The following is a 72,089-nucleotide window of genomic DNA, read 5'->3' on the forward strand; positions in this document are numbered from 1 at the left end:
AAAGCGCTGTCAATGCTTACCTTAGGAAAATTGGCCGCGTATCTGCTCACTTCGCCGCAAAAGTCGTCGAAAGACGACAGTCGTGTACCGCCCCTGCCACGTGAATGCCGCTCTTCTCTTTCCCGCCATCCTCTCACGCTCTTCCCCTCCCGTGTCGCTCTTCCCACAATAAACACAGTGGAGGTTTGCTCAAGGCACTTCAATTTTGCCTCGTTCCACTCCTCTCACCATCTACTGGAACCTTTGTTACTGTTGAAACTGCAACGCTGCCAAAGGGTCCAAGTTTGCGGGACTTTTTATATTTTTGTGAAAAATGTTGTTTTCCATGCGCATTTTCTGATTTTCTATCGCAAATATCGAGCGCCCATATATAATCAAATAAAGGAACACTGCCTGTACCAGGTATGTATCGACGTTCTGCCTCAAATATGACTAATAGTTTCTTTTTGATCGACAATGTTCACAACTATGAAGTATGGTACCAGATTTGGTGGTCTGGAAACGTTTTGCCAATACAAACTTGCCGTTTCAAAATTTTTTTGTCTCGTGGCCGGTTGGCTGGAACAAGGGACAGACAGACAGACGGACAGACCATAATTTTCAGATTTAAGTAGCGCAAGACAGACTATCGCCTTTAAATGTCACCCATTCCAATTGTCGTAGTTGACTATTGTGGAAACCTGTGTGACTGTATGACCCTCCAACATACAGGAACAAATAAGTGGAAGTTGGAGCCATCCTCTTGGCAATCCGAGTAGCGGAAGTATCAAATGGAAGCGTAACATCATTACAGACGCTCAGAGGACTTATACAGTTCTCTAGAAGCAGAATACCTACGCGCTTCGGTATGATATTCCCATCCATATTGCAGAAAGTTAACAACGTCCCCTGGACACCCGGATCCAATGGTCTGGAAGAGAATGGCACACTATGCAAGAGGCACACGAACTCACCGTGGTCCTTGTGACTACGACTACCACACTGCCCTCCTCGAAAAACGCTAGGAACGAATCCTCATTCTATGCCTAGGAACTCTACCCCCCCCCCCCCCCCCCCCCTTGCTACTACGAGGTCTCAATACCGAAGAATCACAAACTCTGTGGACGAAAAACAACACAAGCATCTGAAAATTCATGTGCATTAAGGTGTTCGGTAGGAACATCAGACATTAACTTAAAACTCTGCTAAAATAGGGGAAACATTCACTCTCTTCCACGCAACCTAGCCATGTCAAGGGTATGGCCAGGGGTGGACAACTCAAACATAACGTATTCCACTTCTTCGAGAGATGGGAGGCAGATTTGACCAGCTCGTTACCTCAAGGTCAGCGCGAGCTGATTGAGAGCATTTGCTCGGGTACAGGGAAAATAGCTGCTAGAGCACAACATTGATATTATGGTAAGCTTATTATATGACAACATTAATCAATATGATTAGGAGATCTTTCAGACAACACGAAAGCCTTTCAAACCTTGTCAGTCAGTCCACCTTCAAAGTACTTGAACGAAAACCGGCAGTAAACAACCGTTGTACAAAATCGCTGATTGATTGATTGTAGGGTTTAACGCGCCGACGCAACGCAGGCGATGAGGCGCGCCGTAGTGGAGGGCTCCGGATTAATTTTGACCACCTGGGGATCTTTAACGTGCGCCGAAATCTCGTACACACGGGCGTTTTTGCTTTTCGCCTCCATCAGAAAAGCGGCCGCCGCGGCGGGAATCGAACCCGCGACCTCGTGCTTAGCAGCGCAACGCGTACAAAATCGCCCTGGAAGCCTCCGTGGAGTTGAAACCAAAAGAATTAAGAACGAAGAAAAAGCAAATCAAGAGCAATCAATGTGAATTGTGAGGTAAAAGTTACACAAAGTTAACAAATAAATCAAGTTGGATAAAAGTGAATTAATAAGAAGAATCAAAGTAAATTGAAAAAGAAGGCAAAACAAACTGTGACAAACAATGCGAAACGTGTCATGTTGAAGTTACAGCGTGGCTTTGAAGTATAATACGGCGTACTGATGCGCCGCATCCGCACAACTGGACCGCAACGCTGGATGCAAGAACTGGAGCCTCTTTCCCGGTGAATGGGACCGATATTTCTCGGTCACGTATGTTATATGAGATCGATGCCGCAGTATCCAATTGACGTTCCTAGTTGTTCCACAATGGCCAGAAAGCCACTGAAGTTGTATATTACGTTGCGTCTATAGAGCTGGGAGGCGCATTCAGGCCGAATGCCGGCAGGTTTTTCGGTAAAGATTCCACACAACAAAGTGCCACCCGAGAGTTGGTGATTATTTCCCTCTGATGGGCTGGTTTCTCAGTAGTAAGAACGAAAGCAACACTTTGTACTGCAAGTGCAGTAGCTGCAGTTGTCCGGTGACTGAAAGTAGGGCCTTAGTCACCGGACAACTGCATAAAGATATCCACGTATACGGATTGCGGATGATGTAGGGAAAACCGGCCCATCGGTGCACGGAAGAGTGGGAGCTAGATCATGATAGCCTTGGCGGAGCAACCTGTATCTTCCGCCGAATACTGTCATATACTCAAAAGCTAGATACTTAAATTTTGCAGACGTGTGAGGCTAAAACAGATAACGGAATCCTTTTTTATCGAAAAAATCTCAATTTTATCGATTGGACGAACAAAACTCTGCTGACAACTGAAAAGTGATCCTAGTTGTGCTTACGTACCAAAAAGGCAGTAATTTCGAGAAAAAAAAGCAAGCTCACTTAGTTTGCTAGGCGCTTCATCAACATGTACAAGCGGTGGAACTCCATCGTCGAGCCGCATGGCAGTGGGTGAGAGCCGGACCATCCCACAGTGCCGTGTAAAGCACTCGCCCACACTTTCGCGCACCTGGTGTACCAGTCAGCTGGGACCTCGATGATCCCATTTTTGCGTAGTGATGCTCGCTCCATCTTACGAAGTATGCATCCCCCCGAGCTCCCGAAGAAACTTTGTTCCAGTTGGAACCCCAATAGAAAACCAAAATCTCGTGGGAAGAAGGCCCTTGCTTTCAGCCTTCTTGTAACGTTGAGAAAAGGTCTGCTGCAGAGGCGTAAAACCACTGACTGCGGGTGGACACAGCTAGCAATAGGTCTTTTTTTAAGATTCAAAATCGATTGGGCTGATAACCCAATCGGCTGCTGCTGTAGTTCAAGCAAAATAATATAGATCGTCTTTCTAGACTCCGTTAAGATATTGGCTAAAAACATTTGACCGTAAGACCACGAAGCGTTGGCTATGTGCCAAACTCCAGGCCAACCGCCAACTATCGCCAAATGGCACGAAGTATCGATTACAGTATAGGAGATTTTTTAAAAAGGCATAAGTAGTAGACCAGTAATATTGATCCAAACCAGGCTGTTCTTATCGCTGTAGGGGCTTGGTGTGTTTTGTGTAGGTGTTCGCGCATACTAAACATTTATGCTTTCTACTACATACTTCACAGACAGGATATTTCATCAAATTCGAGTATCACCATCCCGTATGATCCAAGATCCTCATCAGCGCATTGTTTCTGGCTTCAAAGCATTGTTTCAGTGTAAACCTTGTTTTCACTTGTACCGGTTGCTGGGTGAACACCGGCTGTGCATTTTTCGTGTCAGAAAAAGCTGTACCGGTGTCCATTATTACTTTTTCAAGAAAAGAATGTAACACCGTAATTACTGAAACACGGTATCAAAACCTACCCCAATTTATCTCCCTAGGACGGCAAGGCAGCCTCCGCAGCGTTGAAGTTGCCACAACGCTGGTGGCGACAGCGCTGGCTGCTGTTTTTCTGATAGAAGCAAAAACGCGCATGTGCGCGAGATTTCGACAAACATTAAACATACTCAGGTTGTCCAAGCTAGTCAGTAGTCTGTTCAGATTAAATTATTATCTTGTGTAATTATTAGTGAAACGTGGCTAAGGCGTTGCGCTGCTGAGCACGAGGTCGCTTGTTCGATTCCCGGCCGCGGCGGCCGCTTTTCTGAAGGAGGCGAAAAGCAAAAACGCCCGTGTGTTCGAGATTTCGGCGCACGTTAAAGAGCCCCAGGTGGTCAAAATTAATCCGGAGCCCTCCACTACGGCGCGCCTCATCGCCTGCGCTGCGTCGGCGCGTTAAACGCTACAATCAATCAATCAATTATTAGAGAAACTTCCTTGTGTTTCAACAAAGGTCGTCAAAGAAATCGAAAAATTCAAATTCAATGTTTTTTTTTTACCCGTGATAGTAGCCCTTCACGCGGCGTGCCTCATAGACAAAGCGTTGCTTCGAAACAAAGAAAAACCTTAGGTGGAATTTAAACTCGTGAAGACTAGGAAAACAACAACAAAAAAAGGTCGGTGCATTGATGGAGGCAATTCCGGATTGAACAGAGGATTTTTTTTCTTTTTTGACAGCTACTTCAGTTTCAATTATCACTGGTCATTTTACTTATTTCAACTAGTAACCGTAAATAAAACAAAAGCGCATTCTTTTGCACCCCTTTTCGTAATACAGCTACGTGATGCTGGAAGCATTACAGGGCCGTTTTTCAAGCAGGTGACATGAGGTTTTTTGGCGTGTCGGACAGTGGCGACACATTCTGCTTCCTTACCAAATGGAAGTGTGAGATGAGGAGTGGCGTTACTATTCCGATCGTCATGCCATAAGAGGAAACGTACTCAAGTACGGGCCATTGATCTCTAAACGAACCCCAGGAATGCTTCCAGTGCAAAGCAAAAGAGCAATAAAACTGTCTGACCTTTCCTAGAAAGCTTGAGGTGCGACGAGGAATTTCCAGACGGATTACTTATGGCCATAGAGAAACCTAGCAGACGGACGGCAAGCTAGCAACAAAGAGGTCAGCGAGTTACCGAGTTTTCAAGCAGTGACCGTCGACGATCGCCGGGACACGAGCAAGCGAAAGAGAATCACAAGAGGAGGACTGAGTAGGCTGCTAAACTGCAAGCCAGCTATCAGGAGAACAAGAAAGCAAACGATGGAGCTGGGTAGAGAGCAAGTGAACAAGCAAAGGAGAGTCAGCAGCGCACGCATCAGGAAAACGCGCGCAAGTTACTATTTTTTGCTGGCAACAGGGCGAGCGTCTGTTAGAGTGTCATTGACATTTAGAAACAGCACTTCTGCAAATGCGCATGCATAGAAGCATACAAAAAACACGATCTAAGAGCAAAGCTTATCCTTTTTGCGTCACTGGATCATCCTGAGACTAATTTCAGCTTCGTGCGGACAGCTTTACGAAGAAAAAAAATGCAGAGCTTCGCTGATTGTGCTGCATACGTAAACGGATTAAGGCTGTCGCCACCTCGGCATGATATTGATCAGCCTTTGTGACTTTGTGAGCCCGTGAAAATGCAAGCCAGGGTCGTGGAAGGAGGGGTGGGGGGGTCACTGCGGAGACTATGAGGAGAGAGATCAATAACCGTCTGCCGAAACAAATCATTATAGGTGCCTTCGGATTAGTGGGATGAGTGTCCCATGACTGTGATAAGGCGTCACCGGTGCCTGGATTCTACCTCGTCATTTGCGCCGCGAACGCAGTTTGCAAACCTCCGGCGTTGAAATGCACCAGCATGAAAGGCTGCTGTATATTCACCTGCGATTCACAGTCCAGGGTCTTAAACTAAGACTAAATAAAAACTGATGTCGAGCAGTTTCAAATGAAAACTATTCGAGGAGTTGGACACTTTGCACAATAAAACGTTCTCTTTCAATTTCATAGGGAAAATTGAAAAATTGTGGCATAACTTCTAGACTGCTGGTAACGGGCAGGTTGGTACATGTTCAAATAAAGGCGGGGAGTGGGCTTCACCAGTTCTATTAAAAGGACCCTGCACCAAACATAACTTCTAGACCGCTGGTAACGAGCAGGTTGGTACATGTTCAAAAAAGGCGGGAGTGGGCTTTACCAGTTATATTAAAAGGTCCCTGCAGCAATGCTGATAAGCACTTTGACTCTTTCCTCTGTGCCTGGAAGTAGTTAGAAGGCTGTACTTATCGCCAACACAAAGCGGCGCCGCGTGCTTTTCTTATCGCAGCAGATACGTGTTACAGCTTTTTGCTTGGCTTTTGTTGCGATTTTTCAAGTATTCAGATGTATTCAAGTAATAACCAACTTGTCCAACTTTGTGCCTTAACTGAAACAAGTTTATGCATAGTTGTTCCCAGGAATGTGCAAAATTGTTTGAACAGTTTCACGTAACAGACGCTGGCGGACTTGTCATCACGTGCCCTGGGCATTTTTGTGGGCATGTTTCTGGGCATTGTGCATTTTTTGTGCTCCACCAAATTGTTTTCTTCTGCCACGGCTAGAACAGCATAGTTATTGCACCCATTTTTCAGGGGTGGGAACCTTCTTTAGTAACATCAAAACTTTTGCGTTCGGTTGGTTTTCTTTTTTCATAATTTTGTTAATAAGAGAAAACCTACGGAATTTATTCATCGCCTCAGTTGTTCTCGCTGGTGCGAAAATAACACAAGTCGACTTTTCTGCTTGTCTAAACATTTACACACTGCATAGTTCTAGCATTTATATGCGCTATCTTTCCGCGCCCACCAACAATGATAATTGACTGCAGTACCGGTCACCCTCATCTTTGTTCCCATAATCAATCAATATCTCCAGGATAGTAACGCCCCTTACGGCATTTAGCTCATCCTGAATGCCGGAGCGCACCCAGACAATGCAAGATTCAATGCACTGAGACAATCACAGGGGGGCGCTGCACGACGTACAACGTTATTGCACGGCTTTTTGCATGGCGGCGGTGCGTCCGCAATCCCTGCCTTCGCGCGATGTGCATAATATATAATATATAATATTTGACAAGCTGTGATGCGAGGTGCTGAGTGTCGTTCGACGGGCGAAGCGTCGCGAGCGCCCTCCGTTTCGAGACTAGAGCAGGGCCGCTGCGCACTCTGACGCGGCAGCAGGTGCCCGATGCGACAGTGACGTGTGTGTTGTTCCGCGATTGTCGGTACTTCAATGAAACAATCGAGCATCTGATGGTGGTGGTGGTGGTGGTAGTGGTGGTGGTGGGATCAGGCGGCGTTAGCGTGGCTGGATATGCCGACAATTGCTCCGCCCAAGCTCCTCCTAATTAGCCAAAGGTAGTGTCCTTCTACCACAAGTTTCCCAGCTCCGTCTCCTCAAGGAAGCTTAGGAGAAGGCGTGACATGTCTCTTCGCAGCATCCAATGTCCCCTTGGAAAGACGATGTGGTCCAGAGTGCTGTGTGGGGCTGCCAGCTTTCGAATCGCTGAGAGCATTGCAGTCCGCTCGACATCATGCTCTGGGCAACACATTACGTACTGGTGTACATCCCCTATCACTGCACATGACGAACACAGAGGTGATCGCACGAGGCCCACCTTGAATAGCCATGATGTGGTCTTCGCTGAGCCCGTTCGGATGCGGTACAGCAATGGTGCCTCCGATCTTGTAAGCCCCTTTGTGACGCAATGCTGGTGAGAGGGATTTCCCAGAGACTTGAAATGTTCGGCCACTGTTCGCCTGAAGTCGTTCCAGTGATTGGGGGAAACTTTACCTGTCGGTGCAAATTGCAGCGCACTCCGTGCCATCTGATCAGTGGTCTCATTGCCCTTTACGCCAACATGGGATGGAATCCATTGAAACCGCACATTGAAACCCTTGCTGCTAAGTTCTGGCACAAGCCGTAAGGAACGCTGACAGTTCTTTTTCGTGGGGATCCCACGCTGCAAAAGTTGTAGTGCTGCTTTTGAGTCAGTCAGAATTACAACTTCCTGCGGCTTATACGACTTAAGTTTTCTCAAAGCAGCCGCGATGGCAATGCACTCGGATTCGGTGGAGGACACCACATGATCCAGGCGTGCTGCCCAGGAAACCTGGGCATCAGGAATGATATACGCCACTGCACTAACCCCTCTATACGGATCGACTGAGCCATCCGTAAAAATTTTGTTTACCACTTGCCTCTGATCTCCCCTTCAGAATCCCAGTATGAGCGCCTCGAAGCGTTGCATAGGAAAGGGCTGAGGATAGCAATTGGAGTTCCTCAGGGAGCGGCAAACGAGAAGGTAATACGGGAGAGCCAGTCTGCTACACTCCGCTTGATGGCGTCACAGAGGTTACTGACGCAGGTAATGCGTCTTGGGGAAACCAGTGCTGGAAGAGGAATAATACGGCGGCTTCGATCAAGGACGGCCTCTCATGCGCACACTGCTCTTAACACTCTGAGAATATTGTGCTACCAGTGGCCGGGGAAACTTCCCATCTCAATGCCGCCATGGTCTTACGAAAGCCTGCAATGTCAACTACATGTTCCTCACATGAGAGTCAAGCGAAACACGCCAGTGGAAGCAGCCAGATTTTTGGTTCTTGAACATTTGGAGCATCTGATGCTTGTGACGATCTTGGCGAGTCTGTGTCTCAGACAGCACTAGCAGTAGCGCTTGGCTTCGAGGAATAGGAGGGTGAAGTGCAGACTGTGGCAGTATCCCGAACTAAGCGACACCTTAAACAGTGCAGGAAAGCATGCAGCAGGTTATAAAGCAGACGCTCGCTAACAGCATCAGTGAGAGATCGGGGGAGAAGTGTCCGTGACGATGTGGGGGCGGCGCTAAGGCCGCAAAACCAGCCACTCTTCCTGGGCCACACCCGTGTAGTTTCCCTTTGTGTAATTGTGAATTTTTACCTTTTTTTACGTGTTTTATTATTTTGATCTTTCTTTTTGCTTTGCCAGGCCGTCACTGTAAACGGCCACCCGTTTCAAAGGGAAAGGCACCACTGCGTCATCATCATAATCATAATTGTCATCATCGTCATGATCACCGACTCGATTAAAAAGCTATCGCACAAGCTGACAAACGTCTCCCTAGTGGCCCCATTTCGTTGGCCGCTGTATAAGTTCGCACAAACAACTGCTGCCAGTGACGGCGGCTGTCGGGAACCGCATAATATTCCTAGTATCTTGACGTTTGTCGATAGGATAGAATAATGCATTCAGCCCTTCTCCCCTTGAAGGCGGTGTTGGCTTTGGTCGTTTGGGACGAGAATATTCAGATTACGGGTGCTACTCGTCTGAGCACGATGCCGTCAATATCGTAAGTTTTCGATCTTCCGCCCCTGAACCACCTGTATTCAAAGGTACCCCAAAAAAGGCTTTCATACATGCACGCCTGCCTAACAGAAAAGCACGCTTGACAGGATACCGTAGGGAGTTTCTAATCTTTCTAGCTCCGCAGCAACAGCCGCATAGACCTGCCATATACATCTTCCGCTGGATTTAAACCCTCTTGCTACTGGCGGGACACACGTGCGAGCAGCGTGTTTCACCTGCTGTACACAATGCAAGCTACGGGAACAAATCACGTGCGACCTACGTATATCGGCGAACAAAGTCAGCTGGACCACGTGGTCGGACTAATCACCGATCAGAAACTACAAACATCTCCATTTTCTGCTCAGCATATGATTTAAGAATTATGCGGGATAGATATTTAAAATTGCTCATGCATGATTTCATCAGTTCTATAGTGATATATTTTTTAGAATACGCTGGAACACGAAGGCAAGACGATGGTACACATCCGAAAGCGTAACCACCAGAAAAGTGGGTTACGCCAAAAATTAGCTTTCTTTTTACTCCACCACACCAGCATGCACCTTTTAATGCCACTACGACAGTACGAAATTCCATGCCCATGCAATCCTGTAGCCGCGCACTTAAAGGGTACCCAGCCGTTTTATAAGTCCCGCAATCTTCTTTCTTGCCCTATTTAATGAGGAACGACACGCTATGAGAAAGGTGATCCTCTACAAAGACTAGATGTCATAGCTCATCTGAAGAAAGAAACAAACCACCATGCCGTCAACGGGGAATTGCTAAATTAGAACGTATGTGCACAGCAGTCCCGTTAGGGCGAAACACTAGAGTCCGGTAGGTCAATATTACGGATGACCATGTTTGCCAGTAGAAGCCGAAGCAGCGTAGCATTATGCGGCATTTACTCGCGTCTTGTTAACAGGCGAATGTTTTATGAAGTAACGTACGACTTCGAGCTCATTCAGACTACTGGAGCGAAGGCTGCGCCTGCCAAGGAAAGCGTGTTTCGTGCATATCTCAACCTGATTCGTGATTCGAGGCACACAGTCCCGGTCATCAATGTTTCTTCTTGGGGTAATTGTATTTGTTCGCCGCCCGTAATTGAGAAAAGACCTGCCGTGGTGGCTCAGGGGCTAAATCGTTGGGCTGCTGAGCCGAAGGATGCGGGTTCGATTTGGTAGCGGCGGTCGCTTTTCTGATGGAGGCGAAAAGCTAAAACGCGCGTCTGTTCGAGGCTTCGGCACACGTTAAAGATCTCCAGGTTGTCAAAATTGATCCGGAGCCCTCCATTACGGCAAGCTCCATCACCTGTGTAGCGTCGGCGCGTTAAACCCCCTAATCAACCAATCAATCACTGAGAAAAGCACAGTAATATCCGGGGGATATTATCACAGGGTTTAAAATGTTATTTTATGGACAGGTACTAATGATTTCACGGAAAGGAATGTTGGAAAGGAATTCGAATTACAGCTCTCGGGTTATAGATTGTGATTGCGCATAACGTTCTGTCGGTGCTAGTTGCGTCATGATTTAATAAGAGGAAATTGCACAAACTCTACGAGAATCGTAGGCAGACGAATTGCGTCATCTGTCTCTTACTTTGTCATTCAACGGAGCTCGTTAGTTTTCGAAGTTCCATTTTAATGAGTTACGAGCTGGTGCGGCGAAAGACATGGTGAAGGAAGGGGGTTCCAGTGAGTGGACAGAGGCATCGACGGGCGGACGCCATCAAAAGTAAAATCTGGCCATTTTAAATCAAACAGATTGGATAAACTTTCTGTCTGCGCATACAAATCAAACTTGACTTTGAGGTATTACTTGACCGTCTGACCCGGGATTCCTTGAAATACAGAAACAAAACGTTGTTCCCGAAATTTCACGCAAAGAAGCCAGATTTATGTACAAAAGAAATATTTCATTCACTAAACATATCTGGATGAAACGCGTTCCAAATAAATGAAAAGTCGAATGCACGAGCTGAAGTATAATTACGCCCTCTTCAACGTTTTTAAAATCGTAAGAAAATCACGAGATTGGGTGAAATACCTATGTAAAAAGCTTTTTACATACTGCTGAGTTTCTTGAAGAAAAAAAATACCTAACAAGTTTTTCAACTGTGATATATTCGAGGAAGGGAGGGACAGCACTAAAGGTACTTTTTCGACCATTTATATCAAGGTGGGGGAGGAGGAGGATGCAGGCTATGTTTGGGGCAGTGTGCTTTGCGGTGATTAGGATTTGGCGAAATTCATCATTGGAAAATAATTATGAAATAAATAAGGCATCGTAAAATACAACTCTTTTTTTGCTTTGAATGTTCTAGCCGATTGATATGGCTTAGAAATTGATAGCTGTTTTTTTTTTCGCTGGTCAAATCTTTCTGAAATATTTTTTTTTTGTTAGGAATGTTTTTACCTGTTTATTTTGACCAGTTTTTCAGGTCTAACTGAAACCTCCTTTGTGTTTTCCATGCAACTCCTTCATGCAATTAACGTAAATTAAGTCGGCTCAGTAACAACCGAGAACGGGAATATTCTAAATGCAAGCTGGAGATGAGCTCGAGCTGAGTTGCCTGTCAAAATGTGGCCACAAACCCCATTAGACTAGAGTAACCAGACATAAAGAGCATTATTCATTCAGTGAGAAAAAAGCTCAGAGAGAGAGAGAGAGAGAGAGAGAGAGAGAGAGAGAGAGAGAGAGAGAGAGAGAGACTCAAGGACCGCACGTAGTCGGCCTCGAGTAGCCTTTAAAAACTATACAAGGGAAATAATGACGTTAGTTGTGCTTGTCCTGCGCAATAATTACTTGCGACCAATAGTGGCAAGACGGTGTTTTTACGGTTCTTGTAAGCGCAAGTAAATGCTTCGTATTTCAGGAGAACTAGTAACATTAGCTCCAACCCAGCAACGCAGAAGCTTTTATAGAAGGGCAAATAAAGATGTTTCTCTCTCTCTTTTTCTCTCGTATTTCAGGAGCGCCACGAACACGATACCGCTCCGTCGCGCTCCCAATTCTACTCGTAGGTAATATCATCGGTGGGGTCTGCACGGCCCTCCCCATCACAGGCTACAAGCCCCACCCAACAAGGGCCCATTCTAGAAAACATCCGGAAGGAGATTCCTGTAGTAAGGTATCACACCCAGTAAAGTGCACACGCAGTGCACACAAGTACAGGAGTGTTACCGCTCGCATACGGTAAGACAAGGTGTCCTGAGCGGCATTCATACTCCGAATTCTCGATTTTCCTTTGAGCAACCACAAAACCGTGCAAAGGATTCCACTAACATCGAAACATATAAACCTAAAAGTCAACCAAAGTGATTGGAGAAGTGCCAAACAAACTTCTGGTAGGTAGGCGCGTGCGTAGTTCCCAGCGTTGGGTGGGTCGCACGACCGGCGCAATACGAAGTACCCGTGCGCAAGAAGCGAAGGAGCGCTGCGCCTGAGCGAAAAGAAGTTTGGCGGTAGTGACGAAACGCTGGCTTGGGGCGCCAAAGCGGTTTGCATGCAGCCGCCGCAGGCGACAACCCGTGCCACCGATAGCGGCCGTGAGGGAGCGGCGAGGAAATGTCGCCGACTTGGGAGGCGAAGGAAGGCGCAAGATGGATGACTGGCGCTGATTGCCTGGTGGCGGCCCCATGTCAGCGACACAGGAGCACGGCGCGATGCTGCTGTCCGCGGCCGTGATGCATCAGCAGCGCCGACCGCCGCCAACGCTTCCTGACTTCGGACATGCCACGGAGAGGTGTTACGCTTGCTTTGTCACCGCACCAGTAATAAGCGCGCACTGGCCAACACTCCGGCCTGCGGGACAGCCGATGTGGCACTCTCTCCGGCCGCGCGAAATGAGAACGCTGCCTCATACTGTCCATCAAACCTACTACGGCAGTTTTGCTCTTTTCGCTACCCAAGCTGTTCCCTTGCGTCTGGTGGGGGAATAAAACTGGAAATTTCTACAGTAACTGGGGAATTTTAGAGCAACTGCTTCTGGCGTCCAAAAGAGATGCAATACACAATGCAACGTTAAAGGACGCTTGATGGCAAATTAGGATTATCAGGGAGGCGGTTAATAGATATCAGAGAGCGGCTGTATTGAATGTTGTTCGTAAAGGGCAGAAACGACAATATAGTAGCTACAATTAGTATTGTATCAACCCGAACTCCGCAGAGTTTAGCGAAACCTCCAAATATACAGGTTTCTAATGATAAGCCCAATCCTTTTATTGCCTGCGCCAGCGCTGCGATTTTGTGGTACGAAATGTGGTAGCAGACATTCCCTAGAAGAAATGTGTCGTTCGGATTAGGAATGCTACATTAAAATGTCTTTACGAAAATTCTTCGCTGAGTCTATGCGTCCATTCAGCTGCACTCCCTCAAATCCAAACAAAGCTCACGTTTGCGTACACAATGGCAGAAAAACGAAAAAAAAAAAACACACTCATACTTCCCACGTTTGTTTTGCGAAGACGTCCACAGAGGCAACTGAGTCACATTCACGTACTGCGGGTAAAATCTCAGGGGTTCTATCCGAGCCGAGACCAATCACATGCATGATACCCGCCGCAGTGGCTCAGTGGCTAAGGCGTTGCGCTGCTGAGCACGAGGTCGCGGGTTCGATTTCCGACCGCGGCGGCCGCTTTTCTGATGGAGGCGAAAAGCAAAAACGCCCGTGTGTACGAGATTTCGGCGCACGATAAAGATCCCCAGGTGGTCAAAATTAATCCGGAGCCCTCCACTACGGCGCGCCTCATCGCCTGCGTTGCGTCGGCGCGTTAAAAAACCCCACAATCAATCAATCACATGCATGATAGTAAACAAACTCAAATGCGGCCATTTGCAAATTCTGATTGAACGCAATTTTAAATAGGCGCACCACTTATATTGATGCCGTGAAGCAAGCGCTCCGGTTAGCTGCGGGTACATGTTGTTCAAATGGCCTGATAGGATGTCACATAAAAGTTAAGCGGGCGATTTCTTCGCTTCTCAACACAGAAAACCGCCATGACAGGGCCCACCATGTCCGCGCACACGCCCGCATCACTCCGAGAAAAAAAAGGGGGAGGGGGCGCCGGCGTTCGTCTTCTGCGCGTTTCCACCGATTTTCGGCCGTGGCATCAACTACTATGAATAATCGCAGTTACATGTACGGTGATCGATGCTCTGTTTGTCCTTGAGAACAGCCTCGACGCTGGAGACGACTGCCTCGGCTGTGATCGTCATCACGTCGATCCCGATGCTGCTCGGCGACGGCTCGCGGGGACTCATGCCAGAGGCGTTGGTGGTGGCCAGGAAAGTCCCCATGGGTTCCTCGGTGGCCGCGTCCACTGCTACGATGTTCCGCTGCACGTTCACTCGAACGTCCAGCATGTCAGCCCTCACAGTGAGTTGCCCTGCGATAGCGTCGCGCGCCAGCTTCGCGAACATAGCCCTCGGCTCCCTCGGCCGAAAAAGGATTGTCCCGAGGTCTGTGGAGCGTGGTGGAAGCTTCTGCCCCTCGTCCCTCGTGTCACTGTCTTGTGTTTATAGAGCGACAAAACCTCCTGCCCGGACTCCTGAGCGGGTTGTTTACATATGCGCCTCCCGCCGCTGGCCTCTATGGCAGGAGGCTGCCCTGCGATCGCGTCTTCACCTGGGCAGTTCATTACGCTCGACTCGACAATCAATCACCCGTCACGGTGGCTCAGTGGCTAAGGCGTTGTGCTGCTGAGCACGAGGTTGCGGGTTCGATTCCCTGCTGCGGCGTCCGCTCTTCTGATGGAGGCGAAAAGCAAAAAATGCCTGTGTGTATGAGATTTCGGTGCACGTTAAAGATCCCCAGGTGGTCAAAATTAATCCAGAGCCCTCCACTACGGCGCGTCTCATCGCCTGCGTTGCGTCGGCCCATTAAACCTTACAATTATCATCATCATCGACTCGACAATCAGAAAAAAAATGTTCGCGATATTCCGATGTATCTGCCCTAAAGTAATTTATCGCTACATGCGATCCAATCCACGACTAAAGAAAGAAAGTAGACACTCCTGGGCGCTCTACATTAAGGCCCCGTTTGTCGACAAATCAGCCAAATGAACCAAGAAGGCATTGGTTCTTTCTCGTGCGCTAAACGTTCACTGTGGAATAAGAGGACCAAAGGCCGAGACATCCCGGTGAAGCGATGACGGTGTTCTATTTTACATCATGGCGATGAGAGAAAGACGAACCAGCTCGAGCCTGAGCTGCTCCCGCGAGATGACAGGTGCCGATAAGATCATCATCATCGGTGCAGCGAGGATTGTCCAGAAAGTTTCTCCTCTTATTTGATATTCACATTAACCTAAAACAACTATCCTTTTGACAGAAATGCCGTTGACGATATCAGAACAGGCTGGCAGTCAGCCGATCTGTGGCCGATATCGGAATGGGCGGGTGGCAATCAGCTGAGCTGTGGCCGCGACTTCACTCGTATCTCCCGACAGGTAGGCTGTAGGGCGCTGCACGAAGCAGCACTTGGCATAGAGGTATTACTTTGAGTTCAGCTTGGAACACCACATACCGCTTTCTTGCTGCCGGTATAAACGGTGCCACAAGACAGCATTACTAGGGCGATCACCTTGAAGTCTTTTGGGATACGACCAAAGCGTATCCGCTCGTAAATACACGCAGATGCTGGGGTTGAATTGGAGATAAGGTTATCGCATTCATGAACGAAACAGCTACTATTTTCGCGTAACCAACGTTATCGCGGCACACCCGACGTTGTGTAATCACTTGCACACGCCTTGCACGGGAAAACATCTATCTACGTCGCCGCCCGCGGGCAGCACGGCCGCCCGGCTGGCTTAGAGAAGTGAAGGGCCCCCTCTGCGCGCCGTGCGCACAACGTCGCCTTAGCCACACAGATGTTTAAACACAACCATGGCCATGCACACATGTGGTTGCCCGCATACATATCACGCCAGTGAATACAACCTATACTATATTAGCGCGCTCACCTCCACGCAATTGTTGAAATCTTCGCACGCACATACGTACAACTGCAGCACTCGACACTCCAGCCACGATAAACGCAAAACTATAGTCGTTTATTTGTTTTCTTCCTTCCATGGATTGCGACGTAGACACCTCGCACAACGCCGCCGCACGTGCACCAATGGACACCACCAACGCGGACGCCCCAGGCAACGCCACTCAACCAAGTGACCACCCTTCCATCAGTTACGACGCCCTAAGCGGGCGCATATTCACGCCCCCAGCCCATGGTTAGCGGCTGTGGCCTCTCGCAAGTCTAAACACCACAACGACAAGCTGGAAAGTACTCCAGAAACTCCCAAACGCACCCCCACCAAGCCCCTCATACCTCCGCCCAGAATTCCATCTACCCACTACGTCACTCTTTTCCGGCCGCAAAAAGGGCACCGGGTTCAAGACCTCTCCAATCACGACATATCGCAAGGCCTCTTCCAAGCCAGTGGAATCCAAGACAAGCAATTTCGCGCCCTCATCACATTGCAAGTACAACCTCAACAAAACCTGTTTGTGATTGGAACACGAGACCCGTATGTTGCCGACAGGCTCGCGCAACTCACAAGCATCCCGCTCCGAACAACACAGATGGAAGTCACTGCGTACATGAAGCCACCCCCAGGGACGTCACGGGGGGTCATACACGGACTCCCGACGACATCACTCCTGAGAAGCTACTGGACTACTTAGATCCAAACCGTCCATACCTAACTCTCACGCCTTATGGGCCGCTCCAAATCGGAACTCCTCACTTTCAATGGTACCCGTGTGCCTTATTACGTGAAATTCAACTGCTAACTGATCCGGTGTCACCCATACCGGCGTGCCATTCAAGTCTGCAAGCAATGTGGCGAGATGGGCCATCGGCTAGACGTCTGCCCTCACCCACAACGACAAATGTGCACTAATTGTGATACTTTAGATCCAGCTGCGGACCATACCTGCCAGCCTCAGTGCAAATTGTGCAACGCGCCCCATATCACTGCAAGTAAGGACTGTCCGAAACGCCACCTTCCTGCCGCTCCTAAGCGCCGCCAAGATGCAGCCACTCAACAGTCGAAGCACAGCCCCCTCGACTTTCAAGCGGACTTTCCAACCCTGCCCCCCTCCAAGCAAGACGGCCACCGCAACAAGCACCCCAGCCAGACATCCAACCGGTAATCTGGTCAGCCAAAGTTTCTCACTCTCCTTCTGCTCCATCCACTCCCCTCTCCCCACCACCTGCCTCCCCATTCACTTTCGCTCAAATCATTACACACATCCAACAGAAAACCAACGAGGTCCTCCAGCAGCTCTCTGAAATCACCAAGCAAATCCATAACCTAGCGGGTAAATCCCTACCCCCTTCCCCACCACCATCCATCAACCTGGAACGAATACTCGCCAACAGGGAAGACAAACTCTCTCAAACTGTCAAACAGATCACAGAATCACACATAGCAATGATTACCCTGCTACGAGAAGGACTCCAGACTCTCCCTGACAGACAGGCCAAGATAGAACTAGCATTCCGAAGCATCTCAGAACCACTTCACTCCTCTCATCCCCCCAAGAAATCCAAGCATCACCCGTATTAAGACTAAACCGCTAGACGACCGACTTTCGATACTACAGTGGAACTGTTGCTCCTACAACAACAAGAAATCACAGCTAGCACTTTACGTCACCTTGTCTCACTCCGATGTCATAGCGCTGCAAGAAACAGACACTCCTCACCCTACTCTTTCCGGATACCAAACCTACACGCTAGACACCCTTCATCGGACGGCAGTACTGGTGCACAGCTCCCTTCCTGCCCAGGCTCATTCGTTCGATCAGGACATCCCCAACACGTTTGTCAAACTGCTGCCCCGCCAACCACTCCACCCGAGCACGTACATCCTAAAGATACATAGCCCTCCCAGACATAACTTCCACGCGATCGAGGAACTTCTCCACGCTGCCACTCGCATCTCGCAACGTGATCCCCTCCTCGTCCTAGGGGACTTCAACGCTTCTCACCCTGCTTTGGATTACCCACGGGCCACAAAAAAAGGGCAGCCTTAATCCGAGCCACAAACAACCACGACCTTGTGTTACAAAATGACCTTTCTATGCCCACTACAATCGGCAACAGTGTCACTCGTGACACCATTCCGGACCTGACATGGTCCCGGAATTGCCCCCATACCGACTGGACCGGTCACTCGGAAACCCCCGAAAGTGATCACTATGTCATCACCATACAGCTACCGGCGCACAAGAAACCGTTCAGCAGAGGTAATGCCAAACTAACAGGCTGGCCCTCCTTCAGAAAGGACGCTGAGGCCCTTCCACCCATTATGGATGATCTCAATGCCTGGACGGAGGCACTCGAACAAAAATACAAGCGCTACACTCATGAACTGACTCTTACCGACGATCACCCAGCAGTCGACGGCCACCTGCTACATATCTGGGAGGCGCGCCGCAACCTCACTAAACGCTTAAAACATCAGCGCTACAATAAAACACACAGGAAACGCATTGCCCTCCTCTCTATCCAAGCGAAAGAATATGCCTACACGCTTCATCGGCCGAACTGCTTCTCGCTATGCGACCAACTCAAAGGCATGCTAAGCTCTAAACGTACCTGGCACCTACATCGCCACCTACTTGACAGCCCCACCTCCCGTACCCAGAGTAACCATCAAATACAGAGGCTTATTCGAAGCAGTTCTCTTCACCCGATAGATTTTCTCCATGCAGCTCGGACGAACCTCTTCTGTGCGCCCGCAACCTAACCCTCTCCCCCCACCCAGACTTACACCGGCAATCCCAACCCCACACTCGACGCCCCGTTCAGCATGGAAGAATTACAGACCATATTAACTAATCTGAAACGTAACACAACACCTGGCAAAGATCGCATTACAACCGCCTCCTTCGTAACCTCGACTCCCTCTTGCAACTGTTCAACACTCACTGGACGAAGGGCACCCTTCTAGAGTAGTGGCGGCATTCGGAAATTAATTTATTCCAAAATCCTCACAACCCTGTTTCGCTAACATCACGACGTCCGATCGCCCTTACCTCACGCATTGGAAAACTGTTCGAGCGTCTTGTACATCACCGCCTCACTGACTACCTCGAAGAAAAGCATTTATACCCACTCACAATGTTTGGTTTTCGCACCAAACTGTCCACCCAGGACATTCTTTTACAACTTAAGGAGCAGGTGCTCGACCATCTCAGCCATACCACACCTCACACCACCCCTGCGCTGGACGAAAAAGGCGCATTTGACAACGTTACTCACCAAGTGATTCTAGACAATCTCAACGCCACCCACTGCGGGTCTCGCACCTTCAACTACGTTGCAGCGTTTCTCCGAGACCGCACGGCTACTATCAAGCTCGGAAGTCTAACCTCGCCCATCATCAGAACACCCCCTAAAGGCACACCACAAGGGTCTGTAATATCCTCCCTACTTTTCAATATCGCATTACTTGAACTACCTACTCTTCTGAACAAAATACCCAAACTGCAGCATGCTATATACGCCTACGACATTACTTTCTGGACTACCTCTGGTTCCAGTGGAGAACAGCAAGACGCTCTCCAAAAAGCTGTAGACACCCCCGTCAACTACCTGCGTCCCAGGGGCCTGACCTGTGAACCTGCCAAATCAGCCCTTCTCTTCCTGTGGGCCCGATCACGTGGCCGCCCTCCTCCTCCCACACCTGATCCTGAAGTGTCGATTTGAAACAAACTTATCCCCTCGGTGACCACCCTCCGCGTCTTCGGCGTCCCCTTCCATCGGGACGGTACAGGTACAGCGCTCCTTCCGCAACTCCAGACATCCATTACTCGCCTAACCCATCTTATCCGCAGAACCCACAGCCGACATCACGGCCTCACAGAATCGGAAATTTGTCGTCTGATCCAAGCTCCCCTGATCAGCAAATCACCTATGCCACACCGTACCTCAATCTTCGACCACAAGAAACCGCAAAAATTGAAGCCCTCATTCGTAAAGCATACAAAACAGCTCTTGGCCTCCCAATTTACACCTCTACGGACAAACTGCTCTAGCTGGGAATACACAACGTCCTTGGAGAGATTGTGGAGGCTCAGAGAAACTCCGAACTTCAAGGCCTCAGCTTCAATCTAACTGGCCATTCCGTCCTCCGCACGCTCGGCTACCCTACACCGCTAAATCAAGACCGACCACAACGTCTCCCAACTACCATCAAGCACCGTATCCACGTTTCCCCCATACCGCGCCATATGCATCCCACCTTCAACCGAGGTGGTCGGGAAGCGCGAGTCCGCTATCTCATGAAGAAGCTAGCGGATGACCCCCAGGTCCGTTGTACTGACGTCGCCTATGACTGCTGCACTGGGCGCACAACTTTGGTCACCCTAAATCACGCGGGCCGAATCTCCACGGCTGCCACCACGCACACCAACAAAATACAGACGGCAGAAGCCCTGGCAATCGCCTTCGCAGCCACCACCCTCGCCAAGCATCCGCACATCACTGCACTGTAGTCTCCGACTCACAGCAGGCATGCCGCCTCCACCAGGCAGGTCTGGCCCCACCCCATGCCATTCCACTCCTCCAGCGTCTACCTGATGAGACCACCATTACGATCGTCTCGACTCCCGGACACTTCGGCCTTCAAGGGAATGAAGCGGCCCACGCCGCCGCCCGAGCTCTGCACTTCCGGGCATTCTCCACCGATGGTCAAGTGATCCCATCACCCCGCACGAACGACCACGACCTCTTCCAAATTCCTAATCATAATACGTACAATGCCCTTCTGTCCCACTACACCCTTACCCGCCGGGTCTACCCCCCTCCACACCACTCCCTAACCAACCAGCAAGCCATAATCTATCGTCGAATTCAGAGCGGTACCTTTGATTGATTGTGGGGTTTAACGCGCCGACGCAACGCAGGCGATGAGGCGCGCCGTAGTGGAGGGCTCCGGATTAATTTGGACCACCTGGGGATCTTTATCGTGCGCCGAAATCTCGTACACACGGGCGTTTTTGCTTTTCGCCTCCATCAGAAAAGCGGCCGCCGCGGCCGGGAATCGAACCCGCGACCTCGTGCTCAGCAGCGCAAAGAGCGGTACCTTTTATAATCACGTCATCCTCCACCAGATCGCACCCACTATCTACCCCCGTCAATGCCAACACTGCGACACCCCACTCCCCACATTCCACCTCGTATACTCCTGTCCGCACACCCGTAAGCCACCCCCCTTCCCCACCCCGGAGCAATGGGGGACTGAGCTGACCAGCCCGGACCCGGCCCGCCAGAGGGCCTTGGTTTCTTGGGCCATTGAGTCGGCCAGGTCAAGAGGCATCCTGGACTAAGGACGCTTCACCACCACCCTCTTTCATTTCTCTTTTGCTCCAATAAATGTTTACTACTACTACTACTACTGAAGGAAAAAAAAAGAAATTTTTAAAGAAGGGCGATGACCCCGCGCCGGCGCCGGTGCCCGCGGAGGCCGCAGACGCGGCCGGGGAGACGCCAGTGCCATCTCTCACCCCCGCCGCGGATCCTCCCGCGGCGAAGTGCGAGGAGGTGGCGCCGCTCGTCGGCACCCCAGCAAAGAAAGAACTGAAACTACAGCGTGGCAAACTGTTCGCATGGCGACGCAGTGAAACATCCCCCTCGCGAGGGGCACGATCAAATGCAGAGCATTTCCGGGGGCGCACGACGTTAAGTAGTTTGCGTTACGTTAATGTTGTTGCACTTGTGGCAACTGCTGACTAGAGAGCGCTCGTCAGCAGTAATTTGAATGAGTCAACGATATAAGGCGCGTTCGTAGCGTCCCATTCTGTGTCGGCTTTGTGGCGCAGTGGGTAGAGCACCATGTACATTGCGTTCCGCCCGCAGGGTCGAGGGATCGAAACCAGGCGCCGGATAGTATTTTCTTTTATATAGTGTAGGGGGAGGGGTGCGGACAACGACGGTGCGGACTACGAAGGGACAACGCGGGTGACATCGTGAGTTACTGAAATGTTCTGCATTTAAAAACAACGGGACACTCCTTTACGTCTCGCGCTGGAGCGCTTCGTAACGCGTACTAAAAAAACACCGGGACACTCGTTTACGCCTCGTGCTAGAAAGCTTCGGGCTTCAAAGACAACAGACTTTTACAGCAAAACTGTGTACCTCTACCCCCCAACGGGTTCATCTCAGTTGGCAAAAACGCCAAGGCGCCAAGAATACACTTATACTCTGCATGTTTCGCCCTTCCCCAGGTTTCATGTTAGGGGAGATGGCCCGGGATTTTTATGTGGATATAAAAGCTATAGCACAAGCCGTCTGTTTCAAGTGTACCGATCACTGCACAGATGCCACCCATGGACACCTTTTTACAGCGACAGCTCTCAATAGCTTATCATTGGGTGTACCTCTTCTAAGTGTGTCTCTCACTATGTGTCCATCGCCGTATGTGCGTCGCTGTGTAGGAGCCACCGGCGTAACTGTGGCTCATGTGCCGAGCAGCACAAATCTGAAAAGCACAATGCTCGTGCCAGTTTGAAAGTTCTAGGAATCCAAGCCATGGGCACTCCGCTTCGGAAGCTGGAATCATAACCACTCATTCATGGCATTAGTTAAGGCAAATCATCATTAGATGTTTTAAAATAACGCCTCTGAAGTCTTACGAGGTGTGAAAAAATTGTCGTGGCTGTAGACTTCACTGCAATTGGAAATAACACACCAAAAAATACCCTGCATTTCTGTTTCAGGTACATCCCACAGCCACATATCCACGCACTAGGCCAATATCTACATATATGCACTCAAGGCGCATGTCCACCCTCGGCATATCTTTTGTTTCATTGCAAAAATCAAACCCAGCTTGCATAGCGGTGCAAGCCTAATGTCACAGCAGAGCTGTGTTCATCTCACCAAGCTAAAATCGTCGAGCGCTATATAAGTCACTCAGAACCATTTACCCTTTGTAAATATACGGCGCTCGTCAGCAGAAGGCCAAATTAAACGCAAAGTAAATATGCAAGTGCTTCATTTGTGCAGTGCCCTCCCCTCTTCAGTCTTCGTATACATCATCGACCGCCGCCGCAAAGTCTTCCTTGGGCGCTCCCTCACCGTTGAAGACCTGCACTACTTCTTTTTCTTGTTGTTCTCCTGGGTGACTGCATTCTTGCCAGGCAGCGCGGCGCGCTTCCTGATTAGCCACCTCGTCTTCTGGGCGTCCGGATCTTTTTTGGTCGCCCATCCTGCATGTGCGCTGCACAGAGTCGGAGAGAGTTCCGCCGCCGCGGCGGCGGCCTGGAGTTTGATGAGCGAAGGTGGTTGCCCCTAGCAACGCGGAGCGAGTGACGTCAGGAGCAGACGGCCGTCGTTTTGTCGGCGACGCTGTTTCGCTGTTTGCTCAAACGCTGACTGGCAGGTGCACTCGGTATTTTTTTCTTTTCTTTTTGCGAGCCCCTCACGTGGCGCAAGCCCACGCGAAAACCTGGACGACGGCGGCCGCTCCTCACGAGACGCACGCTCACGTGCTCTCGGTACTTCATATTTTTTTTCTGTTTATGGACGGCGCAACCAAGATCCTAAACAGCTCTGCTGTTCAAACTTAGGACGCACACTATAAAACGTTACCCTGGGGGAAACATTATACTTTCATTTTCATACGTAAACTGGGGTCGCACAAGGCTGGGGAACATCAGAGTGAACGTCCGTCAAAAATATTTACGGCCAGAGCTTCATAACCTACATTTTTAAACGCTAAACTGGAGTTGTAGTTGTGCGTCCGATAAGTGCTGATGTGACTGACAACCGGTGGCTCGCTCATTTATACTAAAAGGAAGGCTTGCATGCCTGGCACCGAACAATAGGCGCTAACTCCGTAAAGCAGGCGTTGTAATATAGTAAGCTTGCAAGCTCTCAGTGAACCACCTGAATGCAATAACACCAAGAAGAAAAATCTGCTGGTTCCAATTATTGGGCGGCAAATCGGGTCGTTATGACTTACAGCGCAGCTGCCTTATTTCCCATTCCTATTATCTTTTCCGACGCATAGGTCACAATCTACCCATCAGGTCCAACTGTAGCACCCCAGACGGTTTACCCATAGAGTACCTCCCTTCAGGGGGTGTGTGCAGTCCGCCACGTGGCGTTGGCCTCCGGCGTTAGGCACGGGGCTATCAGCGGGAGCAGGGGATACAGGAAATGAGCTCGTTCTATATGTTTCTCAAGGCGGGAAAGTTGAGCGTTGCACAAGCGCGTTTGCGTTAAGCAAAGCAACTATTGGACAATTACAGCAGGGACGGTGGGCCCAGTAGCAGATTAGCATGAACTACATTGCACAACATCTACATGCAGCCGGCGAATTAACTTATAACTAATTAGTTTATAGCCGGAGAATTTAAATTTTCATATTTTAATGCTTGTTTATAGTTGACGAAAACGCGACTACATACGGCCTGTCGTAATGGCTATTGTGAAACTATCTTCACAAATTTTGAAACCTTCTTCCCACGTTTTAGTGAAACGTTTTCTTGCCGCCGCACTGCAGCTCATTCGGTCTCGCAGTTTCTCACACGGAGGTACGGGCGGTGGGATGTGAAAGCAGTGCTCACTGTTTCTAAGCGCATTCTTACTTTTTTTCGTGTAGTCGAAACGACAGTTTCACTCTTAGTGCGGAAAATATTACTTCCAGCCACTGTGCCTCACTTTAAATTTTCAGCAACTTTTGTGGCATAAAACTATGAACGAAACCGAGTTATAGCTGGCGGCAATGCTGAGAAAATACTGTCCCCCGACAACACGATGTCATGCAGACTTTAGTGCATGCATACGCACAGACAAATTTGTTATGTAGCATGTCATACGCCACCCCGTGGGGTAAAAATATATATATTTTTGGAAATATATTAGCACAGCTGGAAATATTATATGTTTGCCTTTAATCACTCAGCTTGGCACTGTATAAACGACACATGAATATTCACCGGAGAAACGTTAAGAAGCAGTTTACCTCCGCGGTATACATTCCAAAAAGTGTCCGCGGATCGGATTCCTGTAAGGCTCCTGTATGACTAATCGCTGCGTACAAGGAGGCACTCCGGAAAACCTTTCTGTATATTGTTTTCCACATATTGTATGTTTTCTTACAAATAATAAACTGAAACTGAAACTGCAATTTGGCGAGTGACGAAGCACGACATATGATTATACACAAAGGTTGTGATCTCCGCTCGGACATCTCACAATGAAAATCGTAACTTTTGTATTGCGCGATATCCCTACGCAGGCAGCATTTTTCGAATCAAATATTATGTTTGGCATCGTCACTGGCCTAATTTGTGGATTCGATTCCACTGATTTGTCTCTCAGCGGCATTGTGGGATAGCAGACTCGCAAACATTTTTAAACGCGTAATTAATTTACATGAAACTGCTGAACATATGGGCATATTTCAAATCCAGAAAGATTGACTTAAAAATGCCACGCATACAAATTATTCAGAAACACCTGAGCAACTAGAGGTCCACTGATGAGATCGTTTTCTGTGAGGGAACCTGGAGATGGCTTGAGAACGAGGCTTCACAGCTTACTCAGTGAATTCTGCGGCAGGCTCAAACAGAAATATGAAGAAATTAGGAGTGCCGTCCAACGGAAATACTTCAAACAGCTCTTAACGTAGATAATCTAATGCTTCGGGAATTAGATGGGTGCTATTATAAGAGAGAATATTTCTGTGCGAACCCGAGCCACGAGAAAGAAATCAAACGAAGAATAGGCCTAAGCAGGAGAGCGTTCTTGAACTCGCAAGTAATGAAACCTAGCTTACTTATAAAATCAAAATAAGCAGCCGAAAAATTCTTCCAGCACCCAATTACGGAATATAAACCTGGCGTCTTACGAAGCACCTTAAACCCTCTCAAAGTGCCATTGGTAGGCAGGCGCGCAGTTTTCTCTTGAGGATAGAACGCAAGCATAAATGATTAGAGGGGAAATGTTTGCAGCGGGTATTGTAGCTGATATTTAAAAAATAAGTGTAGTTAGAAAGTGCATATGTCATACGAAATAACCACGGACAAAATGTGTATTAAGTGACCATGCGGCCGCTGTCAGATGGAAGGAGGAACAGAGGGAGGTAGAAAACGCCGTGGTGTAGGGAGACGGGAAATTTTTCTGGCAGGATAGAGGCCGCTGGACGTCGCTGGGAGAGGCCTTCGCACAGCAGTGGTCGCTCAACAGCGATAATTACAATGGTGACGGTGAGGGCGGTCGTGATGAATGCTGCAAGGTAGTCGTTTTCAATGTAGCGAAATAATTACTTTGCATTTCCATTTTTGCGCCCGGGGCCATTCTCTGAGATATGAGGGCTCGGTGATAGAATGACACTGATTACAATAATTTCCGAACAACAATAATCCACTAACGCATAGTTGCATAAACATGGGCGTTCATCTGCAGAAGGCTCCCATAGGAGAACTGCAGCATAAAACCAGCGCTCACGAGTCACGTGTCCCATCGATCTGTTGTGAATGTAGTAGAAGAATGCCCACACGGAGCTCGTGATTACGACTCCCCACCAAAGCTGTTCTTTCCCGTGATGAATGAGACTGGGACAAACTATCTGTTTTTTTTTTTTAATTTTTACCGCCCCCTTGATGTATTCAACTCAGCGTTCTCTTCGAAGCCTGCTTAAAGGGGTTGCGAAGAGCTACCGCTAGACACAAAACCTGAAGGGCATCAACGGCTACGTAAGAAGCTCAGTGCAGCCCTTTTGAGGCAAATGGGGAGAATCCCATTGTGGAGCTCATCGGCGAGCACCCTCTCTAAAGATATTCTACAGGATCTGAGTGGCTCTAGCGGAGCAATTTATGTGTCTCGTTACCTTTTTCGCCCGTTCCTTTGCTTCAATTTCTGCGTGTGAAGAAACCGCGTGGTGGCAGAGATTTTTCTTTTTTTTTTGCGCCCTTGAGAAATACGGAAGCCTTTAGACAGCGATTACAGAATGAAGTCTAAATGCTTTCCTTTTAGCAGGGCTCGTTAGCGCTCTCCGTTTTTTATCTGTGACAAATGATGCCACAGTAATGATGCGCCCGTCCGCGTGCTCGTGTTTCTTTTTTCCTCCACTTTGGGAAAGGCGCGCCGGGCTGATATGTTTTTGTTGTCCGGAACAAACTGCGGCTCAAGTGTTTTTTGTAATTTGTCTAAACCAATTTGAGTGATTTAATGAAATCGCTCTTCTGCGCCAAACTTGTAGGAGTTGTCCGCGTGAGTTGCGCAGTTTTGAAGTAATGCGGCAGCGGTGGCCTTCAACAGTTAGTGGTTCAGTTTCGCTGCTCGAACACGGCAATGGTCTTTAAAAAGACACTAAGGCTAAATTAGATATTTCTGTCACTGAAGCTGTGGTAGATTGTGTTCTGTCGTTAATTCGAGTACATTTTTTGCTTCTGACAGGCGTAGAAATTTACGGCACGATGGCTGTAGACCTCAAATGGAGCTCCTGACTTAAAGCGAAAATGCCGTATTGCACTTGACAAAACGTGTTTTCCCTGCAGAACTTGTCTACAAAACACAAAAGTAGTGTCTAAACTTTGACGAATTGCTTATTAATGATTAAGGCTAAAAATCGAGAAACGTGTAGTGCTCACAGAAGTGACAAGTATAATTCACTTGTTCAAAATCCTCAAATAAGAAAAACTGACAAAAATTTCATAACAGTTGCGCTATAATTATTCGACACACTTTGACTCCATTCATCTTAGATCTTTCCTTTATCTCTCTGTTTGCAGCGACAATCTTGAACAAAGAAGGGTTTATTGCAACTGCCCACCCAGTAAAGTTTCTGACTGAAACATAACGGTGCAGCTACACAATACCCTATTTCCATATTTTCTTCTTTACAGCCTACCCGCTTTGTCGAAAACACGTACAACCAAACTAAGAAAAGGAGCCTAGGCTCTTCTTGAATGCATCAGTCTTCTGCGCTGTATCTAAACTGTGGCCGCATTTGCAAGCTTGGAGGTAACCATATAGCGGCCACGTGGCCGTGAACACACTTCAAACGCCAAGTAAATATCCAGCTCGTCTTAGCAGCACATGCTCAAGACGTGTGCTGAGACCTGCATGAGTGATTTGAGCATGCTAGTAGCAAAGTACGCTTCCGTAGTACAAAGCAGCAAAGTAGCCCGTTCCCGCTAAACGTCTTGGCGATGCGAACACAGCTAGTGCCGGCCTGGCGTTAGGCCTGACGGCAGGCTTTGACCTTTAACATGCTAACTCGGTGTCCCTAGTTTTACCCGGTGAGTTTGACGTTGCCTGGCGCTTCGTAAGGACAAAGTTATGGCTACGTAACGTTAAGCTACTTAAAGGCCCAAGAAGGGCGACTGGCCATGGCTCTCTGTCACAGTAACGGAAAGATGGAAAAAATGCAAGGGATGATGGTGATTATGAAAGGACACGTAATTCCAGCACGCGCCGCGCCAAGGCGCTTACGCGCATGTAGCCCCTACAGCGGCGCTGCAATACCGGCGGATCCGTTCGGCTATGGACACCAATGCTTTCGCATTTAACTACATCATAAGGAGTGCTTAGGTGTCCTCATAATTTTCTTCTTATTTCTCCGTCTCCTATTTATGTTCCCTTTTCCTTGCAATTTACTTTCCGTTTACCTGTCACCCTTGTAATCTCACCACGTTAACATTCTCTCTAACCTGTCAATCAATGATCGGCGAGTTCTCCTCTCCCCCTGCCAGCCTCATCTCCAGGCGTCACTTTTTTGGGATTCACATTTCTTGGTCATAAAATTGTGGGCAGCTTGCTTAAGAACATTCCACGCGTAAAAGCAGATTCCTCGCCGCGAGATATCCCCATGCTATGATTACATAGAGTGCATTCAGCGGGTCCATGCCTATACAGAGACGGCTCGGTTACAGTATGTGTAGTTCAACCGGCACAGCAAATATACGAGCAAGCCCCCATGACATTAATTTCAAAACATCCACCTTTACTTCGTCGACAATCCCAGAGCTACCAGCCATTTGCAAGGCTCCTCTAAGCATAACGCACGAATTGTCCAAGAAGTGGGCTGCATACTCTCAAATTCTAGACCGGTTCCTCCAGCGAAGCAGTATGACCTTCCCCACGGCTCATAGTCCTTATAGTCGACTGAAATTTCAGAGCTGCAACAGCCGTTCATCGCCAGATTTGTTCGTATTGGTCCGCCGACCCATCGCAGAAGACGGGGCGTGTCGAAGCACGAACTTCAGTACGCGTGGCGTTGGAAACAAGGTCGCGATGTTGACGCATAGGATAGTCTGCTTTGTTACCGAGCTTGGTTTTGGTCATTTCACTCCTATAGACGCGGGGCACATGAAATGGGAACATTTTTGTAATAGTGTATTTGTTGTTCGCTAAAATTCACAATGATAATCGGTCACTAGCGCCTCAGGCTCCAAACGGGTTGGTTCGGCTTGATCAACGTGCGGTTTTGCACGGCGTCCAGCATAAAGGTGTGAACAGAAGAGGGCAGCAGTTGCGTTCCCAACTCGCTAACGATCGCGGTCGCGACCTAGGGCAAAATACATTTATCAGCCCGATTCGCCTACTACCCATCCGATAGTACCGTCCTTAGGACAACGTCCTCGGTCGTTAAAAACTGACGGGGGGTTGCGATGCGTGTTAAGGATGCGATACTTATACGAAGCGGCCTTCGTATTCCTCACGCAACGGCGCCTGCAGTGAGGAATGAATAATTACGATGGAAAGTCCTTACGATTAAAAAAATATAAAAATAAAGTATTTTTCACGCTTTGAAGAAACAACAAAGCAGAAAAAAAACAAATTTCGCAAAGGTATTTTTCGTGTTCGCTTTTGACCGTTATTTCGAGGATATGACATTGTCTGTAAATTTTGTTCAAACATGTGCATTCAGATTTTTGATGTACCCGCAACACTTTAAATTACAGCAATAACTAAATTTACGTTTTGTTCCCCAGTCTTTATGTAACCATTTTAGGAAAACCTAGCTTGGGTGCCAGATTATTTAGGTAATCGCGGAGCCACATCCGATGGCGGTAATAAGACAGAGGAGCAGTTTACGTTGCGGTTGTCAACTTTTAACTTACTACAAAAACTCACCCTGTTCCCCAACCAGACATACAATATTCCAGAGGCAGCTGATACTCCCCCTACTACTGGGTCAGCAGACTGGCACTCAAGTGACCGGCGCTGTAATATTGCCGGACACGCGATTTTGCGTAGGACCATATCATAACCCGGACGACACCTTTGAGGGTGCGCATCCAGCTTTTTTTTTGCCGGACTTGCTCCTTTGGACGAAGTGGCAGGTCGTTCAACAGCACTCGCAATACGCAGGGCTACCGAAGCACCCAAAAATCATTCTTTAGCTCACAGTGGGTCCATCCGCTTCGCGATTTCAATTACAGTCGGCTCCCGTTAATACTAAGTCCACGGGTTCTGCAAAAACTACGAATTGACCGAACTTTCAATTAAACGGAAAGTACAAGAGCACCCTTGCTATTAGTCCGCAACACGCCTCCCTTAGTGATTTCGTCCAGGATCTCGACTTTCATCACCAACTCGAGCGTACGACACGGGTTTCCATCGTACTTATAACGTATCCCTAGAATTGAAGCCTGAAGCGTCCATCTAACAAACGACGCTGTGCGCAATGAAAGAAACCGCGCCATTTCTACTAACGTAAAACCTGAGGAGGGGGAAGCATGCAGTATAAAAGTGTATTCTTGGAGCTTTGAAGTTTTTGCCCACGGATATAAACCACTGGGGAATAGAAGTACACAACTTTGCTGTAAAAGTCTCGTGTCTTTAAAGCCCGAAGCGTTCTAGCGCGAGCTGTTTGAAAACGAGTGTCCCGGTGTGTTCTTTTAGTACGCGTCATGTTCTAGCGCGAGACGTTGGAAAACGAGTTTCTGGGTAGTTTAGTACCGTGAATACATGAGACGACAGGAGACGCCGACAGCCCGAGCCCTCAAGTGGCGTCACCCCCCCCCCCCTTCCCCCCCCCCCCCCTTCCCCGAGTCTAAAGAGGCCTGCAGCTTTATCAACCCCGACATCAGTGTAGAACACGGCGCTGTTTTTGCGCTTAAAAATTTGGAATTTTATCGAGCAATGACGGTCACCTCTATGTTTTTATTCGAAATAATTTCTGCTAAACTGACGTAATAGGTTTTACCTCCGAATTATCGAGCAATTCCTTCCATTGGATTGCATGCACAATTGCTGGGACCAGCACATCACTTTTAATTCCCCGAAAATTCCAATTAACTGACTTCGAATTAATTATGAAGAGTCGACTGTACATGGTTCAAATGATGGGTTCCCAGGGTAGCACCAATCTTATTTCACGGCCACCTCCCTATCATGGACACAGAGAACAGGACATATACAAAGAAGAATAAATGAGAGAGCTCGACCCCAGGCTCCTAGCAAGGCCGTAGAAATTAGTCTTTAAACAACTCATGCGCTCACGTAACGTATTTATTAAAGCATTCTCGGGGAAGAAATGGCAAACGTTAGTAGTTACCATTGGAGGCAGCGCATACATTATGAATGCAAGTACAAATGTATCCATTTAGTTATATAGCCAACAATTTTTTACGAAGACAATAAAGCGCCTACACTCTAAGAAAAACTCCCACCTCCCCTCGCGGGAACCCCTGTGTAGATGCGACGCATAGGCGGAGCGGCGAAGGGAACGCGTTTTATAGCGCTCATAACGTTGAGGGGACTGCGTAAGCTGGTCCCAGTCGATGACGACGTTGGCGTACTTGTAAAGCGGCGTGGACTCTAGGTGTTTGAGCCAAGCGTGGATGTTGCTTCGCCGGAGATCGGCACACCGGTTATATGCGCAGCGCGCCCGAAGGAGAGGAAACCGCGGAAGAGAGAGTACTGCACATGCGCCGGCCCCAGCGCGTCTGCCGCGGCTATGACGCAACGTGCCGCGGCTATGACGCAACGCAATCCAACACAATCCACTTTAATCCAATGCAATCCAAATCCAATCCAACCGAATCCAAGCCAAGCCAAGCCAAGCCAAGCCAATCCAATCCAATCCAATCAAATCCAATCCAATGCCCCTCGCGAGAGAGTGTTCGTTATCGGAGAGGAGAGGGGGTGAGCGGCGGAGAGCGGCGGAGAGCGCAGCTCGCGCGGCGAGGAGAATGGCAGAGGGGTGGACAACGCCGACGACAACAACGACGACGACGCCGGAGGGACAAGGCGAGTGAATCAGATGCTCTGCATCTAAAAAAGAGTGTGGTAGTTTCTCCCTTAAGGGTGAAACAGGAATGTATCATATATTGCTCCCTAAGAGGTAGAAAGATTCTCCCTTTAAGAGGGAGGAGCGCGTTTCTACCCCTAGGAGTGGAGGAAGATTTCCCCCTTTCGTGAGCTATTGGAGGAGCGTTCCTCCCCTGGCAGCGTCACCCAAGCAAGGCTTGTCATGCGAGAAAGGCCTAGCGAGCTCATCGGTTTGAGGATCGAGGAAGTACAAATACGTAGGTTACTGTGGTTGTGTGCGCTTAAAATGCGCTAAAATAACCAAGAAATTACCTACCGAGCACCAGAACTGCGGTTAGCAAGCGATGTCGCCAATCGTATATGCGCGACTTCTTGCATTCGTCTCGCTGCCCGCCCCGCCTACGCGTTCACAGCGAACGCGCCACCGTAAACACAGTAGACGTCATACCGATTGCTTTCAAAATGCCGCCTTTATTTCCGAAAGGCTCGTAACCCCGCCGTTCACCTCACACGAGATCACAAGCATCCAATGCGGCCGTTTGAGAACAACCAGTTGTTGTTAGTCGTCTTACCTTTCTAACAACCGATGCATCAAAACGCGGATCGTCTGCAATCGTAAATCTCAGCGCAAAGGCAATGCAGGCAACACGAAAAACGTATCCGTCGCTGTCGCATCCTCGACAATGCTCGCCCTCTAGCCTGCTCGAAGTGAAGCAATCGTAAACGTTTTAAAATGACCGATAGATGACGCAAAAAAAAAAAAGGTAGGGGTGGGCAGGGGCAGCTACTAAGCATCACCATCAGTGGGCACCTTACATCAAGGCGCTTCCTTCGTTTCCTTTATGGATAACGTATATTATTATAGCCAACATCACGGAGGCCGCATGTGGGTGGGCACATATTGGGAAGAAACGTAGCACAAACAGCGACATACACTTCATTAAAGGCACTGCCAACGCACAATACACGCAACCCACACCTACACACGTATACATACGTATATACCACAACATATAGTACACTTTTCACATGTCCGCATGATCACAAGCCACAACTAAACATTGAAACGGCGACAAAGTATTTATAACCCTGATCGTCGAGAATGCAGGTAGCAACAGTGAGATCGTTGCTTGTTTCGATAACCCACGGCAGTGCGTAAGCCTGGGGTGGGTTTTGTTATTTCATCAAATGTAACCCGTGCAATTGCAAACTTTTTATTAATTTGAGGTTTTGTAAGAAGTAGTAAAATAGCTCAAAGACGAAAAAAACGTTTCACGAAACAGTACGGCAGGTATGTTTGGGTAATGACACTCATTGCCTCGTCTTCGCTCTTTTAGCGTAGAGCGCACCGCTGGTCTGGCAACCATTCAGCCAAGATGTTACTAGTTCACTTTGATGTTACCGAATGGGGGCATTTTGTTGTTGGTAACCATGGAGTTGGTAACTGATGCGTCAATATGCTGCGGTCCGTGCTCGTTGACGAAAAAAGGGGCAGTTTGCTATCATCGCTGACCTCTTTTACTCTTTAGCATCAGTATAAAACGTCCACAAATGCAGTGGTAACGTTGAACAGGGCGCAGGCGAGTCGCCCACAGCAAGCATGCAGCGGTGCCCACAGAATGTACTCCAAACACAGGGCTGGCGAGCCATGCGTTAGCGTGGCGGGCACATGGTAATAATAAAAAAGAAAGACAGCGAGAAAACAAGCAAGCAGCACACCGCCGGGGAGGTGTTGCTCATAGTCGTCGTATGCGCCCGATCGGCGAAAGCCACACTGCAACGATGAACGGTTTCGATTTCGGCGTCGGCGCCGACAGCAGATTGCAGACGACAGGGGAGAATATTTCCTCCCCCGTTTCGGTGTTTCGTAGAGGCTGTACAGAGAGCGCTACGTGTAATTAGCTAAAGGGAGAAGCTCGCTGGTCTGGGTGAGAAAACCCTCGATTTCCTCCCTTTTTCTACCCTTTTTTCTTAGAGTGTACAGGCCGATCGTTTAAACGTGGGGAGCAAATACAAAAAGCGTTAAAGCGTGCAGTTTGTGAAAAACATTAGAATTACAATTACACTTGCACTATCAGGAGGTGTAACTGAACAAGACAGGACAGCAAAAGGCTCACATACAAGCACCCCTGCAAGAGCCACCAATCAAGTGGAAGTCGTGGTGAGTAATAAAAAAATGAACAAAAGAAGCAGCCGGAGAGCATCTTGAAATCATTGGATAGAGTGAAGTGCAATGTCCTCCACGCGTACGTACGACAGACTGGTGTTTCTTTCCATTACATGCGAGTTGGTCGAATCCATGACCAGTGTACCTAACTACTCGGCTCTTTATAAGCTACGTGGGATATCAGCATTCCACAAAACCACCACCGCCGCAAGCTGAGACCCGTACGCGACGACGCGGGCAAACTTAATTAGGTGTCCTTACTTCAGTGGGCGTCCAGGTGGCGCCACCGTCCTCGTACCGCCGACCAATCAGAGTGTTGGCGGATCGCGCTTCCAGCGCACGTCTCCTTCATTGTTGTCAAGCCCAGGAAGCTATACGCACGCGCTGCTCCGAGCCTCGCAGAAGCCAGGACGTACCCTGTGGAGAAAAAAAGTGAGAAAGAGGGCGAAGAAAAAGCCAGCGGGACAGGTGCAATATGGCATTACTGCCCGGACATTGGGGAAGAAGCAGGCTTAATGCCCCACCAGGGCCCGCTCATGTGTACGCGTGGCTCGTTTCATTGTTTCAGCTCGCTCGGTGCCCGATTTTTCAATGGGCTAAAAAACTAGCGAAATGGCTCCAGAAAGGGGGCCTGAAAATCACTGTTTAAGTTTCTCGTTATGCCCAGCGCTTGTTTTTCACTCTTTCTTTTTCGGACGCCGTTACACAAAGTGCCTTTGTACGAGGGCCCCATTACTGCTGGCAGCCATAGGCATGGTCGAGCAATAACCATATCTCTGGAAGAGTACGTGAGAAACGTGGGCTATGGGCTCCGTCGGTTTATCCGCAAAGCCACGCTTCCGTTGTTGCAGCCTGGCTGCGCTTCCGCCCGGGCCGGAAGGAGTGAAGCCGGTGCCGTTTGATGTGTGCCAAGGTTCCGGGGGGAGAGAGAGCGACGCGGGCTCGGTACGGACGCACGCTGCGCGCATACGCACGGAAACGCTTGCGCGCACGTAACGGCACGATGCTCGAAGAGGAAGCTATCTCTCGCTTGAACCGATTGAACGTAATTTGACATTAAGGTGATGGTATTCGTGAAAGGAAAAGCAGACCAAAGAAGCATGAGCGCAGTGACTGACGACGCACATTTCGGGCGAATTAGCCGCTTAGCAAGGTTTCTTTTTGCTATTGCTTTGATTTCATTGATGGTAGGGTTGAACGCGCCGACGCAACGCAGGAGATGAGGTGCGCCGTAGTGGAGGGCTCCGGATTAATTTTGACCACCTGGGGATCTTTAACGTGCGCCGAAATCTCGTACACACGGGCGTTTTTGCTTTTCGCCTCCACAAGAAAAGTGGCCGCCGCGGCCGAAATTCTCTTTTTTTTTTTTGCTGTTGCCTAGCCGCATATCCAACATATCTTCAAATGCAATGTGGCTCTAAGAATCGCCCCACTAAACCCTGCTTGCAATATCCCCTTTTAACTCTTTGCGTCTATTACAGAGACCAACTCGTTCATCAAAGAATTAGCAAGATAAACGACGTTGAAACCACAATTCGCTCCGGGAGTCAAATGGGGGCATGAATCTGCTAACTGCGATTACAATTCGCGGGAAAAACAAATTGCTGAGGCCGTTAAGCAACAGACATGCTCTCGACCAGCAGCACGAACTTTTTTACTGAATGAACCACGGCGCCGGGCCTGCATCCTTCTCGGGACGGAAGAGCAAAGAAGGAAGATCGGGAGGAGCAGCGGGGTAGGGCACCACGCTTGCGAGTCAGCCCGCATGAAACGAAGAGAGGAGCGCTAAAAGACAAACCAGCCGCAGCGAGGCTGCCGGACAGAAACAGGAGCACGAAAAGAGGTAACGTTGCGATGTCGCTGGCTCTTGTTAACTTATGGCCACCGCGGGAACGAGAGTCGGCCCATTAGGCTTAATTGAACACTGGCGCCAGCGGCGAAGTGAGCGCGCAGCGGCGAGGTAGAAAGGGAGGCGCCACTCGGACGAAAACAGGCCAGGTAGAGCGCAGCGAGCTTATGAAAGGCAAGCCGCCGCGCCACTTGGCCACGTGTGCGCCCTGAGACGCGCTCTAAGGATCCGACGACAGCTAGCCAGGAAAAACAAAATCCATAAACACAAACGATAGGTCGCGGTGTTATTTGTCCAACGCCGCTGCCGGCACCGACTCTGTCAACAGAACCAGGAGACGGGCATGCATGCGGCGTGGCTTTGGCGTGCAGCCGGTCTTACGAGTGCGGCTTCCTGGTCATGTCGGCTGCACGTCCCTCTTTTAGGACACCACGTCTTCCGCCCTCGGAGACGTGGTCCGAAGGGGGAAACGGGGAAAGGTTGCCTCGTCTTGGGCCCGTATAATGCGAGGCGAAGAACAAAAACGGGGGCGCCGCGTTGCAGCGAAGGGAAGATAAAGGAGCGTGACAGATCCGGCAGTCGATAAGGCGACTAACGACTCAACTCTAATGGGTTTCGAATTTCACTGCTCCGCCACGAAGCGGGAAGACACGCTTCGGATCAATCTCAAGCAAATGGGGAACAAAGGAGGGGAGGACGAGGGATAAATAATCGAGTTATATGGCTCTGCGAAGAAAACTTGACTAAGTGATCGAGAAGCCTTTCCACACTATCGACGGGATCAGCAGTCAGCGCCCGTCATGGCGGCGCCATGCAAATGGGCTGTTGAGCGACGTTTGGACATACTTGTTTTCAGCGTTTGTAGAAAACTGAAGACTTGAAGCTCTCAAGGCTATAGATCAACGAGGGAAGGAGCAGTGTCGGGCAAGTGAGGCGGAAATGACAGGGACGACCATAATTAAGAACAGCGAAATATTTGATGACGCAATCATTCAAGCGTTAATGTAGTGCGCTGTATGAGCAGAAGCTGGGGGGAGGGGGATTGATTTAAGATACATTTCCTGGCGTATTGTAGCAGTCATGAAGTGTGGCTCTACATACCGTGAAGTGAGACATTGCTAGTGAATGATCATAAGCATCGCCTGTAGATGTAAAACGAGACAATAGATAAATCTGTGGGAATGCAGGTACATTTTTTTCTCAATAACGGCTCCGTATCTATTTTTAACATTTGGCAGCGCATTGAGCGGCCCATCTTAACGCCGTCAATTGTGCATAACCAGTGACGTTCATGTACAGTACGTTCTTAAAAATAGAAAAATAAGCGAGAGGGTTTGTAGGTAGGCTTGGAACTGTGTTTTGTACAAATACATCGACAGTATCTCCGTAAAACCTCGTTTCGAGGGTGACAGTGAAGCCCCTTCCGACGTGTGACAACGTCTTTAGTGGAAATAAGCATTGGAAATCAACGTAGCACATAATGTGAATAAAAAAGCCCAGGTATGCAAAGAAAATTTTCTTCTGAAAAGTGCTCAAGGCTTCTGGGTACAGAATCGAAACCGGCTCGATAAATTTTCTACTCTTCTGGAAATTACTGACAGCTGCGACCACCTTTCGAAAACATAAATAGGGCCACGAAAGAACGGAATGGGAGAATAAGCAGCACAGGCACACTTAAAGTGCGGCCGTCCTGTCGTCTTGCTTCATTTATATATGTAGCGCTAACTTAGTAACGTTTTAACTCACCCAGGAAAATTTTTAGCAAGTAACCAACTATTTATCCTTGCGCTGGATGCTGAAAGAATGCTGCTATGCGATGATCTTTAACTTCTCAATATATCTTTCCCAGCTTGGAGGTCAGTTTTCGGGCCTCCCCTTACCTCCTCAAGTATGGCCTCCCCGTACCTTTATTCACAGCGCACGAACTTGATGAATATCTCAGAACAGGTCAAAAGGAAACGATTTTCTATACCGTACAAATGCAATATGTAGCCATAATCAGGAAACCGCTACTTGAAATATAGAATTTTCTCCTCCGAAACATTATTTATGTATCGCGGAACCAAATGCGATCAACAGGGCGATAGTCGGAAGCTATTAAAGAGGGGATATGAAATGCGAAGCACACAAGACCTCAGCTCTGCTCGTAAATAGCGTCGTTTCGGGGCATTCCAATAGTGCCGTAAACGGTTCCCAAGAGTTTGATATCACAGGAAAGTACTAAAAAAAAAAAAAACGAAGTGACGGCCTAGCTCTCTTCTGCTGTGCCCTGTGCGGTGCGGACGGGGACGTAACTGTTTCCCCTCCAAGGTTCTACATTAATTGCTGCCATCAACTGCAAAATAATTCCTTTTTTTTTTTGTTGAACCTGATTTTCAGTGGAACCTCATCGTTGTATTTTCGTTTTGTATAGATTTTGTTGTTCTCGTCTTGCACTCTTTATGTTGTGGTTCCTGTTTTAAAATCATAGTCATGTCTTTTTCGTCGGTTTTTTAATAACGCAGATTCAGAAATAGTGGTGCTAGACAGAGATCAGTAATGTTAGGACCTTTCCCGACGGCAACGATGAAGCGCCTCGGGCTCTGCAGAAGTGCTGCCCAGAAAAAGAAGGCGGGGGGGGGGGGAATTTACCAGCTATGCATGTTGTTAAATCTTTTACTCAAAAAGGAAGGCTGGAAGCCACGGGGGAGGGGGAGGAATTGGGAGCGATGCAAGGGAAGTGGGTGGAGGGTAGTATCCAGCGATCACAGGGGTTCGTAGAGGGAGAGGCAGTGTCAGCTGCAACTTTTCCATGCAGCGACTGCGAGACAGCAGCATTGGCCTCCTCTACGGCGTCAATGAGAACACTACGACAGAAGACAACGCGTGGGTCGAGCGGTGCTGTCACCTTATCAACTGTGCAGCTCCCTTGTATCCACTCCGGGTTCCACTAGAACCGCCCACGAACTCGCGATACATTCTAGGAAGGAAGCACGGGGTGGGATGGCGGAAGGGGGACTGCGTTGTAGTAGGCACACTCACTGAAAAAGCAAACAGAAAAAAATTGCAATGTTTGTGTGTTGTAGGGGAGGGGGGGGGGGGGGCGGGCGTCAGGGGTTTGTCCTTGACCTCTGTATGCACGGCCAGGGCTGCTCCCATCTTCTCCTGAACTACGTGGTTGTACTGGGTTTTAGATGCAAAGCATCTCTTGCTCTCGGCTCCGTCGTCCGTCGTCCGTCGTCCATCCATCCGCCGGCCCAGGAAGACACCGGCAACACTGCCGCTCCAGGAGCCCTTTAAGGGGAAGCGTGCTCGTCTCGTGCCGGCCCAGGAAGATACCGGCAACACTGTCGCTACAGCATCTCATGGTCGGGGCTATGTCCCTCCCTTGTTGTGGCGACACCCCCACTGCGCATGCTCGGCTCATCTCGGGCCGGCCCAGGAAGACACCGGTAACACTGTCGCTCCAGGAGCCATTAAAGGGTAAGACACCACCGGGCATTCAGCAAGCCGAGCATGCGCACTGGGGGTATGGATGGCACAACAACGACAAGGGAGGGACATAGCCCCGTCGCATCAAATAAAATTACACCATCTTCCCGTAGGGGAACCCTGAGTAGTATGCGAAATAACCATGGGCTCAACGCAATTTTCAATTTCGTAGTTCCGGTAAGTCAAAAGTGTGGTAGTTACCATGGAAACCAAACTGTAAATATAACGGTAGCTATGTACCTCAACCTAACGGAAACGACGAACTGAAAACTAATGGGCACTTAAATCGACCCCATGGCTGCTTTGCATACTACTCAGGGTTCCCCTACGGGAAGATGGTGTAATTTTTTGTACATTTAAAGCCAGTGCCGCGAATGATCAATGCATATATAATCGTGGATGCATGAATTAAAATATGAAAGTGTAGTTGGCTTCTGTCTGAGTGTTTAACCAAATTAAAAAATAAACAGCAGTATACATAAGACGAAGCAGTCGCCGTAACATTTTGTAAGAGCCGAAGCCCATGCTCTGGTAAAGAAATAAAAATACGTCCAGAAACCGCTAGGTCGGTTGTCTACAATATGCGTATCATCGTGTATGCAGACTCACAACGTCACCCACAAGAAGAAAGATGCGGCGTAGTTTCTGGCGGCTCTGCCGTACGTCACGTCACAAAAAAATCCTGCGACGCCACTCACACAAGCACGCGGTCATCGGAGGTTGCGCCGTCTGCCACGTGACCACAGGCGTCCCCTTTCTGTCTCTCACACAAAAATCACCGGACATAGTAAACAGATATCAGTGATTTATACCATAGAGTTTCATGCTATAATGCCTAAAGAGGAATCTGGCGCTTGTCTGAATTCCGAAATAGCGATTACGCTTCGATTGAAACGATGGGTAGAAGTGGAACTAATTGCGTATTCTCAAAACATTTCTGACTCCGCATATTGTGTTTTTAATCAAAAGATCACTTATTGCACGGTTCGCTGTTTACAAATTACATTGTGCGCAAGAAAGGTCGTTGCTAAATACAGGTACTGTACGAAATAAAACGGCGCGTTTAGATAAAAAAATTGGCCGCGTATCTGCTCCTTTCGTTGAAAATGTCGTCAAAAGACGATAGACTTTATCGGCTTTTGCGAAGTAAATGCCTCCCTTCGCTTTCCCGCTCACATCTCATGTTGTTCCTCTTGCGTCGTGCTCCTCCTAGGATGTAAAGACGCCAAAGGTTTGCTTAAATCATTTTAAATTTCCCGCGTTACACTGCTCCAAACCGGGTGTCTCGATGCGAACGCTGCCGGACGACGAAGACGCGCGTTAATCGAGGCGCCCTACTTCAACGTTTATAGAACCGCGTTTCCCTACTCCACGTGCGTTGCAAGCAGAACGTGGAACCTACCTAGTGGAACCTTGCGTAACTGTTGCCGGTTGATTTCTTAAAATGGCGCCAGAAGCTATAGTGGCGCGGGCGGCAGCAGGCGACGGTGGAGTGAAGTCTTTTTCTCCAGTTGATGAAGTATGTAATTTCGCAAAAGTTAAGCATGTTTGATTTTTTATAAAGGAACACTGAAAATATCACTTCTGTATTGATTTGTTGTCTCATATTTGCGTAATGTCTTGTTCTTCTTCAACAATGTTGACAAGTATGAACCTTACACCGGACATAGACGTGTAGATTTAGCTGTGAGTATATAAGACTATTGCGCAGGCATTGTTTTGCTTTGGCCGGGTGGCTGAATCGAGTCACAGACAGACAGACGGACAGACAGACAGACAGACATACAGACATACAGACAGACCAAAATTTCTGGGTTTAAGTAGCCCAAGAAACACTATCGTCTTTAAAAGCAGACGCGGAGTCGATGAGGTTTGCGGTGTACGTTTCCAATTGGCCACCAACTACAGCGGGACGCGGACTTTTTTAAAAACTATTTGCAAAATTTTTGGCGCTTGTAGGTTTGATAATTAAGAAAAGGTTTCTGTACTCTTAAAAAAGGAACTGTTTACCTTTGGAGAAGTTATTTTGGCCTGAATTAGGGGCATTCATCTGCCGCTGGTTCGGCTGGTCTACGCCGTGAGCCGGCGTTCGCACGAACAATGTGGCTGCCGCCCCAAGCAGTTCGCAATCTTCGTCAGCTTCGAAAATACATTGCTGAGGCTAATGAGCAATGCCGCAACTACTAATTCGCAGGCAAATTCGCCGCATGTAGCGCCGTCATTTTTGTTTTCGTGCTCGCTGTGCTGGCAACGAATTGGTAACCCACCATATTCGCGACTTTGGTTGCAGAACATTTCCACTCAGAGCGGCGTCAGCGCGCGTGCTACTTCAGTTCGAGGAGAAACGTATTTATGAACGCTTCTTAATGACACCCCGCATAAATAAAGGTACAGTGAACTAACGTTCCCTGTACCCTGTAGCAAAGGCGTTTATTCAAGACCACGACGAAAACAAGACTGGCTGCACAGTATAATCCATAGTACTTCCTGCAAAGTCATGGAGTGCCAATCCGAATGCACTTCTACCCATCACGTCCATCGCGGCGTACGATCGCGGAGACAGATTCCTCTCTAGTTGTTATTGTATGAAACTCTATGGTTTATACCACCTGAAGGTAGTAATCGGCACCAGTCGAGGTCAGAGCGCGAGGCAGAGCTTTTAACAGCGCAGCTGTTGTTGCTGGCCATAATTTCACCATTGCAGAAAAAAATACCAAGAAAATGCCGAGCGCTCGTGAGCGCGTGCCTTGCGGCAACCACCGGGCGTCCTCGGCAGGCGCAGTGGCTTTCGCAAAAAAAAAAAAAAAAAAAAAGAAGAAAAACTGGCAAAAACCTCCAGGAGCGGGAAAATGGCGAGCGCTCGTGAGCTGGTTCCTCGCGGCGACCTCCGAGCCCCCGGATCGCGCAGTGGCTCTAGAAAAACAAAACAAAACAAAAGAAAACAAAAGAAAACAAAAAAGGTCCTGCGCTGTCGCCAAGTGCTACCGCCCGTGTAAAAAAAAAAAAAGCCCCAGCGCTAATGCTAAAGATGACAAGACAACCTGCTTGGGAGAGGTCGCCGCGGTTGCCGCATTCTCTAGAAGCGATTATGGATACTTGGAGACGTGGCTACAGTGTGCCAATCATTCCAGAGATGATCCCGTCACTTCTGCCTCGAGTCGATGACGAAGAGCTGGTGGAAAACACAATGCTGAAGATGACTTTGCGTCCACCACTCGCCGCGAAAAAGACGACGACCTATTCGATGCATATGACGGCGATTACTAGCACCGCAACTATGCAAATAAACAATGATACTGAAACTTAACTATGCGTCCGGCAATGCTCCCCTACAACAGCTCCGTCATTCAAGTCTTGCGCGTGAGTGCAAGCTTCCCTGAATATTTTTATTGATTTTGTCTTATTGGGCAGGTTGTGGACGAGCAGGAGGGACTTCGAGCCGCTCGCACCAGCGCGAGGCAGTCTTTTTTTATCTTTTGTTTCTGTGCGTGAGCGTACATGCTTTTGCATTGAAGAATCTTGTCATGTTCATAAGCATAGAGTGGTGCGTCAGTCTCTGCTTCATTGCGTGCAGGAAAGAGAAATGCGAAGACAGCGAGTGCGCAGCTCAATGACTGAAGAGAGTTAAAATCTGATTGTAAATTAAAAAAAAAAAACGAAAGAAAGCTAGAGTAGGAAGTTGCAGAGAAAAAGGTAAAAAGACCAGCGGTGCTATCGTATTCAGACGGTGTTTCCCTCACACTGGAAAGAACACGTCAAAGATATGGAGTAGACGTTGTATTCTTGAAAAAAAAAAAAAGAAGAAACAAGCTTATAAAGTGGTGTGCCACTGTTGACAGGATGGTACCTCTGGACTCAACTTCACGCAAGGCTCTTTGTTCTGTAGAGCACAAAAAACAATTTGTACCTTGCATGCTGGGATGGGTGTATGGAATTTCTATACTTTTCGGCCAAGTCTACATCAGCCAGGAGGGCGGAAGCTCGAACATAAGACTGCGGGAGGATAACAGTGCTTTAAAGAGAAATGTAATACGCACCTAGCCGCTAATTGCCGATCGTGTGGATGCGATCCATGTCTTGAGCGCACGGGAAGGATGCGCGGGATCGCCTAGGCTAGTGTGTCGTCCGACGAAATTCGAATATTTAAGACTACGCTTTCACCGGCCAAAGCGTCTGTATTTGGCCGAGTGGTCTGGAGCGCTAGGTACGTTATTTTAGAGCCAATGGTTTGTTTATTTTGTGTAGGGAAATTGTATGCAACATTTTTCTGGCTAGCAAATTGTGATTTATTATGCAAGCGCTGCATTGTTCCCGGGTGAATATACAACGACTTCACCTCGTGTTCGCTGTATTTGTATGGGCTTCCACTTGGGAGAGGACCAGTAGAACGAATTTGTTTCGACGAACCCGCGATGGCGGTTTAGGGCTGACGCACCTGTTTGCAAGACAACTAGTGAATCGATTTTTGTTTTTGCGGGACGTTCAAGACCCTTTTCTGCGCACAGTAGTTCAAGTGCGGCTAATGCGGGCTTTGCCCGAATTCGTATTTTCTACGAGTAGTATGACAGCGGGCATTAATGGATACTTTAAAGAGATTATTGTGTCATCCCGTCTTTCGTTTGCTCGATTTTCGATGCACTATTTGGCCACTGTTACGCGGAAAAAATTATATAAGGATGTATGCGATGTGATCTTGCCTGTAGCAATGTACAGAATTTTATACTGTGCAGGTACACGACACGACGTTCTAAATAGGATGAGGTGAATGGAAGGATCACCAGGAGCGAAGTCTTTCTTTAAAATACATATGGGCACGCTTTCCGTTGCAACATGGACGAAGTACAAAGGTATTTCTATGCCATGGGGAACTAACAGGTATATTAGCAAACAACCGGAAACTGTGCAGCATGTCTTTCTGCATTGTTGGGAAGCAGTGTTTCTATGGGATGTCCTCCAAATGACATTTTGAAAGGACTTTCAGCTGAACCCCCATGGCATACGGTTTTTGTGCACAGAGAGAGAGAGGATGGGGTGCCGTATGATATCGTCATGTTGTGGGGCCTCCACAGTATTTGACGGTCGCGCATGGCATGGCTCAACTGTGATGTAGACGCGTGGCCGACGCGACAATATTTCCGCGAAAGTGTTTCCCAGTTTATTGAAGTTCGGAGAACGGCGTTTTCTGTTCCTGAGTGGATGCCAAGGGTGGAACCCCTCGCCATGCTTAGAGAATTTTAAAAGACAACGCCAGCCCGCCATGGCATGGTGGCCTTATTGTTGATGGTGTGTTTTCTGTTGTACCTTTGTGTTGTATTGTACTGTTGAAGACCGGCAATATAAAAAAAAGTAGTTGTAGTGTAGAGGATCCGTCTTAGCTTCTTGATTCCAAGGACGGGGTTTTGAGAGCAGCTTTTCCCTCTCTTTTTTTCAGTTTTAAATTGAACAATAACTTTTATGGCTTAGGTTAGTTTTGGTGTTTTAAATTATTTCTTTGTGTGCGTTAGATCATGTTATGTTATGTTTAGGTTAGGTTGTATAGCTTTGCGTTATCAATAGCGACCTAGTGCCAGACGCGGCAATTTTGTTACAGAACGCGGTGGACGTCAATATAGTGGAGGGCCTATAATACCGTCGGACGGCACTCTAAACACGCCCTTTTTTATTAGGCGCTCCTCTCACCTTTGTGTCAGCCAAGCACCAGTTGCCCTCTTGGGCGACGAAGTCGCAACAATTTTACTGCCGGGTTGTGGTGTATGACAGTGACAAACGTGTTTCAGAGCATGCGCGATGATGAAATCATCATAGTCGTCGTCGTCGTCGTCGCTGTCATCTTCGTCATCATCCTTCTCGTCATCATCATCATGAACACCATCAGCCTATTTGTGTCCACAGCATAACGAAGGCATCTCCCAAATATTTTCAGCCGCTTCAGTCGTGAGTCTGTTGACTCCATTCTTTGCCCCCAAATGTTCGTAGTTCCACCCTCCAACAAAATCTTAGTCTTCCCCTATTTGTTCCCCGCCCTACAGCGTTTATACTTCATTCTCAATTTATTAAAAAAAATCACTTGTTAGTCGGCGCGTGTCCTGCGCCTTCTCGGCCTCTGTGTTTTCGTCGTACTTGCACTGTATTTAAAATGAATACCTACAAAATAGCCCAGTTTTTGTCATTCTGCCTTTGACTTGCTTCAAAGTACACGCACGATTTAGTATAGGCTGACTGCTTGAACGTGAATAAAAGATCAGAGAAAACTTGGCGCATATTTTTTACGATTGAAGTTAGCAAATTGCCTCGAATAAAGACGCACCGGAAACACGGACAAAGCGTTATAACAATATGGAAAAACCATGGCCACAATTAGGTTGGACTTTAATTAGTGGTCTGGCAGAATTAGAATAACCCCTTACTAAAAGATAAAAACATGAAACGGATCGACGAAAGAACAGTTTCCTTCCGGCGTTAGAAGCTGAAGTTTGCGTGTTCTGGTGGAAGACTGTAGACTTCGGTGTTTGTTTTTCGAAACAGCTCTGAGACCAAAAGTTAAAAAAAAAGGAGTGTAAATAAACGAGTGTTAAGTGTACATAATTCATGCTGCCACTATGTTTCACCACTTGCTGTACTCTTCTCTGCATCAGAATTCCGAGGCGCACAAGAAAAAAATGCGATAAAAACAAAGTACGAAGTACTGTGTAGCCGGTGTCTCGCACGCCATTCTTTTCTACAGCTAATTATACGGCCTGATTGGTCAACATGTTGCGACGCGCTTGAGCGTCTTATGCTCCTTTGGAAACATGGTGCGTTTTTTATTCAAACCTAAGCTTTTACAGAGTGTTTTATAAATATTATTGTGGCCAGTCATACCCTCAAATACTCGTTCAACTTGTGCAGCGAGGAATCCCTGCTAAAGGTTTTAGTAGATGCTTTTGTTTTCTTCTTGTTTTTATTCAACTTAATTTTTATTATCGAGATTGTCGCACCATTAGAAACTGTAGGACAAATTGCTTACACGTATGAAGGGTTATTGTTCTCGAAAGCAGGCCGTCACTAGCGGGCCCACTTGGCAATGTAGCTGCTTTCTGGCGTGACGCCTTGTCAGCATGTCGGGGGCTCGTAGCTGCTCTATAGGATTCCTATGGGTAAGAACAGGCTCAAAAGAATCCGCCACGAAACACTGTTTGTCAATTCAATGGTCTGCAAAAGAATTGCTGGTGAGGGGCAGGAAACTGTAAGCCAACAACAGGGGAGCCATGGATGTCGTAGTTGGCTATCGTAATATGAATATCATGAATGCTCGAATAGGTTGGCGAAGGCAGCGCGACATCTGTCGCGATTCTTGGATTGTCGCACCGATTGGTGCCATTTTGTGGAGGATTTTTTTTTTTCTAATTCACCTGCGCAACCGAACAAGGACTTTTGGGCGAGTTGGCGTTCCATACGCATGTTCTACAAAGAGAGCGCTTGTCGCTGTCGTCCTCGTTCGTCCTTCGTCTACATTTTTCGCGTTTCGCACCTCTTCAACCTCAGAAATTTACGGTAATGGCATATCTTACAAACTGTAGTGATGTAGTCCAGGGACAAATAACGATTCTTGTGGTCTTCTGCACTACAGTTTGAAAATTATGAAGCAGCAAGCCCAAATTTCTACGCGACATATCTTAGAAGCAGGTGTGGTTTGAGAGGTCTTAACGGACATTGCAGACAGAATTTACCGCGGTTCCGTCAGGCCGTAAGAGAAAGACAGAAATGCGGAGAGAGAGGGGTGAGAGGGAGAATAAATATTTATTACACAAGCAAAGAGGCTGATGTTATGGGTGCCACCCCGGGGAAGGCACCCGTAGTCTGGTAAGCCTGGGCTTCGAATGACTGTTCTCGTTCCGCTCCTCAGGTTGAGCTGGGTATCCGGGTCCGGATTGGTATGGGAAGCCCTCCACTGCTCGAATGAGGAATAGGAAAGTGGGGCGAAGCCTGCGGTGTGTTAGCATGCCCATACCATGTGGTATAGCGAGGAAGGCTGGAGGCATTGAGTATAGAGGGAAGGGTGTTGGCTGGAAAAGGTTAGGGGAGTCAGGTGTGTGGAAGGAGGTGTGCCAAGTTGGTCCTTTCTCTAGGAAGAGGCGCCAGTGTGGTGGTGATGGGCGGCTGGAAGATTTTTTCGTAGCCGCTCAGCGGACGGGGCTAATCCAGGGAAGGGGGGGATGGGATTGGGAGTGGATAGAACATACGTGTGAACTGGTAGCAGCTCAATAAGAAAACTTTCGTGCCGGAATTTAGTATTTATGCATTCTGATGTTATGTATAGGCAAACATTTTGGGGCACTGCCCCGAAACGCAGAAATATTGTTTTGTTGCCCCTGTAATCTCTGAAAACTTCGTTTTTATAAGCGGGATACCAGAGCTGAGCTTACGTTTTAGTCTTCATGGAATTCTCTCACACTGTGGTGACCAACCTGGTTGCAGTCCGACGCTTCCGATTCACCCAGCTACCATCTTTAAGATGCCTGTTTTGAGGTTCCATGTGCCGGCGGCTGTGGATGTTGCGTTCTTATAGTATCACAAAGCATTGCTTGCGCCTTTAAGCCTGTTCACTTACGCATGACATTTCATGGATGATTAAGTTTCTTCTCATTTCTCTTTTCTAAAGAGTGGCAGTTTCGCTGAAACTAAGTGTAATCCCCCTTAAGCTAGTCACGCCTTTATACCCGAAACAGCAGGCCTGGCAAGGACAGCATTCCTAATAACTGGTTCCGGAACCTCGACGTCATTGCTTTAGAGGCCCTTGTAAGTTACATTAACGAAAATTTGACTGCCAGAATGCTGTTCCGTTAGTAGAAACATGGCGACATCCCCCTATGGCCAAACCCCGAAAACGGCTCGCTCCACCTAACCTCTTAACCATCTCCCTCACGCCTTGTGTGGAAGAGTTCCTAGAGCATATGGTGCAAACTCGCATCTAACCCTATGCCAAAGGTAACGCCAATTTAAATATCCCCATGTACTGCTTCCGACCTTAGCTTTCGCCCAAGATGTCCTCTAGCAACTGAAAGGAGAAATAATCCAGCGGCTTACCATCACACACAAGCGCCGTATCCCCGCCCTGGATATGAAGGGTGTTTTCCACATCTCCCGCCCTACTTGTCAATCATAACGACCGAAAAAGTGAAGCCCAATGTTGCTGTTCCCCAAGCGTACAGGACTGCCTTAGGCCTTCCTCCCATGACTTTAACAAAGAATTTGTTGTGATAGGAATCCGCAACGCCTCGGAAGAGCTACAAAATGCACATCACATTTCCCGGTTGAAACTCCTTAAATTAACACTGCCAAGGCAAGCCACCCTGGGAAGGTGGGACTACGCGACCCCCTCCTTGCAAGGACACAGAGAATGAGCACAGCTGCACCGAATAAAAGCCATTCGTGTAGCCCATACAGGAGAACCTGATACCGGTTTACCATAAGGTTTAACGCACCGCTAGGGTACGAGCCATGAGCGCCCACTATGAAAATAGCCCACCTGAATGAAGGTAGCGCCGTGTCCCATTGTCCACATTAGTCAGCCTACGCTGATGTGTGAAACGAATTCCGCAGGGGAAGAAGTGACCGCTCTCACCATCCGCACTATACGTACAAAACACACAGAAGAAACTGCAGGTTCCTTGCCCGCCACGAAACACGACAATACCATCCCTGCGCTGACAGACTCGCAGGCAGCCTGCCGTAATTACTTACAAGGACGAATCTCCGAAACAGCCCTGTGTATCCACTAGACCATTCCACTTCTCCCCAATGTACACCTCGTGAGGATGCCCGGTATGAATACCTCGAAGATGGCAAGAAGGCACACGCCGCTGCCCGTGCGCTTACACACCGGGCCATTACCGAAGGAGGATGAACCTCGCTTTTTCCCCCAAGGCTGACCAGCTCATCCAGTATGCCGACATACTAGCCCACCACCATCTCAACCGCAGAAATATTCGGTACCGCATCCAGGACAACCAAGAAACTGAGGGTGGTGGCTGTACGTATCTCCACAGCATCCTTTTCACGCCATCTACATCACTCAGTACCCCACCACCTGTAATTTCTGTCCTCCTGGCCTTCTGTATTACAAGGCATCGGGCTGTCAACAAACCCCGGAACTCACCCCTAATATAACCCTACCTCTCCACCTCACGAGTAAGTAGTGTATGGCTTCCCTATCATGGACCCTCGAATCCAGCAAGACCTGGTGACAACGGCCCGGACAGCCAGCCGCAGCCAGGGCATCCGGGACTACGATTCCCTTCGCAGGGAGCGTGCGCATCCTCTGCACCTGATGCTTGCTAAAAAAAGGATTTCAATCAATAAACCTTCTTTAGCCGAGCGAGACATCCGGAGTATGATGGTCTTCCTATTCTAGACATCTTTATTTGTTTCTCCTTAGGATATTTATCCGCTGTTTTTAGAGAGAAAGCTATATTAGTGGGACCAATGGCGCCATGTAAAAAAAAAAAAAAACTAATGCATTTCTCCATAGACCGGTTGGTCGACCGAAAGGCTCTTATAAGCTCTCTGGACATACCGCTCGTGCGTGAAACCGGGCTTCCATTGTGTCAAAGCGCTTACTTGAAAATTGCGAAAAAGAAACGGTTCTAGACAAAGCAATACACGAATCGATCATAAAGAAGGAGTGCAATACTTTACCTTTATCTCATCAACCCCCTATCGGTGTGCATTTAGATTGCGTTTACTTAGTGCGAAAAAAATCGTCGCATGGGTTTGTTCTCCGTTTGCGATTTGGGTCTTTGTAGGTTTGACGATCGATTGGACGAACTCTCGGCGAAGGTTGAACGCACTTGTAGCGAAGGTTTTGACACTTTTTTGACGCAGTTTTGATGTAAGAAAGCTTTGTCGCTTCTCTCAATTTTCTTTAGAAAGGGGTGGCAAATTTTTGTTGTTGTTTTGTCTGTCGACTCTATTTATATCTGAGTTCTAGTGAAATGTGCTGCTCCGATGTCAAAACAACACGTAAATTCTATTAAAAGTACGAATATTGTGCATTGTAATACATGGTGGCGCACGTACTTACTATCAGCTATGGTAAATAAACTGCATTATTATTCCGTACTAGTATTCCGTACTAGTATTTCAAGAAATCGCCTCAGATGAGGTTGGTAGTGTACGCTCTTCCAAGCAACAGTAAGGAGAGTTCTGAAAATTCGTTTGTGTCATACTAGATTACGCGAGGACTGTAAATTGAGCAAGTTAGTTGGTACTGGTCTATGTTGTGCAAACAGCGTCAAAACGACGTACTTAAAAGGGGGGGAGGACAGGACAGGGACCTGTCTGCTCCCTTTTGTAAGCCCGTCACCTATGCGTTCTTTGCACAATACAAATCAGATTACAGTCAAGAATACGTAGGCCATATTCGGAGATCTTCTGGCCGACGTGCCCGCCTTGCTTTGCTTTCCTAGAGAAAACTTCAGTCAAAAGCGTCGTGTGCCCTCCTCCTTGCCGATGCAGTAAAGTCGAATGCGGCGACAGACTCACCAGTTCACCGGCTTCGATTTTGTTGATTTCCTGCATAAGCTGAGCATGAACAAACCGAAACAACTGGATCTCTAGCACAAACCAGATGAAAACCAGAATTTTGAGGATAGATCGTGATATCATGAAGCTACATTCAAAGCTTGACGGAGGTTACGGCGTTCGTTCGTAAGACCACGGCCGTGGTAAGACGGCCGCCAGGCGTGCACGGTGCCCTACTCTTCCGGGATTTACAGATCACGTGAGGTACTGGAAATAGTGAAAAGGGTGTTTACGAGTTAACCTGAACAATGCAGCCACAAAGGAGAGCTCGAGAAACTTACACCTGTGTCCTTTTGAGGGAACGGCCGGCCTTAGGAGACCGTAAAGCGTGCTCTGCCACACTAGGGGCGTTGATGCAAGAAAGCATCAATGCTATTGGCAGGGGAAACAGTGGTGAAGTGAGGACCACACGGAAAAGAGGTTTGTGCACGCCAGGTGGGTTGCTGTTATCAATTCCGGACCACGGCTACAACAGAGAAAGAGAGAGAGAGAAAACTGAGCTTTCTAACCGGTCACGTTAGGGCCTGATTTGGGGGAAAGGGGGGGGGGGTGTAGGTAGAGTAGTTAGAAGAGATCTGTTGTGTCTAACAGCATCCGTCTCGATTACGCGGACGCTGTGGTTGTAAAAAGGGTGTTTTTTTCCAGTTTAGGCAACGAGAAAACATTCCAAATTCAAATTTTTAGAATTTTGCGTGCTGAAACTACGCCAGGGCTGTGAGGCGAGCAGTAGCGATGGGCTACAGATCTAATTTTTGTTATTTACTGCTGGCCCTTTCTGAGGACCAAGAAGGAGTGAGGTACAGGATACAACGTACAGAATACAGGATACGATGACCACCTGCAGATATTTACCGCGCGCTGAAATCGCGACACATGGGCTTTTTTTGTTTTTCACACGCAACCACCGTGGCCGGGATGAAACCCTCGTCCTTGGGCTGAGCAGCACTACGCGTCAGCCCCTGATTCACCGCTGCCGTACGAGAATACTTCCTATTAAAAAATCAACGCCCCTTTCGAGAAAGATCGTTAAAATCCGAAACTTTCTCCCATGCAACCTGAATCCAGGTTCAAAATACAAACTGCTTCCACCGTGTCGGAATGGCACAATCGGATATAAAACGGCTTCATGGCGCGAGGGAACCAGGTTCGATTCCCATCACCAGAAGCGTTTCTTTTTTCTTGAGGCGCTTGGTGTACTTTCGCTTATCATATCATCATCGTTTTGGGAAACCCATTGTTTAAAGTTGGTTTTCCTGCCCTGCGTTGTTTTGGCGCGACACCGAGCGTCATCAGAAAGGCACAGAAAGCTTTGCTTTATAAAGGCACACACCTCCATAGAATAAAGCATACAATAATTTCTTGCTGGGAATGTCGGTGGTTTACAGAGAAACCTGGATGTAACGAAGTTAACGAAGGAAGTAACGAAGATAAAATGCGCAATTATTCGTTATATGCCGGTTTTGGTCACATGTCGATTTCGAGTTAAGGCTCCCGTAAATGAAGCAGAAACTAAATCAAAATGCAAGACATAAGGGATACTCAACTCTCCCTTCAAGAATTTATTTCACAGTGAAAAAATGCGTTCTTGCGTCTCCTACTTTATTACGAAGTTATTCCGTACACGGTGCTCGAAATAAACGAGGTCACGTACACCTGTATTCGCAAACGCAACTGTATTCACCGGCTGACACTGCTTAACACAGCCGCCGAACGCGTCGGACTTGTCTGACACAACACTGATCAACTGACATAAGCGGCACGCTCACTTACATGACCATGTTTGTCGAGTGATAGCTTACGTTTTAGGAAACGATTAGTATGAACCCTAATAAAAATACGGCAGGTATAGAAGTCCGGCCAGAAGCAAAGTGCGAACACTGGCCGCGATGATTATGACGATGATGACGACGACGAAGACGATGATGCTGATCAAAACCCCTCACTTGGTATCGAAACGTCATTTGCCAGGAACCGGCTTGCCTGTTTCGCTCCACTTACTTCCCTACTCTTAGCTAACCTAATAGATCTGTCTATTTCGATTTTCTAGGATTTATAGAAAAGCCTGAGCATCTCCTAATGGAAATGATGAGGAGCAAGAAAGGGCTTCCTGAAGCAGCTTTCTAAATGGATGTTTTGCTGATTAAAAATTGGTCATGGCTTGTCTCGAACAGCCAAGGTCGATTAAAATTATCTTGAGTTGGAAAGACTTCCAATCGTATCGCCGAATTGTTGTCGACGTACGTACGACAAATTTCAGAAACGAAGCGGTGTGGCATTGCATTGCCAAATTCGGTCAATGTGCCCCTGTCACCCTTCGTCCATGCTTCAGTCACATCATACCTCTTCGGGCGAAAAAACTGTTTCTCCTCGTTTTGAAGACCATGGTGCATACTGTACTGCTCCACAAGAAAGAATGCGCAAGCACCGAAACAGATTAAGCAAGTGCGCTGACCAGTCTAAATAAAATGATTGTTGGTGGTCGAGAGGCTCATGGCTGATTTCATGGCCGCAAGCTCTTGCAGTCTTGAGCCCAGATTGTGGGGATTGCAAATCCTGTGAGTTGGTGCTGTTTTTGGAGCACTCCTGTTCCTATGACAGGTATATGAACAGGCAGCATTATGCACCAGAAAAAAATCAGACGTTTTCTATCCCTAAATATTCCGGCAGAATGAACAAGCCAACAAGAAATCTAAGTAAGAAAAAAGAACGGGAATTTTCAGCAAGGCGCAGGATTGTTTTGTGCACTTTTTATATTTTTTATAGAACAAGAAAATGGGGAAAAGGGAAGTGCAAAAATGTATAAACTATTTTCCTTTTGTGCTTACAGCGCTCGTCAGCGCTCGAGTGCGGCCGCGCCGACATGTTGTGTTAAGAGCTGTGCAGCTGAGGAATTACGCCTAGCGTGCAACTCCCACTCTTCCCTATGGGTGATGAATGAAACTTCCGCACTTGAAGCGGCTGAAATTAAATTACGCTTAAGCATGCCTGCACTGCCTCTCCGAGCCACGTGCTCGACTGCTATGCTTTGCTGCCCGCATAAATCACGCCCTAACTTCAGTCGCTTCACAAGACGTCTGCACAACCCGCATTATTACGAGGCTAGCAAGCGGAACGCGCTGGCCTTAGCAAGCTGGCCGGTTGTGTACGATCTGTCGCAGGCAGCCGCACATGGGAGCCCGATTATTGCGCGAGCTACACACAACGATTTTCTCCTTTCTCTTGATGGTTTCGCGCTATTTCACCGCACTACTGCTTGTATTGTGGATATTTGTCGTTGAAATGGCGCTCCAATTCCGTGTCGGTTCGTTCATACGAGAAATAAGTGACCTGGGATCTTTCTTATTCTTTGCGATTGGCTTCATGCTTTAGAGTGAACAAACGAACCGCACCATCAGTGCCTTCGTATGGTCGTTGGTGCGTGATCGCTTTAAAAAAAAATGAGAAGAGATTACTCCAAGCGTTGCTCGGGAAATGCGGAACGCATAATTACCCGATCGCGTAAATAGTTTTTCCGTCGGTGATCGTTTATTTCGTTTGATAAAGCAATCTATTCAACGCAGACATTTGAGCTAGTTGTTGATAGAAATTGGACATCGTAAAAAAAGAATTCCTCTGGACGCTTAAGCCTACTTACGTGCTTAGAAGGCGAAAGCCTCGTGATACTCATTAGCTTCTTTACTGCTGCATCGTATTTTCGTATCTCCCTTCGCATTCGTTTCTATGTCTTTTGGCACAAATTACTTAGATATTCGACTACAGTTCGTCCTCCTCCTGCTGGGGTTATTCAAGTGGCATTTGCTTCTATGTAATAAATAAATGAAATGCTCTCATAGCCAAGTCGGTAGAGGATCGGGCTGCGATGGAGAGCAGGATTCGAATCCTACTGGATCACACTTGTGTTTTTCTTTATGTACATTTCACAACGGTGGCAATTTTTTACAGGACAACCGCGGTGATTTTTACCAAAATGGGGCACTTAAGGCTTTCACCTTAAAAGCGGTAAAGAACGGGGATGCGAGAAAGAGCCCTTATGTTGAATTCCAATGACATATCCGTAGCACTTTTTGATCAACTTTATTGCTCCGTTTGGAGCAATCACATCCCAATGGCAGATCGGGAGCAACAGAATCCTGTTCCAATGGCAGATCGAAAGCGCCGTCGCAGCCAAGATCGCTCCGTGGAGCCGGAAAAGTTGCTCCCTCGAAATAGGTGCAGTCGGCCGGAACTCGCGGTGTGCCTTCTCCTCTCTTGAGACGTCGTCGCCGCCTGCTTTCGCTCTACAATGGTGTAGTCACCATAGCTCTACTCTCCTTTTCAAACCGCCATGGCTCCCACTTCGGCAAATGCGCGCAACGTCAATAGCCACACGGATAAATGCTACACGCTGTGTCGCGTTCATGCTCGCTACTTGTGAGCGCGACTCATGCAGCTAAAACTCGGAATCAAGTCGCGAGGAGCCCAGACCGAACGGTCACTGGATGGATACGCCGTATAAAAGCGCCTTCGGCGTTTCTTTTTCCTGCCTGCGAAAGGCCGGCGGAATTTCCCTCTCGGGCGGCGTTAAACGTCATAGAGTCCCTTCATCGGCAAAAGGCCGATGAAGGGACTTAGTTAAGACCGACAAAGGGGAAAACGCTTGAATGGAAGCGGACGCTCTCGGAAGGGCCCGACGCAAAGGCTGTCGGGAAACTCCTGTTCCCATCCCGCGTGGGCACTCTGCTCCAGCTAGATCGGGTACGTTCCAAAGGCAGTTTCGGAGCACCTGCTCTTGGAGGGAGCAGCGTGTTCTGCAGCGGAGCTCGGCGACCTCTCCGGTTATGGTACTAGAATTCAACATTAGTCTGGACGTGGGCGCTAGGTCCTGTCGAAGTGTTCCTCTTCGTGTCTTCGTATTTTAGTGTCTTTACCATGTGGAAATGCAGCAAATCTTTATCATATGGTTAATAGGAGTTTATTTACACAAGCTTCAACTCCCGCATCCTTGGTCCAAGCGAATGAGGACATACGGGCAATTAAAATACAGTCAACCGTGGCTACAACCGTGGCTATGCAAATCCCCGAATGGTGTGACGCAGCCAGCAGCAGCAGTGGGTAGACCATGTGGCCTGGGCCACGTAACCAACGCGGCGCACGCAGGCAGCGGCAACGAACGGCACTTTCTTTTAGATGCGACGCTCAGAGCATCTCTTGTCGGTGGCCCTGTCCTTCCTGCGTGCGTCCGTTGTTGTCCGCGTGCGTCCGTTGTCCGCAGCCACTCTACCCCTCTCCTCCCGATAGCGAACACTCTCGCGAGGGGCATTGGAATGGATTGGATTGGATTGGCTTGGCTTGGCTTAGCTTCACTTGGCTCGATTTGGCTTAGCTTGGCTTGGCTTGGATTAGATTAGATTGGATTGGATTGGATTGGATTGGGTTGGGTTGGATTTGGATTGGATTGGATTAAAGTGGATTGTGTTGCGTCATAGCCGCGGCAGACGCACTGGCGCCGGCGCGTGCCCAGGTGAGAGCGTGTGCGGCCCAGCGCGCTATCACTACGCCGATGGGCGGCGCTGCGCGCGGTGCTGCGCATGTGCAGTACTCTCTCTCCGCGGTCTCCTGTCCTTCGGGCGCGCTGCGCATATAACCGGTGTGCCGCTCTTCGGTGGCCTTTCGGTCGACGGTTGCTCTCCGCTTGCGCTTGAACCCCCCTCAGCGTCGCATCACACCAGGGTTCCCGCGAGGGGAGGTGGACGTAATTTTTTTTCTTTGTTGCTCTATCGGCATACAACATGTTGCCGGAGTAATAACCGTTTTCTGATTTTGCTGCCATGCCCCCTTTGTGCTAAGGGCATATGTATTTTTGTTGCAATGCTTTTGTTGCTGGGAGGTGATGTTGAGCTTAATCCGGGGCCAACTAAACCCGACCACAGCCAGACTTCCAATGACATGTATACCCTGTTGAAAGCACTCGGCGCAAACATTGATAAAAACCATGCCGAAGTATTATCGCAGCTGTCTGATGTGAAGGCGATTCAGCTGAGTCTCGAGAAACAAATCTCAGACGTTAATACAAGGGTGTTAGCTGCTGAAGATAAATTAGCAGCAATTGAAGGTCAAAGTGACCTTGACTTAACCCGCGCAGTGTCTGACGCTGTACGCAGCGAAACTGCTTCCCTCACTCGTCGTCCTGATGAGTTTGAAGACAGATCCCGGCGCGAGAACTTGTTATTTCATGGACTTCCTGATAACCCGAATGAGACATGGGAGGATTCTGAGAAAAAGGTACGAGAGCTGTTGCGATCCACTTTAGAACTGCAGCTTTCTGATGAGGCTATTTCACGAGCGCAGCGGCTGGGAAAATTTTCTGCTGATAAGTGCCGCCCATTGATTGTAAGATTTTCCAGCTTTAAAACTAAAGAAGCCATTTTATCTGCCTGAAAAGAGCTTAAAAAGGGTGATGTTAGCGTAAGCGAAGACTTCTGTGTTGCCACACGTGCATCGCGGAGAAAGCTCATCGAGTTCGGAAAGGCCAGTGGTGAGCAGTACTCCGTTAGGTACAACAAATTGTTCATTAATAAAAACTGCTACGTGTACGTTCCTTCGGCCGACTGCGTCTCCGAAATTGATTTCCAGAACGACACCCCGGCTCAGGATAGTGAAACTAGTGTTTCCGCATCAAAAGTCGTGCCTTCCGCATAGCTATGCCCAAATCGCGTCCTAAATTCTACAACTGATGTTAATTTTCTTTTTACTAATATCCGCAGCGTTATGAGTAAGCGGGATGACCTGTCATCATTTGTCGACACTTGCGGTGCTGATTTTTATAGTCCTTACTGAAACCTGGTTATCAGCCAAAATTCCAAACAACGAAATGTTTAACACCGAAAAGCATTTCAATTCGTTTCGAGCTGACCGTTGTGAAAGATCAGGAGGAGGCGTACTAATCGCGGTTGCTGACAGCATTTCGTCTTTTCACGTACCCTTACAAATTCGCCTTGAACTTGCTTGCGTGTGCATGCGCATTAGCTACCGCGACTTCGTACTATGCGCATGCTATCGGCCCCCCACTGCTTCTTTGACATTTTGTGCTGACCTTCACGATGCACTAAACAGTGTTATCCTTCGTTGCCCATATGCTCCTATAATTCTGCTAGGCGACTTCAATTTTCCTAAAATTACGTGGCCCGTTTCTGATCTTGCCACTCCTGGTTTAACTAATGAAGTGGTGAGTTTTATTAATTTATGCGCAGACTTTGGTCTCACCCAAATTATAAATGAACCTACAAGGATTTCTGACACAAGCGCTAACACTCTGGACCTTATTCTAACTACGTGTCCCGATCTTATTCATTCCTTATTATTTTGCCTGGGTTAAGCGATCACCTATTGATCAACTTTTCCCTCAAAGGCGTAATTACTCATCCTCCGACAAAATCTAAATATATTCGAGACTACAGTAAGGCGGATGTTTCATCCATTAACCATGAACTTGCAAGTTTTTTGGACAGTTACATGCCTAACTTTTTCGAACGGTCTGTTGAAAGCAGCTGGTCACCTTTCAAGTCTAAAATAGAGTACCTTGTAAATACGTATATACCACTGCGCGTAATTGCTTGTAAGCATCGATCCCCGTGGTTCAACGTATCGTTAAAACGCTTATCTAACAAAAAAAAAAGCGGCTGTTTCGTAAAGCCAAAAGAAATGATAGCTTTGATTGTTGGTCCGCGTATCGAGCGTGCTCAGCCATTTATAAAAACGCGCTTAAGGATGCCAAACGTGTTTTTTTTTTTCATGATACACTCCCTACGCTCCTTGTTGACAATCCTAAGAAATTTTGGAACATTGTTGGTAACAAACCAGTGAATACTGTTTCATTAACCGATTGTGATGGTGCCGCAATCCCACCGTCTCAGTGTTGTGTTGTGTTAAACTTGGTATTTTCAAAATCATTTTCGCACTCCCCTGTTGTTGAAATGCCACATTTTCTTCATGCTGATTTTCCTGCTATGGATGCTGTACTCTTCGATTTGGATGGTGTGGTGAAATTGATTAGAGACTTAAAAGTGTCGTCGTCATCAGGTGTAGACGGCATCAATGCAAAGTTTTTAAAAAATACAGAGATGTACTCCGCTGTGATATTATGCAATCTATTTCATCAATGCTATATTACGGGCTTATTACCTAACGATTAGAAGATCGGTAAAATTGTGCCATTATTTAAATCTGGTGATCCATTTCCCCCCCTTAATTACAGGCCGGTATCAATAACGAGTGTTTCTTGTAAGATTTTTGAGCATATAATATATTCTAATTTGGTTAAATTTCTGGAAGATAACTCATTTTTCAGCCCTAAGCACATGGATTCCGTAAAAAATTTTCTTGTGAGACTCAACTTATTTGTTTCATACATGACATTGCTAATGCTGTTGATAGCGGACATTGCATTGATAGTATTTTTATTGATTTCTCCAAGGCTTTTGATTTAGTTAATCACTAATTACTATTCATGAAGTTAAGTAAACTAAATGTTGATCCAAATATTCTTTCTTTGATTGAATTTTTTTTATCTAATAGAACTCAGTTTGTATCTGCCAATGAATTTGATTCACAGCACTCTCTAGTGACATCAGGGGTACCACAGGGTTCCGTGCTGGGTCCTTTGCTTTTCTTGATTTATGTTAATGACTTGTCTTCAGTAGTTACTTCAAGCATTAGGTTGTTCGCAGATGATTGCGTTATTTACAGAACTATTACTGCGTGTTCTGACACTTCCATACTTCAGAGTGACCTCCATAATATTACTACATGCTGTAGCACATGGAAAATGCGTCTAAATACTAACAAATGCAAAACAATTAGATTTTCACGTAAGCCTGATACCTCCAATATTTACGACAACTATATCCAGGGCTTTAAACTAGAACTTGTTGCTTCATACAAATATTTAGGAATTCCTATCACCAACAACCTTTCTTGGCAACTTCATGTAAAATTTATTGTTAATAATGCGAACCGCATGCTTGGGTACTTGCGACGTAATTTCTCTATGGCGCCTTTTCAGCTTAAACTACTGTTATATAAAACTTTAATTCGGCCTAAACTTGAGTACGCGTGTTCGGTGTGGGATCCCCATTATGATTATCCCATTAACACGTTGGAAATGGTTCAAAATCGTAGTGCACGCTTCATCCTTTCTAACTATGCTCGGACATCTAGTGTTTCTGCTATGAAACGAACTTTAAACCTTCGCAACCTAGCCCTACGCAGAAAAATGTCCCGTTTGTCAGCCTTTCATAAAATTTATTTTTCAAACGCATACCTCAAAACTGTACTTCTTTCTGCGCCGTCATATGTATCATCCCGTATTGACCATCGCCACAAATTATACATTCCCCACTGCAACACTAACTTATTTTTTGCCTCTTTCATTCCCAAAACTGCTAACGAATGGAATCACCTACCCCCTGCAGTAGCTAGTATAATCCATGTATCTTCATTTGAGATTGCTATCGAAAATTACTTTTGTCCCTTATAATTGCATTTATGCTATTGGCTCTGTTGTGTATGCTATTTGCATTTTTGTTGTCCACTATTGTTTTTGTTGTGGTTGTTCCCAATGATTTGTTTCACTCTTGTTTTTTTCTGGTGATAATGCCAGTGACCACTCCCTTCTGTACCGCCCTCTGTGCTTTGAAGGTATTGAAATAAATAAATAAATAAATAAATAAATAAATAAATAAATAAATAAATAAATAAATAAATAAATAAATAAATAAATAAATAAATAAATAAATAAATAAATAAATAAATAAATAAATAAATAAATAAATAAATAAATAAATAAATAAAACCTGGGTTTAGGTGTCCGGATCTGGGGTGCTATTCCAGAAGGCCCGAGTTTGCGCGAAACTCGGGATACACGAGTACTGGCGACGCCTACTTCACCTGATGATAATATTTCGATGCGGATCTCACGCGCTTGAAAAATGCGATTCGTGCTATTTGCTGATAATTGCGCTGACGTCACCAGTCCATGGCAGTGTGCTCCAAGGAGGCGCGACTAGGGCTTGGAGCATTTTTCAGTGCCTTTTCTCGCTCCACTGTTGCACTGGTTGCTACCGGGGTCAAGCAAGCACAACTACTTGACTTTATCGCGCTTTTATTTTATTAATCTATATTTCACTACAAAGTTCATTTATTTTTATTTCAGACGTTCACATACGCTTGTTGTTTGACATTTCTCGTCCTAAGAAGGAGCTTCTGCCTATTTCTGCCGTAGGAGGCACACAATGCAATCACGTGACTAAGGCCGACTGACAAAAAGAGAAATGGGGGGATGGAAACGTGCCACACTCAAAATAGTGGCTGCGCGGTGTTACGTTATCGAAACCCTCCGTCCGCTTTTCGATGCACAATTTCCTTGGGGCATAAGTCAGCAGACGTTCTTTGACGACGAAAGCTTGGAGATACTAACTTAACCTAGCCTTACCTACAGTACATTCTAAGGCAATTAGGTCTGCGGTCCAGCTTCACCAAAATGCCCTGCAGGGAGCAATCCGTGGCTCTAAAAAATAGAATTCGGCGAATGGCAACAACGGGCACATTTGACTGAAAAATGTGGTCTCCGCTGTGGCACTGCTCAAGTAAGAACGTCACGATTGAATTGCGTGATTGCACAGCGCAAACAGAACTTTTATGTCAAATTGTATGCTAGAAACCTTTATTCGGTGAAATTGCATTGTTGGCGGCATAAATTGGTCAATCAGGTGTATTGTGGTGAGGTTGAACGATGGGGTTGGCCTATAGTGTAGACTAACCTAGCTTAACTCACGTATTGCGGTGAAGCAGCCGCCGCGGGCGCCTCGGCCGCCCTCGACGCCCTCAAGGTGTGAAGTTCGAGTGGGAAAAAGTGAACAAGAACTGCAACAGAAACCAGATTCGGGGTATTTCGAAGGAAGATAGATTACGCATGCGTCTGATTCGCCTTCCTCTCACGTTGTTTAGGCTGACTTAGCCTAAACTAAATATAAACATAGCCTAAATGGATTTTCTTTTTTAATGTGCTGACATTCAAAAGCTTCGGGATGCTATGGAACGACTTGCAAAAGGACGCTCCCAATCTGTGTCGCTCGAGCCGACAGCGCGAAACAGCGTATTTTGCTTTTACAGTGCGTTTTATCTCTGCTCCCTTCGATGCCACACTATAAGGCAATACAGTGACTCAGTTTCCCCGCAATGCACTCCAGTGACCAATCCGTGCAGCCAACAAAGCGCGTTCGCCGAATGACAGCAACGTGCATGCCATTTGAGTCAAAAATGTGACCTGCACTGCGGCACTGCGCGATGCAGGATGTCACGATTGCATTGTGTGATGCCACAGCGCAGACCATTTTTTTAGTCAAATCATACGCTCGACATCGTCATTCCCGAAATTTCGTGGTTGGCTGCATGAATTGGCCAATCCAACCTTGAGAAACTTGCGCTGATTTTCCTGTATGCACCTGTGTTGCCCCATATATGCCGAAGGTTTCGGTTGCGCTACGCAGAGTTTAAATATATGAGCCGTTCCACCACCAGCTCTAGTTGTTTGGAAAGGTCTTGCCCGTGCATAACTCGTGTTCATGCTCCTTTGTTATAGCAGAAATCCTTTTTTGCAATGTCATATGTTCCCCCGGGAGTTGAAAATAGCCTTGAAAAAAAAAAAAGCTACAAAAGCACCACCACAAACCGACGCCAGACAAATCGGCGCTAAAAAACCTGCCGTGGTTTGTCAAAGATGTTTTACATGCTGTAACAGTCGCTCGGCCTAATAAAGTAAAAAAAGTAACGGCAGAGCTCGTGCAAGCGAGTTTAGACAGGATATTTCCGGTACCCGTCTATTTCAAGAGGGAACAGAGAACCAATCTCACAGCTGCATTGCACTGGGATTCTTCGACAGAGCGTAAAACAGCATTTGATTGATTGATTGATTGATTGATTGATTGATTGATTGATTGATTGATTGATTGATTGATTGATTGATTGATTGATTGATTGATTGATTGATTGATTGATTGATTGATTGATTGATTGATTGATTGAATTTGGTACTCTTAAAACGTAGGTGTAGGGGAGTGGGGAAGACTTCAATGGCGTCGACACGTAACCTCAAAATGTTTTTTAACTTTGTCAGGACAAACTCGTTGCGCTGAATTGATGGGTGGTGACAGCCGACAGCGAAGCGACAGTGTGGTCGGATACAAAAAAAGGTTCTTACTGTCGCCAGGATACATTTTGGATCAGGTTTCTCAGCGTCCGAGCAGGACGACAGCTAGTAGTTCCTTAATGTGTATCCCTGTCCGGGGCTAAGGGCGACAGCACACAGAGAAGGGTCCAAGTACTCCCAGAGGACGATTAGGAGCACGTTTGTAAAGACGCCTTAATTGGGTCACGCATCGCTTGCGAGAGCACTTCCCAGGAAGGGAATCCGGTGGGGCATCCGCCGCGGGCACGAGGTCGTGGGGGCCTTTCGTTGAGCAGCCGACGGGTTTCGTAAGGAAGGCGCCGGCATGCCCTCGATGGCCGTCTACAAGCTCTAAAAGCCGAGAGTCCCCACCAGATCAATCGGAACCACTCTAGGCTCGATGGGCACAGCTGGAACGCTCATAGCGACTCCGGCAGGTTCAGGGTGCTTATCGCTCCGTTAATAGAATGCCCGGGCACGACCTCAGCCACCTTTTCCCTTCGTGCAAGCGCTTTTATCGCTCGCCTTGTTGCGAGTGATAATAGAGTTGCGAGTAATAATATAACTGCGGATAGTTAACGCCATATCCACAGTAATGTGCGAAGTTAAACCAGCCAGGTACCCGACCCAATATTACGTAGAAGTCACAGCTTAGCTTTGTAACATTCTACAATGAGCGAAGGTGATGCGAGGGATAGTTAGCGCCTTTTTACCCGGGCAAATTGTGGATTTCTTCGACCAATTAGCCGCTATTTATTTTGCGCTTTAGGGAAATACTGTAAAATTGTCCAAGCACCTGTTCATAAAAAGTCAGGAATGTGAAAACCATTTTAAAGCCTTTTTCTTTGGGATGGAGGCGGTGGGCGCGATTAACACCAATTTCGTCACCGCTAAACTGCGAACGGAAATGCTGTTTACCTTGCATCGTCGCCTCGCACATTTGGGGATACCGGATTTGGCGACACGCAATCTGACGACGTCTACGTTTCAATTTGCATAAAATTTGCATGCGTGAACAAACAATAAGTCGTCATTAGCCATTACCTAGCCAAAAATCACAACATCGAAAGGTGAGGCAGCGACAAACGAATTTGCAAAAGAGTGTGACGTCATTGCGATAGTTGCAAATAAACACAGCCTTTAAAACTTCCCCAAGAAGTGAAATTAAAGACTGCATGAGCTGAACTGCAGCGCGGATCAGCTATGAGTAACTTTGTTTTAACACAGGGGTTCGGCCTCCTATACCTGACTATAACTTTATTCGGTGACAAACAAGGCTCCCGACAAACAAGGCCGCGGTGGTTATAAAGGTACAAATAAAGCAAGCATTTGCCCCCCCCCCCCCCCCCCCCCCACTCTCCATTTTGTTGTTGTCCCAAACGTAGATACAATGAGTGACACGTTCTTCAAAAAATGCTATACAACACCCAGTAAAGGTTGTCAACTAAGGACTGGCAACATAGATGATCCGCTGGTCTATTTTCTTTTTACAGCGAAGCTGTATGTGCCTCCATGGATAAATCGGCGTAGAGCCGAAATTTTTCTCTCCCAAAGGTAGTGTTCTTTGTTTCCTTCTTGTAGGGCCCCTGGTGTGACGTTTTTGCGGGTGTTGTTCCCGTCCACCTTGAAGGGCTTCCGGAGCAACTGTTTTCCTGGCGTCTTTCACGTTTTAAACACTTTAAGAACGAGCAGAGCACCGGTTCTCGGTTATGCGTGCACGAAGGGGGAAGTGGTGGGGGGGGGGGGGGGGGGGGATGCACGCAAGAGCAGCTTTCTCGCGCTCACCGATGACATGCCCGTTGTGCTGGCGGGAGCTTTCAACGCGGACGCCTCACGGCCCGACGCGACCTGATTGCTGTCCTCCGTCGTCGTGCGGTTTGGATTAGTGTGTTACACCGACAGTAAGGTGCCTACGACGCGGGAGGGAAACGAATAGCCCCATGTTTGTCCGCTAGAATAAAACTGTCATCCTGCCAAGTTTCGTTTAGCTAATTGGCTAGGAAGTGTGCTCCATCGCAAATTACACACAAACGCGTTTTGTTTCGCGCACTCCTCGGAATGCGCCCAGCTTCGCTGGTCATCCTTAATCACGGAATGGAAGGGCAATGATTTTTTTACGGAGTTTTTATCGCGCTGTCTTTATTATTAGCTGGAAACATTCGCTTTCGCGAACCCAAGGTGCACGGCTGGAGCAACTTGGGTTTCGCACTTGGGTTCGCACTTGGGTGAGCACCTTGGGTTCTAATTTCTTGTTTATCAGAGAGTTTCCACCCCTAAATGTCTCAGCAAGTAATGGTAACTTATCAATATACACGAGTAACGTAGGCAGCATTTCATTTCGGCGGAAGGCCAGCACCACGAAAAAAGGAATAGGGAAAACATAATATTTATATACAGGAAAGTTAAAAATAAAAACAAAGAGCGACAAAATTTTAATAGAAAGAAAAGAAAGCCATGCGATGTAGTACGCGCACTCTATTTAACCTTCCTATTGTTTTCATCCCTTTAGTTTTTTCTTTGGGGTCACTGCACAAAGGCTCATCATCGTGGTGAGAGCAGACGTAGAAGCCGCGTGAACTTGAAGCATCGCTTGAAACAGAAAAATAATTATCGGCTATCGTTATTGGAGCATTGGCAGATTCAGTAACAATGTCGATTCTTCATTCCCTCAAAATGATATGAAAATTTCGGGCGGACAGGGGAGCAGGGCGGGGGGCTCAGCCTTCTATTCTTAAACGTTAAGAACCAGCCAACCGCAGCCAGAACGAGCGAATAGACAAGCAGCAGCGAAATTCCCCAGCGTCGTTAGCTCTCCCATTCGATACCAGAACGAACAAGCAGCGACGCGCAGGAGACACATCGAAGCCATTCTAAAAGTACGTTCCCACTTGCGATTCGGGCACGTCGCGCCACGGCCTGCAGAGCGTGTCGTGCGATGAGGCGTGGTCCCACTTGCGACCCGCGACGATGCGGCTGCGTCAAGAGGGTTGTTTTCCGTTCTGTAAGCTTCTTCGTGCTTCCAATATGTATTTGCTCTCTGACAAAAATGTATTACAACAGCACGACAATGACGTATAGATATCTCTGCAAAGCACATGCTACTAACCTGAAAGAGTGGCGTAAGCATTGCGGGTTGCTGGGAAGGAGGCGAAAATGACGACATCAAACAGGCTTTTTTCAACATATCAATGCAGCAAGAATACACACGTTACTATCACGCCGCAACACTAGCATGACCGCCCGGAAAGGTTGTTTCATTACATAGACGCAGACGCTGTTGGACCCCATTGCGTTTACTTGTCTTATCGAATATGCGCCGGCAGAATTGCGAAAAGGCCGTGAGTCAATTTACAGTCTAACCGTTCCCCCAGCTATCCACAACGATTGTTTGCTTGTACAATGCCAATTATTTCTGCGCACGGATAAGTCCCACGCTGTTAGCTGGTTCGCTCGAATATGCACTGTGGGGTTCACACTTCAAAGGAACACGGTACTGCGTGGCTGCAACTATTGCCAAAGCATTTTAACGGCGCCGCGCGGAAATTGCGCGCTTGCGTTCTGGGAGCCGGGAGAGTAAACACTCATCGCGAGCATGCCGTCATCGTGGCGTCCGCGCGTCGTCTGCTACTTGCGTGCCCCTGGCGTACTTTTTACTGGCCGTGAGCCGGAACAAATATTGTGCCTGTTTGTTTTTTCTGCGTTAATTTAGCACGGCAGCGCCTACAATGGGAAGAAGCACCAATAAATCACATTTTTTATTCTAACGTTTACTCGCGGCATTTACAAATCTTCAGGCAAAAACATATTGCTGTTGCGCGAGCGACGAGCGCTTCAGTGATGTTCTTTTGATATATATGACACGCTCCAGAAATTGAACTGTAGTTGGTTGTACCAACATCAAATCACGTTGTTCGACGTGTTCTACAGATCGTGTTAGTTCGGGCTGCAATGCGGTGACGCACATTGTAGGACTGAACGGTAATCTGTTCTTGCTTTACTGAAAGAAACATTAAATAATTTCTGTGCCGCAGTATTTTTATTGTCGTTCACGGCACGGCGATGTCGACAGCTCTTTAGTGCCTGCAGCACGCAAGTAGCAGACGACGCACGGCCGCCCCGGTGACGTGATGCGCGCACCTGTGCACTGTTTCCGTGCCACGCCGTTAGGATGCTCTGGTAGTTGCTGCCGCCACGCGCTGCCGTGTTTCATCTAAGTGTGAACCCCACTGTATGGTGAACCCACTGGTCGAGGAACCGAAGCACACGGAAGGTCGCTCTTCCGGCAGAGACCTGCCGCAACGTTTGCTTTGCGGTTAATGCGGTACATCAGCCTGCTCTGCGGCCATGATTGGCTAACTGGTTTGCAAGGGCATCACGCGACAGGGAAAATCTGTCCGAGAGCGATCGGCTGGGATGTGGCAAAGCGAAACGTCGCGCGACGTCGGCGATTCGCAATAGAAAACGTAGTCCTTGTCAAAATTTTCTAGGCCACGCGAAAGGTTTCTGGTTCACAAATAGTTCAAAGTTTATAAGCTCAACATTTAGCTGTGACGGAAATAATTAATGACAGCAAGAAAGAAAAGCTTTTTCTCCAGCTTTCCGGTACTGGCGGTGAGCGCGAACACAGGCGGCGCTGCGAAGCGCGCCTCCGTGACGTCAGCTTAGGGATTCTCGCATTTGTCGTCTGCTTCACTCAGGATCGCTCTCCCTGCAGTTTCTTTGCGCTCAATCAACGTCTGATGCTTGTCCGCACCAGAATTGGCGTGTGGGTAACTGTTTATCATAATAATAGGCTTAAAATCGCATACACTAGCTCATGGTGTCAATTAAAGTATAGTTTTTGGATACCGCTACGGGAGAAACATTGCCGGCGCCACCCCATTCCTTGCGAAGCCGGTCCTGTGCGGAGCGCGAAGAGTCGGAGCTAGGCGTGAGCTTCTCATGTAAGCATTCGAACAAAAGGAACAGTCATCTGCTAATAACCGACAACAGCGAAAATGGAAGACCAAAACAAATTCTAGGCCTTCAGGGCTGTCGGCTTTGGCAGAAGGCATCACGATTCCCGGTAATCATATGTAAGGTAAAACAGTTTTTGCAACCTTGCCGAACACTCGAACGCGTTTTGTCACATCACTTTACGTTGTCAAGGCATGAAAGTTTGCCGACATGCACTATAGACTGCAAAAACTGTAGGTTGAGGTCCAAATAACCAAGTGTGTATATACGCGCGTGCTAATTCTATACCAGGCATTTAACCAGTATGGTGGTTTATTGAGCAAAACGAGTCACGTCTTCGTTAAATTTATAGTAACACATATATGTTTCTTAAGACCTGGAGGGATATTTCGGAACATTTTGCACAGCCATATCTTCCCGATATTCGGATATGCATTATAGGAAAACTGCACTCAAGAGGAGGAGGAGGAGTAAGGGAGGAAGGGAAAACTGTGTTTAACAATTAAATCGATCTGGTTAGTGGGCCGGGTCCTCAGTCCTGGACAAGACAGCAAAAGTAATTTTCTTCAAATCATAGAACGCCATCCCGAGTAGAATAGGATTTGTTCTTCGCGCCTGGAAGGGTTGAAAAGCAATAAAGAGCTACTTGGAATTCTTCTTCGGTTTCGAGTCTTGTAATATATGCAGGTATACTATTTATTACGTTAGTTAGCGAGTATATCATGCCTTAAACACCGTAATCATGTCATCATTGTTCGAGTTGAGAGTCAGTTCGTTATGATAACGATATAATTACGATAGAAATTCGGAGCACAAAAGCTGTCTTCGAGTACTGTGGACCACGTTGTTTAGGGCGCGATCGCGGTGGCGTAGCACAAACCTTCTCATTGTATTTGCATGTGAATAAACAAAGCACGCTGCGGATATGCACCTTCTTGCACGCAGCCGTAATAAAAGCCAATTTGTGAAGAAGAGAATGTATGCCATACGAAATGAAGGAAATATCCACACGACCTTCGTGAGGCTCCCAAACATCACGAAATCTCCTAATAAGAAGTTGGTGACGGCGCAGAAAAATAATGCGTTGGGCAAAAAAAAAAGAAGCAAGAAACATATCGACAACAGGCGCGGAAAGACGTAGACTAAGAAAGAAATACACAGGACGTCCTGTGTATTTCTTTCTTAGTCTACGTCTTTCCGCGCCTGTTGTAGATATGAATCAGCACCAAGTCGCCCAACTTGCCATCTTGTTAAGCAAGAAACGTTAATCCGATACAAGACAACAACGAAAGAAACAGAAGAAAGCCGCTTTATTTCCTGCTGTGCGATGAGCGTGTAGAGGCCGCTGCTTGTTACGTAGTATTAGACTGTTGAGTCTTCATAGGAGCATCTCAAAAATACTGCAGGGAAGCCTATGCATTTTGAATACTTATCGAGAAGGTCTGATCGCTGATCCTCACGAATAAGCAAGAAAGGACGAGTTACACACGATCTTCTGACCGATACTCTGAAGAAAGTTGTTCTCTATCTCTTCGTGTGTTGGAAACTTGTGGGGATGCAGCTTCAAATTATTCAGATGCGTCAGAAGCTGGCAAAATAACTGAGTCGCTAGAAATACGCTTTTTAACGCACTACAGCAACGAAGCGGGCGATTTCTAGCCCAGGCACTGTTGCCCCTCACAAGCGGAGTGTAGCAGACGACAGTGGCGCGAATCCCTAAGCCGACGTCAGAGCCAGGGGGCGCCACTCAAAGATCTCACCGCCAATAAAACATTACAGCCTCGCTCGAGAGGTAAGCTTGTACTTCGAAATTTCTGCGGCCTAAGTACTTTCGCCATGGCCTAGAAAATATTGACAAGGGCTGCACCCTGAAGCGTGAAGCCGGATCGCGGAGCAAAACACCTCGAATGGAGAGATTACGAAGCCCTTCGACAACGAGAAACGGAAGCGAGGCGCCTCAGGCCTTAACTGGACATTCATGCTTTCGCATTCACAACCCGTAAGAAGTGCTTAGGTGTCCTCGTACTTCCGCTTCCTGAACAGGCAAAATCAATTTCAGCAGCTCACTAAAAAGTGACGCAGTCACGTAGAAATGAGCGTCTTACCGTTTTCCATATGAACTATTTGGCACCACATTCGGCAAATTAACAGTTTCGAAATGTCATTCTGCCCAGAGAGAGAGAGAGAGAGAGAGAGAGAGAGAGAGAGAGAGAGAGAGAGAGAGAGAGAGAGAAGACAGGCGTTGGTCTGCAGTAATTCACTTGTCTCGCAGGGATAAGAGCACGGAGCACCTTTAAAGCGGTCCGCAGTTCGATGCTCGCACGTAGTGCGCACGGCAGATTCCCCTTCATGTGCCGCGAAGGTTGAAAGCGATTCGGGCAGATTTAAGGAGGAAGCCGCCACTCTGGGCTGTCAAAGACAGGTGGCCTTGCCCTCCTCCCTCTCCTCGCGCGAACGAGTACGACAGCTCAAAGCGGCTGATGTCAATGCCACCTGTCGCCTCCTTTCAGAGAGAAATGTCGGCGTCTATGTCGATATAAAAACGCATTTCCTAGTCAGGGCCCATGGAGGACCTGGGGCGCCTACTGTGACTGGCAGCGGATACTGCGCCTGCGCAGCCTGTTTCTCGCTTGTTCCCGACAGGTCATTTGCACTACTCTCCTGGGCGGTTGCAGGCTTGAGGCTTTTATGAAGTGTCTTGGAGCTAATGCAACGCGGAATACGGCGCAGTTGATTGGTAAAGTTATCCAGTTAAGGAGTGCTACTTCATAGTCACTCGCCAAAAGTTGTCCACTCGCCACAGTAATACTTGAATGGCGTTTCCGTTTCAGTCAGTAACTGCTGCACTATATCTCATACTTGCATTTTAAGAAGATATTCGTTTAGTTGTCTTTGCATTGGTTAACGGTTAACTTATATTAATAATATTCTCTTGTAGCGTAGAGCGTGCTTGAGGCCGCTTAAAATGGACTGAACTGGCTCATTCGACAAACCTGAGTATGCGCACTGAAGACACACGAGAGCCAAAAACGACAGGTTGAGTCCTACTCACAACCACGGTCGAAGAACTCACCCAATACGCCACTCTCTCATGGAACAGGAGTGACTGGGTTGCAAAGTAACAAGGTTAGGGCACCCATGTTAGTGCTATACAGGCTTAAATGAGTTACACGATTAGGGGTTTCTTTAGGAACACATTTCTCTTTTTTTACTGTTTTCTTTCCTGCAAGCTTTTTTGTTGGGTAAAAAGCACAGCTGCATTATGTTGCTCTTTTGGTATTTGTCTCTGCGCGCCGCTGTTCGATGCGGCCTAAAATTTGGGGTTTACGAGCCACATTTAAATCTGGGCTATAAGTTACCGCGGATAAGAGGGAATGACCAGCGTTCCCCCCAAGTTGGTCGACATTCCAGTGTCCTAACTTAGACCATCGTTTTTTTTTTTTTGTGTGTGTGTGTGTGTGTGTGTGTGTGTGTGTGTGTGTGTGTGTGTGTGTGTGTGTGTGTGTGTGTGTGTGTGTGTGTGTGTGTGTGTGTGTGTGTGTGTGTGTGTGTGTGTGT

Source organism: Haemaphysalis longicornis, unplaced genomic scaffold (genome assembly GCF_048455015.1).
Source record: "Haemaphysalis longicornis isolate Haplotype H1 unplaced genomic scaffold, Haemaphysalis longicornis Haplotype H1 scaffold_1, whole genome shotgun sequence".
Taxonomy (NCBI): Eukaryota; Metazoa; Arthropoda; class Arachnida; order Ixodida; family Ixodidae; genus Haemaphysalis; species Haemaphysalis longicornis.